Source organism: Sander lucioperca, chromosome 20 (assembly GCF_008315115.2).
Source record: "Sander lucioperca isolate FBNREF2018 chromosome 20, SLUC_FBN_1.2, whole genome shotgun sequence".
Taxonomy (NCBI): domain Eukaryota; kingdom Metazoa; phylum Chordata; class Actinopteri; order Perciformes; family Percidae; genus Sander; species Sander lucioperca.
Window position 1 is genome coordinate 29,036,520 of NC_050192.1, and position 72,089 is coordinate 29,108,608.

At 41.4% G+C, this 72,089-nt stretch overlaps 2 protein-coding genes, 2 long non-coding RNA genes and 1 pseudogene across 4 annotated transcripts in view; 4 read left to right on the plus strand and 1 right to left on the minus strand.

Moving 5' to 3' along the window:
- The first annotated feature begins 366 nt into the window (after positions 1-366).
- On the plus strand, positions 367-23,831 carry LOC116042052. The gene is made up of 3 exons (XR_004103099.2): positions 367-678; positions 11,968-11,978; positions 23,821-23,831. It is a non-coding gene; the product is annotated as an uncharacterized LOC116042052 (long non-coding RNA).
- A 3,471-nt stretch (positions 23,832-27,302) lies between these two features.
- Positions 27,303-36,686, minus strand: LOC116042048 (deoxyhypusine synthase-like). The gene is made up of 9 exons (XM_031288175.2): positions 36,475-36,686; positions 33,178-33,333; positions 32,848-32,969; positions 32,109-32,205; positions 31,458-31,544; positions 31,263-31,368; positions 31,081-31,184; positions 27,787-27,912; positions 27,303-27,469 (listed from the first exon to the last, which is right to left on the minus strand). The coding sequence occupies exons 1-9, from the start codon at positions 36,661-36,663 to the stop codon at positions 27,374-27,376; spliced, it is 1,083 nt and encodes a 360-aa protein (XP_031144035.2). The 5' UTR covers positions 36,664-36,686; the 3' UTR covers positions 27,303-27,373.
- Positions 29,544-56,300, plus strand: LOC118493988. Its single transcript, XR_004896045.1, has 4 exons — positions 29,544-29,555; positions 34,111-34,114; positions 36,347-36,353; positions 56,177-56,300. It is a non-coding gene; the product is annotated as an uncharacterized LOC118493988 (long non-coding RNA).
- A 1,857-nt stretch (positions 56,301-58,157) lies between these two features.
- On the plus strand, positions 58,158-60,289 carry LOC116042043 (annotated as a pseudogene).
- Positions 60,290-62,903: 2,614 nt separating this feature from the next.
- cog5 (component of oligomeric golgi complex 5) overlaps positions 62,904-72,089 on the plus strand; it is a 99,000-nt gene continuing 89,814 nt past the window's right edge. Inside the window, exons 1-4 of the mRNA XM_031288170.2 lie at positions 62,904-63,021; positions 64,467-64,606; positions 66,637-66,694; positions 70,299-70,353. Coding sequence (XP_031144030.1) covers positions 62,976-63,021; positions 64,467-64,606; positions 66,637-66,694; positions 70,299-70,353 — 299 coding nt within the window. The 5' untranslated portion in view covers positions 62,904-62,975. The remainder of the gene's footprint in view (positions 63,022-64,466; positions 64,607-66,636; positions 66,695-70,298; positions 70,354-72,089) is intronic.

The following is a 72,089-nucleotide window of genomic DNA, read 5'->3' on the forward strand; positions in this document are numbered from 1 at the left end:
TTTTTGAAATACACCCGGCTGCAACAAGAAAACTTTCCACCACTATCTAAGACATTAGTTAGTCTGCAGCTGTTCTTTAATTAAACAGTTCATTGTTTGCTAGCTATCTAAGACAACAGTTAGTTAGCCTGTAGCTGTTCTTTAATTAAACAGTTAATTGTTTGCTAGCTATCTAGACAACAGTTAGTTAGCCTGTAGCTGTTCTTTAATTAAACAGTTCATTGTTGGCTAGCTATCTAGACAACAGTTAGTTAGCCTGTAGCTGTTCTTTAATTAAACAGTTCATTGTTTGCTAACTATCTAAACAACAGTTAGTTAGCCTGTAGCTGTTCTTTAATTAAACAGTTCATTATTTGCTAGCTAGGGCTGGGTACCGAATTCAATACTTTTTAGGCACCAACCGAATTGCCTCTGTAGTATCGAGTATCGGAAATTGCTGCACAATTCAACACCCAATTTTAATACCTTAGGAGTAAATTTCATCAGAGTCAGTGAGCCAATAAGCACGCAGCATGCTTCTACCAAGATCTAATATTGTTTGTGATTGGCTGTCTAACGTTACACGTTGTAGAGACACACAGGAAAAACACTGTTACGCACAGTGACGGGCTCATGTAGTAGGAGCTGAAAAATAAATAAAAAGATTTGTAACATAATGTGCAATGTTGTTATTTCTTTGTCATGGTATTGGTATCGGGACCGTATCGAAATTTTTTGAACAATACCCAGTACTATTGTTAGCTATCTAAAACAACAGTTAGTTAGCCTGTAGCTGTTCTTTAATTAAAGGTCCCATGACATGGTGCTCTTTGGATGCTTTTATATAGACCTTAGTGGTCCCCTAATACTGTATCTGAAGTCTTTTCCCGAAATTCAGCCTTGGTGCAGAATTACAGCCACTAGAGCCAGTCCCACAATGAGCTTTCCTTAGTATGTGCCATTTCTGTGTCTGTAGCTATTGAGGAGGAGAGAGGGGGGGGGGGCAAGGTGGAGGGTGGGGGTGCCACTTTGCTCGTTTGAAAGACATGATGTCTCTCTCTCATGAGTGGGCCAAATTCTCTGGGCGAGCAAAGCAGAGAAAGGGGAGGTAACCTTCCTCCTTATGATGTCTTAAGGAGCAAGATTCCAGATTGGCCCATCTGAGCTTTCATTTTCTCAAAGGCAGAGCAGGATACCCAGGGCTCGGTTTACACCTATCACCATTTCTAGCCACTGGGGGACCATAGGTAGGCTGGGGGAACGCATATTAATGTTAAAAAACCTCATAAAGTGAAATTTTCATGCCATGGGACCTTTAAACATTTCATTGTTTGCTAGATCTAAAAAAAAAAACATACAGCTGACATAGTAGTTACAACAAAAAACAGCATATAAACAAAACAACATACTGAAGCACTTCACAACCACAATTTACATATATTGCTCATCTTTCACAAACACAGAAAAAGGTGCCAAGCTCATACTGGGCATGGAGAATAAAGATAGATCAGACCATATTCTCTGTGCTTGCCTGTAGAGACTGGTTTCCATTCCTCTCCATAACCTTCATGACTGTGTACCTGACAAGCAAGCTTTAAGTGAAACGTTTTAAAATATCGTCATATACCTTTCGGACATCCCCTCCCTGAATATGCTCTGTAATACAGCCTGGGATGACATAAACCCTTTGATTCACCCTGAGTATGTGTAAAAGTATAATCTCTGCTGTAAATGATAACACACACTTTCAACATGGCCTTCCAGCCAAAGGTGTTGTCCAAATGAACACCAAGGTACATATAGGAGCAGAAGTGATTGATTGGTTCATCATTTATGACCTCTGATACCCTCTGACCCATGTCACGACCATTTCCTCAGTTTTTGTAATGGTTGAATGAGATTGTTGGCATGGCACCACAGCACACAGGTCTCTATTTCAGCAAAATATGCAAAATGACACCAAAACACATATATATGTACACATATACACATACAAAGCTATTCATCTTACTCTGTGAATAATCTACATCTCAGCAGTGTTATAGATTTTTTATTCATGTATATTGTGTTATCACCATACCACTTTCACATATCCATCGACTTACTTATACCTCACTTTGAGCCGGCTTTGAAATGCTTACTTAATCTGTACTTATGTAGCCTATTGTATTCTGTTTTCTTGCACTATATTGAATGTGAAACTATATGTTGTCTTGTACTTGTCTTATGCTTTTCTTGGCCAGGTCGTCGTTGCAAATGAGAACCTGTTCTCAAAGGCCTACCTGGTTAAATAAAGGGTAAATAAAATTAAATAAATAAAAACAAAAACCTTCTCAACAATCTACTTGTCCTTCTAATTACTTAGAAAATGCTTCATAAAACGAGTCCCTTCTTACTTATGAAAATGTAGTCTCAGTAAGGCTACAAAGTTTAGGATGGTCATGTTTTCAGTTTTCTTCAGTGGTGGAGGAAGTACTGAATCTCAGTACTTAAGTAAAAGTACAAATAACCAGAGATATATTTACTTTAATAAAAGTAGAAGTACAACAATGACAACCCTACTTAAGTAAAAGTAAAAAGTACAAGATTTTAAATGTACTTTAATTATTAAAAGTAAAAGTACTTGCATACGATTTATTCTTTTAATGTCTATATTCTAATAATAAAAAATAACAGTATGAGCTGTGGCATTTTAATTAAGTTAGTTTTAGGTTAATGTAATTGTGCTTACCATCTGTGGCCCAGTTTACATTCTGACATACAATTCTGGTTATCAGGGTGATCTGCATGAAGCTCGACTTTGTATTTTTTCCCACGGGGCAGTGAATGCTGCACACATTTATTTAGCGAGAACACACAGGCTTGGACAACAAGTACGTGGCTTCACAGCTGAGGAGGACCGGGAGTGTTTTTAAGATAGATATACGGGTTGTATATTAACCCTATTTGAACGGATGCTTCACATATGACCAAGCAGAGTATTGGGAGCAGCAGCAGTAACAGTAACAGTAACAGGAGCAGAGCTAGTACCGGGAGCGGTACGGGCCTGGCCAATAAACGCTATTGAAGGGCGGGTCTTGGCGTGACCATAGTGGGATTCATAACATCGCGAGCGGCACCGGGAGCTGGACGGCCGCTGCTGAGGCTTCCCTGCACACTGCAAACGTGTGACGGTCAGGAAGACGTTTTGGCATGGGGAAAAACTGATCAGAAAATGTAACAAAAATGTAACGGAACGTTGTAGAAATGTAGTGGAGTAGAAAGTATAGATAATTGCTGCAAAATGTAACAAAGTAAAAGTCAAAAGTATGCACTATTGATTGTACTTAAGTAAAGTACAGATACGTGGATAATTTACTTAAGTACAGAAAACCAGTGGTGGAATGTAACGAAGTACAAATACTTCGTTACATTCCACCACTGGTTTTCTTTCACTTACTTTGCTCACTTTCTGTTTTATCCTAATACTCACCGTGTGTTTGTGTTGCAGGTCACTTTCCTTCCGGATTTTGTCTGCCTTCCGGCCTTGTGTGATCACCGTCCCAGCCCTAACGTCCTCCACCTGTGTCTAATTGTTTCCCTCCCCCCTCATGTGTATACTCCCTTGCTCTTTGTTCTCTGTCAGCTAGGCTATGGCTAAGTTCTCTCCCTAGTAGCGCAAAGCGAACAACAAAAGCTGACAATTTAGGCTGGACAGGTGAAGAGGTGGAGTTATTGCTCCAAACAATGCACACACACAGCACACACACAGCACAGACACACACACCTACACACACACAAACCCACACACACGGCACACACATGCGGCGCACACACACAGCACACACACGGCACACATACACACACACACACGCGGCACACACACACAGCACACACACATACACACACACACCCGCACAGTGCGTTTTTACCCTTTAGACGGGAACGCGACGGTGGAGCGTTTTAAAGATTTCCACTCTGGAGGGTGGTTTCACGTTTTTGCGTTTTTAAGCCCTAAAAACACCGTTGCCGTCAAAACGAAAGGCACATCTGATAAAATATTTTGTTGTTTTCACCCGCGAGCGTATTCGTGTAAACAGGGCCTCAGTCTTATACCCTTGAGTATAGCGTTCGAGCAAATAAATATGCTCATGTATTTTTCCCTTATGTCTTAATGCTATTAAAGGTGCTGTAGGTAGGACTGTGAAGATCCAGGACTTAGCCAAAAAATTTGAACATCAACAACTTCTCAGTCCCTCCCCCCTTTCTGCTAAAGCCCAAAACGGTTTCCTAAGCCCCTCCCCCAACAAGGGAGAATAAATGTGTGCATGAGCAGTGATTGACAAGCAGTTAGACCCCCCCCCCTGGCCCTGATTGGTGCATCTGAACAGGGAGCGGTGGATTTTTGCAAATCACACTACAGGCTGTAGGTGGTGACAGAGGAGCTGGATTTATTTTAAATGACCTGCTTCATGTAGTTCTACTGGAACATAGGGTCAGTTTCAGCAAATATGACAGAAAGTTAGTTTTATAAGGCTTACCTACTGCACCTTTAACTTTTATAAACACAAGCGTTGTGTCGCTTTAAATAATGATGATGAGAAAAAAAATAGTTTAGTAGGATAGTTTAGTTTTTGTTTTTCACAACAGCACAAGTCAAAATATACCAAGTGCAAATTTGTCATATTCTAAACACTGAACTGCAAGTTGTTTTTTTTTATATACACTAGCACGTCAGAAACTTGTAAATCAAAGTGTTTAACATGAAACAGTATTTTTTCATTATTGTTATTTTATTGTATAAATCCTCACCTACAATATAGGCCTATATGTATTTTTCTTTTGTCCTAGCCTACTGTGCAGCAATTACTACGTCACTTCCTGAATCCCAGCGCGTAGGGGACACATTACCACGGTGCACATAACTTACTGGAAAAACTGAGCAACTTGTCCCATGGTTGCTGGTGACAAAATCACTCATTTAATATGTACATTGAAGCAATACTGCCGTTAAAGAGATGTCTGATCACTGTCATTGTGGGATATGGGCTTTGAATGCGCTCTGCTACTACCGTAGTGTTCTGTGCATACTCAAATATTTCACTGGTAACAAGACCAAAATAATATCATTAAAATTAAGAAATGAACCATGATAACATCAAGCCCACTTTCCTGTTTCAATGGGGATTTTCCCTGTTGACCTATGAACTATTTTCCTCCCTTACTTTGACCTCACCTGACGAATCAGCTCCCTAATTCAGATAAATAACTGAGAATGTCAGTGATTACATAAGTCAATTTTCATTCTGGATATGCCTATATTCTAATCTAACTTTAGTAATAATTTTTTCATCTTTACTTTTCAAATGTGTTTTAGTTTGAGATGACTAAAACACAATCATGCCCACGCATAACAAATGGGTTCCCAATGTGTGGCCTGTAGGCATGATGGATATAAACCTCAATGAGCCCGATGATAGGCCTATGTTCTAGCCTGGAAGAAAGTAGAAATTGCAGAAATATTGATATTGTTCTTGTTTATTTTGCTGAATTTATAAGCTAGTGATACATGAGTTTGAAGATGTTATAACTGTCTCCTCACAATGAACTGTTCGGGCCCTATCTTGCACCCAGCGCGAAGCCAGACGCAAGTGTCTTTGCTAGTTTAAGACCGATGCAGTGTTCAATTTCCCATCCAGCACCCGTGTCGTTTAAATAACAAATGCACCTGCGCCCATCTGTGCGCCCATGGGCGTGCTGGTCTTACAGGGAGGTGTGTTCAGGTGCATTCTGGGCGTATTGCTATCTTGAGGCAGCAGGAAGTGATTGCGCCATTGACCAACAAAAACCTGGTCTAAAGTCAATAACGCAGCATTTCATTGTTATTTTAACAGTGCATTAGTAAAATGCTCCTAGCCTCATGCACAGCGCGCATACACTATGCTTGTTACACACACAGGGAAGTGCAGCAGCACACACAAAAATATTACGGTGCAAATCCGCCGTCATAATGCGCCAAGGTCCAAACGCGCCTGGCTTTTAAAGGGAATGGGAGATGACATGAATGACTGATTGGTTTATTGCATGTTACGCTCAAAACACACCTATGAATTAATGAAGACACTAAGTACAACCCTTTTGAACCATGCGCCCGGGCGCATGGACCCTTTTTTCCACCGTCAAACTAGCAAAAGTGGATTTGGACACGCCATAAACACACCTGCGCCAGGCGCTTCACGCTGTGCTCTTAGCTTGTTAAAATAGGGCCCTTCATGTTTTATTCCACAACAACATATGCATTTTCTGGACCAGATTTGTTGGCCAATTGCAAATGCCATCAGCACTTGTAGCCTAACTACCTAGGAAAGCCAAACTACCAAGGACAGCCCGTTTGTCCTGATTGGCTCAGCTGCCCCTCTAGAGAAAGAGCCTAAATAAACTTCTTTCTTTTCTTTTTCTTTTCTTGTTGTGGCTGAATTATACAATAAGCCCATCATAAGTAAAGTTGAATCAAATTAAATTTCCATATCATCCAATTTTGTGTTAATTTATTTTGCCACCATAACGTCAGTGATGATTAAATTGTTCAAATGGTGATGCAAGCATACAATTAGGCAGAAATACTCTTCAAGGAACACTCTTTTGGAAAAAGGTATGTGCCACTCAAAAATTCAGGATGGCGACCATTTTCAAGATGGCCACCATTTCTGTCAAATAGTCATAATGTCTGCTTTGTCTGCCTCCTCTCCTTTGACCTGTCCGGCTTAGTTAAACTTGCCAGGGATATAAAATCCCTGCCGGCATAGCTCTCAGGTTCATTGGAGTACACAAGCCTCTCCACCAAGGTGCAGTCCACAGAGAGGAAGGGCCACTGTTAGAAAAAGGAAGTGGCCAGTAAAAATTCAGGATGGAAACCATTTTTCAAGATGGCTGCCATTCCTGTCCTATGTTCATTGCCACTGTTTCCAAATAGTGATACAGAAAATATGCCACAAATACTCTGTTATGGCCACTTTTTGGAAAAATGTGATGGCCAATAAAAAATTCAAGATGGAGACCTTTTCCAAGATGGCCGTCTATCGGTAGTATGTACACTGATGAACACATGCATGTTAGCAAAAATACTCTTATGTTGTAAGTATGTTGTTCATATCTTGTGTACTTTCACAAAATGTTATGCCTACATCACTGTTTGAACGATTGACATAATGAGCATTTGACAGAAATAGCGGCCATCTTGAAAAAATGGCCGCCATGTTGAATTTTTGGGTGGCCAATGCCTTTTTCCCAAAAAGTGACCCTTAGAGAGTATCTGTGTCAAATTTCATGCTTCTATACCAATTTGAACGATTCTCTTGAAATATGCCATTAATCTGCTGCACTATAGTAAATTATGCACCGTAATAACGTTTAAAAAAATCCGCGGAAAACTCCGGAAGTGACGTGGTACGTGCCGCTCGGCGGATAAGAAGATAAACAATACATAATATTCGTAATATTGATGTTTTTGTCTAACGTTGTATTTGAGGATGTAAACAATGAAGATATTAATAATAAAATACAGTTTCATGTATTTGTCTCATGTATTGTGACAACAAATCAAATCAGCTGAAGACTCCGGAAGTGACGTAGTAATTACCGCATGGCATCTGTGAAAGCTTGCTGCACGTTGTAGCCTACGTGAGAATTTGTACAATAAATATACCAATAATGAAAAAATAGTGTTTTATGCTTATGTTTGACTTATTAGCATTTGTTTTGACTTGTTCTGTTGTTAAAAACTAAAAATAAACTACTTACAAAGAGAAGCATTTTTTATTTTATTTTCCATGCATCGTTATTTAAAAACGCAATTTTCTAATTTTGTGGTTGATGAATGTTAATAGCAAAGACTAAAGGGAAAAAAACATGAGCATATGTATGTGTGGGACTTACTTTGATTTAACATCACACTGCATTATTAGTTGTTTTAAATAAATAACTTTTTTTTTAGTTCAATTTTTTATTAGCACCATTTATCATTCAGATATACAGAACAGATTACACAATATGAACCTGGTAATATTGGATGGTGCACAGAACAGAGAAACCCAAAATGAGCAAATAACTGACTTTTTGAAATATCAATTTATGGTAGGCCTATATTAATTATTATATTCAGAAGATGATCCTCATATCAATCACCGTGGTTACTGCTTGTAGCCATATAGCCTTCAAAATTAAGTTTTTGTTTTTGTTTGTTTTGTTTACAGAGATGTAGCTTTGTTTGTGTACATATACAACATGTGTTTTGGCATTTTTTTCACAAACTGAGGAGTTGGTTGTGACGTTGTGACATGGGTCGGAGGGTATCGGAGGTCATAAATGATGAACCAATTAATGGGCTCTGCTCCTATAGGCACCTTGGTGTTCATATGGACAAAACCTCTGGCTGGATGCCTGTTTTCAAAGTGTGTGTTATCATTTAGAGCAGACTCTCACGGTGAATCAGAGGGTTTATGTTATACAACGCTGCATTACAGAGCATACTCATATGTCAGAAAGCATGACAATACACATCTCATTTAAAGTTTGGTTGTCAGGTGACTGTCATGAAGGTTGTAGAGAGGAATAGAAACCAGTCTCTCCAGGCAAGCACATAATATGGTCTGATCTTTATTCTCCATGCCAAGTAGTTCTTATCCTCTGCTGGCACCCCGATGTAAACTTAACATTTCTAAACTATAGGCCTTATTCGGACCTACCTCAATTAAAACTTTAAATAATGTTGCTTAAGGCTGGTTGTGGAATAGCTTTATGATATGATGCATATAGGGTTGTGTGTAGGTCTTGTCACTGTTTGTGAAAGATGAGCAATAGATTGTGGCTGATAATGTGCTTCAGTCTGGCTGCATATCACTTTGTTTATTTTTTATTTTATTTTTATTGTAAGAATATGTCAGCTGTATGATAAAACAATATGTCAAGTGTTATGTGTGAAGCATTTGAACTCAAGGCAGATATCCCTCTGGGGACAATAAAGTATCTCCTGCAAAGTGGTCTCCATGATATAGTAAAAATTAAAACGTTGTCGTAGGACTATAACAAAGACATCGTTGGAAACTTCTCAACCTGGAGAGTAACATATGTCAGTCTGAAGAGGATACATTACTCCTGCTTTGAAATATTGACCTCTGAACCTTGAACCCAGTACATGGTTGAAGGCTTGTCATTTAGCAACAGAAGGTGCTACACACATAGCACCTTCTGTTGCTGTTATAGAAAGCTCTGGACCTCAGCTCTCATGTAGATATGGTCACCAAAGTTTAACCACTCTAAGCACTGTCAAATATGGTAATAAGCTATTTTCACCTATTTAACGATTATATATTTAAAATCTGATGACACCAGTGTGTTCCCCATCCCAAAAAAACCCAGGGTGTATCCAAAATTCTACACTACCAACTTCAAATTATGAGAAATATACCAATATATTTAAAAACTACAACTCCCACTATAGACGGGCCCCAGAACCTGTTACAAAGCTTGTGCACTTGTAGTTCTTCCGGGGAAGGTGGGGGCACATGTTCGACTCCTGTGTTTCTGCTCTCTGCCGTGGCTGCTGGCTTCATTCCATTTCAGATTGCCGCCGCCGGCCGGCCGGACACACAATACATGAGACAAATACATGAAACTGTATTTTATTATTATTAATATATTCATTGTTTACATCCTCAAATACAACGTTAGACAAAAACATCAATATTACGAATATTATGTATTGTTTATCTTCTTATCCGCCGAGCGGCACGTACCACGTCACTTCCGGAGTTTTCCGCGGATTTTTTTAAACGTTATTACGGTGCATAACTTACTAGAACAAAGCTGTGCAACGTGTTGTTGCTGGTGACTAAACCACTGACTGTATATATGTATATTGAAGCGATACTGTCGTTAAAGACCAGCTGATCGCTGCCCGATTCTGTGAATGAATGCCCGCATTGCATTGTGGGATATCGGCTGTGGGATATTTAACTAAAGTTAAAAAGGTCAAAGGTGACGCCAAATCCTCCAGCATCGAGCCTCCACAGGCAGCCGCTCGGATCATATCGTAATGTTCTGTATTACAGCACAGCATACTGTAACATTTTACCGGTAATAAGACCAAAATAATATTATTAAAATAAAGAAATGTATACTATGATAACATCTAAATAAATGTTTTTAGATGTAGCGTTATAGTTTTAAAAATATCAATAAACAACAAAGCAATCCAGCTTCCCTGGCCGAAATAGACCGAAATAATAAAATTAAAAGAAATAGAAATAAACCATGATAAGATCTGGTGAATAATGTTGATTAAAACAGCAACCGCTGTTTTAGCTGTTTGGGCTAAAAATCCAATAATAGCAAAGCTATACAGCTTCTCTGCCGCAGCCGGACTGGCAGAAAGAAATGTGCTGTGATCAGGGAATCTGTGCGTAGACCACAGATGATGCCTGTCATTGACTTACATAGGCATCGGATCCGTGGGCCCGTCACGGAATTTTCAGCAATTCCGTGAAACTGTCACAGATTTTGAGTTAAGGGGCCGTGTTCATTTCACGGAATTCTGTGCGACCAGGTTGGCTTGTAACGTTTACATCACGTCACGCAGCTTTGCCTTATATTAACGTATCACTATGTTATCAACTATGCTAACAGCAGCAGGCTAACGTAGCTACGATATGTCCATTACATTAGTGAGCGCTCTGTAGAAAAGAGAGAGGCTCAGGGATGGGATGTTTGGAGTTTTAAAGGTCCAATTTGTAGGAATTTCTCCCATCTAGCGTTGAGATCATATATCACAATCAACTCTCTCGCGCCACGCAGTTCAAAGTACGTATTACAGCTACGGTAGCCTTCACGCTTCAAAAAGCTCTTTTCAATCTCCTTTTTCTTTTTCTAAGCGAAGAAGAAGACTCCTGTTCCTGAAATTTGGATTTTGAATATGTGTGGTCCTCCATGTTTCCTTCTTCAAACTTGCCGGGGCCAGGAAGCTACGATACCCATTAGCAGCATTAGCAGCACCAATGAGTTTATCATGTGACAGCGAAAACACGAAAGGCGGAGCAGTATGTCCTGTATGTCCCTTACCGGCTAACATATTTCAAGATGGCGCATGAATATGGAGTGTCTACCCCAGTTCATGCAAACGCAAATGTAAAATTTCAAGCCAGAAGGAATACTTGGAATTGATTGTTGTCATACAATTTTTGCACATCTACTCATCTACCTCACTGACTAGACCACAATTTGTACTAACTGTATATTGACTCTTCTACATTCCAACATTTATATAGACTGTCTATTAATGTATATTGTGTTACTACCATATCACTTTCGCATATCCATCGACTTACTTATACCTCACTTTGCGCCGGCTTTGTAATGCCTACTTAACCTGTATTTTATGTAGCCTATTGTATTTTGTATTTTTGTATTGTATTGAATGTGAAACTGTATGTTGTCTTGCACATTTATGCTTTATTCTTGGCCAGGTTGTCGTTGCAAATGAGAATCTGTTCTCAACGGCCTACCTGGTTAAATAAAGGTTAAATTAAAAAAAAATTAAAAGAAATGGTGGTGGTTAATCTTCATGAAAAAGGACAAGTTTGTGAAGGGGCAACACAGATTTTGATAATGAACAACTAAACACGTTACACACTGGGCCTTTAACTCATGTTAGATTATACATTGTTTACAGTCAATATGTTACGTGAATTTTAAACCAACAGATGTAACGTTAGTGAAACCTGATAGAAGTCACCTTGTCTTATTTTGTTAGATGATTAATTAATGTCTCAATTGGTTTATGTATTACACTTTGCATTTAAAAAATAAATGAATGTATAGCCTAATGTTAGTTTTGTATGCCTTTACAACAAAGATGACTGAAGAAGAGAGAGAAAGAGCTCATAGAAGCAGCTAAAAGAACTGCAGCTCTGCAGAGCTGGATTAAAACTGGCAGCAGGCCAGCTGCAGGTGAAGCTTTTTATAATGTCAAGCAACCATTATTAAATGAATGTGAAGTAGATCTAGTTTAGCAGAAGCATTTTCTTTAAAGGTCCGATATGTAATATATTTACTGTAATAAATCCAAAAATGACCACAATTTGTCATCAGATATTAAGGTAAATTGAAATTATATCTTTTCTGACAACAATGCTAATGCCAGTATTTTCTCCTTTTGAAATTTTCGTTCCGTGATGGAATTTCTGTTTGTGTTTTGGCCTGTGTGTTGTTATCAACTGCCCAGTTTGACAGCCAGGCTGGGTTGCCAGATATACCTGTAAACACGTAAACACAGCTGTAACGTCAGTACAGCCATGAAAGCAGCAAACAAACTAACAGGCTCAATGGAGATAGATTCTACCTGACCTAAAAAAAACAGTATGTTTCTAACAGTTGCGTGACCAGAGACGTAACAAACCCCGGGTAAATATTGGAGATGTATTTGAAAGATGGAGACAGCTTAGAACCCAAAAGGACACTGAGTTGGCTAATTTCCTCCTGAACAGGTAAGCATTAGCTTCAGGCTAATTTATCAAGGGACGGGCATTTTATGTCATTTCAACATTTGTGTAGCTACTCACATAGAATTATATAGCACCCGAGTTGGTTACTCGCAAAAACAATTGAGACAGCCAGTAAAGTGATCCCAACTGGTCCTGGCTAACGCCACCATGCTAACCCTGCTAACTGCTAACGTTATCGGAGGACCACGTCAGGCGGGCCACGGCTGTTTACAACGTGTAGCCTGTTCAGCGGCAGTAGCCGACAACGGTGAGTTATTTGAAGCCAAGAGAGGGGGGCTGTAAATCGGGAAGCGATTGTTGCCGTAATTCTAAGCCAATAAAGTGTGTTCCGTTGGGTGGAGAGGATGGCAAGGTAATGGTATTTTTAGCGGTTCATATCGTAATTCTAAGCTGAGGAAGTGTGTCTGTCTGGCGTGTGGAGAGGACAGGGAGGTTGTTGTGTTTTTAGCGGTTCCTTCTGTAATTCTAAGCCGGAAAAGTGTGCCTGTCAGTTGGGTACAGAGCTCCGCGTAAGCACAGGCTTTTATGACTGTCTATAGCCAGCATCTAATGTTAGCTACTCCGCTGTGCTGTGAAGCAATGTCTGGCTATGTGAGACAAGCGTCTTAGCAACATTGTTGTGGATGCTGTGGTCTCAGCCTGGCAACCTCCGTGAACTTCGGATCTGGGGAGCAGGGGGCGGGGGAGACGACTCTCTCCAGTATTTTGAATTAGTACTGCAGTAACTATTTTAAACACTAGCTGTCAGTATTACATATTGGACCTTTAAGTTGGAGTATAGGCTAATAACTCATTAAAAACAAATGTTTCATTCAATAATAAATGCAGAGTATATTGTATCCGTGCTGTGCATAGCATTGGGAATTACTTATTATTTTATGCATCGGGCAAACCCCAAAAGCTCCAGTTCACAGATCATGTAAGAAACTGGGGATTGAGTAAAATACTTTTACTAGCTGTAGTCATGTTGCAATTGTTCTATATATATATATATATATATATATATATATATATATATATATATATATATATATAGTTTTTTTTAATTTGGGAGTTTGGGAGTTATACAAAGGTGCCACGTTCCTTTGTTTCAGCATCTTCTTTTTTGGGGGAGCATCAGAGTCTAAAGTCGTCAGTAGCGAGGCCCAACACGGTCTTACGGCAGTTCGTGAAATGGTCACGTTATTTTGAATCTATTGATTCGTGTACACGGACATGTTTATCTTGTTTTTTTCATGGTGGTCAGCACGTAATGGGAAGCATCTATATGGAGGTTGAGTTTAGGAAAAGAAGAACGGGGAAAGGAACCTGTTACACGCGGGACACGATCCCCGGTCTCCGGGGTGAAAGTCCTGTGTTGTCTGACCCATCCACCACCCTAACCAACCTCCTTGCGCAGATTTTCGGCATTTCGTGCTACTCGCTACCGTAGTCATGCTGTGATCACGAAAGATGCTTCCCATTAAAACACATTAGTCTAAACAACGTGCTGACCACCACGAAAAAAACGAGATAAACGTGTCCGTGCACACGAATCAATAGAGTAAATAACGTGACCATTTCACGAACTGCCGTGAGACTGGGTTGTGATCAATTTGGGAGGGACTAAAGTTAACATAGGAGTCCTCTGTTATATTAGGGCATGGCTTTGAATTAAATGCTGTTGGAATCTGCTTTATATTTAGCCATAGCACTGTCAGATAGGCATAGAATGGCGTATAGTCGGGTAGTAGGAATTCAAAGTTAATAAGAGATGGTCTGATAATAAAGAATTCTGTGGAAATACTATTAAATCTTCAATTTCGATGCCATATGCCAGCACAAGCTTGAGGGTGTGGTTAAAACAGTGAGTGGCCTTATGCACACTGAATGAAACCAATTGAGTCTAGTAGATAAACACAACACTAAGACTGTCGTTGCCACCGTCCACATGGATATTAAAATCACCTACAATGATGAGTTTGTCTGATTGAAGGACTACACATGATAAAAACTCAGAATGAGGACCTGGAGCGCGGTATACAATAACAAATAGAATTGGCTATAATGTTTTCCATGTTGGATTTGAAAAATAAAGAACAAGGCTTTCAAACGACTTATAATCTAGTTTAGGTTTAATCAATCAATCAAGTGTTATTTTAAGTGTAAAATCAGCATTAAACATGGTCTCACTGCAAGGGTGTGTTATGGTTGACTGTAGTATAAGGAGTAGAGATGGGTTTTCAATCTAGATTTATAAATGTCATGTCTTTTGTGTGGATAGGAGGTCACTCTACAAAGAGATATTGATGAAATAATGATAAATAATACAAACTCAGAATGGATGCATGGAATGCAAACATGGACATGCAAACATGCCAAAACGGCTATTCAATCAATCAATCAAGTTTTGATTGATTAAACATGATCTCAGTGCACTTTACAATTAAAGGAACACATTATACAATGATTAGCTACATCACAAACTATTACATAAAGAATGAGTACAGAACAGTTGAACATATTACAAAAGCTTTAGAAAGTAAAGACAGCGATAGCCTCAGAGAAATGCTTTTTTGACAAACAGACAACCTGGAGAATGTGAGGGTCTAATATTTTAACAATCTTCATAACTGCTGGCTATAAAATAAAGCAAGATTTTTTAAACAAACATCAGAAAACTTGACTCATGACTATAATGACTTCATGAAAGTTAAAGGAAAAGGAGGAAAATATTACATTGAAAAAGAATCCATCTTGGAAAAATAAACCAGAGATCCAGAAGTTAATAACTTATCATGTGCACATTAAGATATGAACCATGCAGCTCTGCACCAAAATACTGTGAAATAATGCAAGATATGTATCGAGAAAATACACGAGACAGCTTATCTACAAATCCCCTACATTTTTCAGAAAATAAATAATTCATAAATGTCCAATTCCTACCAAAAAGGGAGACTTCCCTGGAATGACACGATAAACAGTGGATATTTTAGAAACACATTTACAGTGTACTGTATAGTAATTACTGATACTATTATTAGTCATAGTTTTATTATCTTTATCTTTACTGTTTTTAGGATAATTGCCACTGTTATGGGGTTCAGTATCTTCCCTAAAGACACTTGTAATTCACAGTACCTTTTTAAAAACACTCTTTATCTGGATAATACTCCCTGTTATTTAACCCAACTCACTGTGCATGTTCTGAAACACTAAGTGTTCATGAAAACGTGCACAGCTGACAACATTAACTGCACTGAGGTCCCATATTTACACACTAATGGGTGCCTTTGGGTCTTGTAGGTGCTTGTACTGCATTTTCAACATGGAAGGCAGTTGGTAAAATCACTTTCACTGGAAAAGGTTTTAAAAACAAGGCAACATCCCAAACTAACACACACACACACACACACACACACACACACACACAGACAGATCTCTTGAAATGGACAGGAAACTGACCTCAAGCACACAAACACGCACATGCTTCCTGTGTACAGTTTAGACAGCGCTAGTGGTCATGGAGACGGAAGACACACCACTAAAGCAAAATCACATGGTAAATAGACAGGCTGGGAGTAAATGTATTCTATTTGTGTGCAGGTTTTAGCAGATGTGCAGCACACACACACACACACACACACACACACACACACACAGGATCTCAGTCATATAGAAAAGGACACAGCTGATTTCCTAGACAGCATGTTACACTACTGCCATGCTGTGGTTTACACTTGCCACTACATGGATTTGCAGTGCCGTAAACAAGCAGGGGTCTCATTTATAAAACTGTGCGTAGGATCCTTACTAAAAGTGTACGCACGCCCAAAAGCCAAAAATGGCGTACGGCAAAAACAATTCTGATTTATAAAACCGTGCGTACGCACACCTGTAAGAAATGTTCCCTTTATAAATCACTGATTACCCACAAGTGTGCATACGTGAATCAGCCTCTTATCCCGCCCTGTACACGCCCATTTTTAACCATAAATAGTCAAGTCAAAGCACCTCATGAATGCTGATCAGTATGTTAATGACCCTGGCAGTTGTTCTTTCGTTACGCCGAATCATGACGACTGGCGGGGAAAAAGCAAAAAACTTCTCAGACGCTGGTGAATTGCTGCAAATTGAATTATAATTTCGGCCTGTTCTCGCACAGTGTATCTATAGACTACCTATATTAATAATACCATCCAAAACGGCATATATTGATAGCTACCACCTATGTTGATAGCTACCACAGTTATGTCCAGAGTTTAGTTAGTTAAATAGGAGTATTTATTGTTCCAGAGTTTCATGTTGAAGTAGGGAAAAGGATTAGTGATTAAAATGATCAGTATACACAGGAGAAATGCTTGCAATATTGTTGGCAGTACAGTGGATAGAGGAAGACCATTGAGATCAATCATTTTTTCAGACTAAAGCTAATCAGAGATGGGGTTGTAGCCGATTCTGTGCTCTGTCCCGGGACCATGGTCTCTGGCACAGACCAGTGGTCCCAACCACTGGGGGCGCTAAAGACACTGGTCGTGACCAGCTCCTCAGTGGTCTGCCCTGTGGTCCCTGTGGTCTGTGGAGCGGCTTTAGTATTTTCACCCCTTTCCTGTCGTTTTGGCAGCACTGTTAACTGGATAAATGTCAGAGATCATAATCTTTTGTCTATAAAATACACTATATCAGATATATTATGATTATTATTGTTATTATTATTAATTATGAAGATCCGTGTGGTCAGGACCAGCTGGTCTCTGGCACAGACCAGTGGTCATAATCACTAGGGGCGCTAAAGACACTGGTCGTGACCAGTGGCACAGCGGTCATGACCAGCTTCTTACTGGCACAAAGGGCACTAAAATGACTGGTCCTGACCACCTCCTCTGTGATCTGTTCTGTTGTTTGGACCAGTTGAGTGATCTGTGGTGTGTTTGTTTGTATTTATTTTAGGGCTGTCAAAATAACGCGTTAATTTCGATTAATTAATTTGAGAAAAAATAACGCGTTAAAAAAGATAACGCGTTAAAAAAAATAACGCAGATTAATCCATTCCATATTGACGTTTGACCCGCCGTTCTATCCACCATTGGACTGTAAAATGAAGGAGGGAGACGAGAATGTGCTGCCTGGATCATTAACTGGAACATTTACTTGTAAAAATCTTCTACCTGCCAACCCTGGCTACTGAAATCTGGTGCCACTGATATGTCTGCTCTTCTCTCTGATGCTCTGAAGACGATACAGACAACACAAACACCGCTGCATGTGACGCTAGTTAACACTATACTCGACAGCAGCTAACGTTAGCCTACCGCTAGCTAGTTAACACTATACTCGACAGCAGCTAACGTTAGCCTACCGCTAGCTAGTTAACACTATACTCGACAGCAGCTAACGTTAGCCTACCGCTAGCTAGTTAACACTATACTCGACAGCAGCTAACGTTAGCCTACCACTAGCTAGTTAACACTATACTCGACAGCAGCTAACGTTAGCCTACCGCTAGCTAGTTAACACTATACTCGACAGCAGCTAACGTTAGCCTACCGCTAGCTAGTTAACACTATACTCGACAGCAGCTAACGTTAGCTTACCACTAGCTAGTTAACACTATACTCGACAGCAGCTAACGTTAGCCTACCGCTAGCTAGTTAACACTATACTCGACAGCAGCTAACGTTAGCTTACCACTAGCTAGTTAACACTATACTCGACAGCAGCTAACGTTAGCCTACCGCTAGCTAGTTAACACTATACTCGACAGCAGCTAACGTTAGCTAGCTTTACTACGCAGCTACGTGCTACGCTAGCTGGATTAAACACGGTTACAATGCTGACAGCTAACGCTGAACGGTGTAAAGTGTGACTGTGTTTTACTGTAGAGGACTGTGACTCAACAGCGGGATGTAACAATCTGCAGCTGCCGAGCTGCCGTCGGAAAAACAACACAGACGGTGCGTTCAATGAAACTGGTAAACTACACCTTCGTGGTGCATTTGAAGTTATTGTAAATGTCCTTGGTGGTTGTTTTTGTCATTCAACAGCAATTTACTAGTGAAATAAGTTATTGTTATTGTTATACATTATTATTAAATCATTTCATTTTGACCATATGGCCTTAGCAATAAACAAGCCGTTCTTTAATGTCACCGGCTGTTGTTTAGTACCCTTTGTTTTCTTTTCTTGTTTTACTTTCTTAAAAAGTATCGGTTCAGGCACCGTTAATAACTATTATTAATAGAAATCATAATAACAATGATTAAATTATTATTATTAGTCGTAGTTGTATGAGTAGTACTACTGATTATGCAGGTCAGTGTGTTTGTGACCTGCCTCACAGTCCTGACCAGCTCCTCACGACAAGCTCCTACCTGGCACGGACCAGTGGTCACTACCACTAGGGGCAAAAAAGACACTGGTCTGTCTTGTGGTCCTTGTCATCTGCCTGTTGTCTTGACCAGTTACTGAGTGGTCTTTGGAGTAGTTATTGTACATTTAATACACCTTCTCCCCTTTCTCATTGTGTTGGCACCACTGTGCTGAATAAATGTAAAAATTTATAAATAAAAATCATTATCTTTTGTTTGTCAACTATTATTGATCATTACTATTAATAGAAATCATAATAACAATGATTAAATTATTATTATTAGTCGTAGTTGTATGAGTAGTACTATCGACTATGCAGGTCCATGTCTTCCTGACTGGTTTAAACTTTACCAATGTGTTGCATTTTAAAAGCTTGTCACATTACCCTTTGTATCAAATCTTGATCTAAAAACTAATGTCCAATAAATGTAGTGGAGGAAAAATGTAGAGTTGAGTGACAAAGCAACATCAAATGAAATACAAAAATGTAAAAGTTTAATTAAAAATTCAACTTAAGTAGCCTACCGTACAGTAACAGTCGAATCATCTTGATTGATCCAGCACCTGATCACTCGATGATCGTTCTTTTAAAATGTGTTAAAAAGTGTGTTTTATAGTTGTATTACAAATAAATAAAAAAACAAACACCACAGATCACTTAACTGGTCCAAACAACAGAACAGATCACAGAGGAGGTGGTCAGGACCAGTCATTTTAGTGCCCTTTTAGTCCAGGCAAAGTAACTCATTTTGGAGCCAAAAATAGAACTCATTTTTTTTTCAGCATAGATCACTTCTATAAGGTGTTCAGAACAACATACTAAAAGTCCTAAGAAATCCTAGTTGAGGAAATATGTTTAATTCTCATCAGTGCAAGATGTGTGCCAGTAAGTCCAGACAACAATACACCCCAATGGGGCTATTTTTTTCCTTTACTCCTATCAAAATAAAACTTCATACAATGAAAGTATCCATGAAAAGTAACATTTTTGTTTTACAAGTTTCTTGGAAAAATCTTTATATTGACCTTAAGCATTGATTGCACAATCTTGCCTCCAGTTGCTTTCTAAGATCTTTTTTTTATTTGCGAACAACCCTTACCTAATGACATTCCCCCACAGATAGCATCAGAAGAAAGTCAGAACAGCCATCTTAGTCATTAGTAACGTGGTGAGATTAAATTTTGCTACCTTGTTGTGGTGGGGAGGCTTGACCCTGAAGACTATACCGGCGGGGGTTATATGTGCATATTCAAATTCATTTCAAAAGAAACTTGTAAGGGACTGTTCGTTATTTAATTAAGGGGCCACTGGAGGAGTTTTGTGGCCTCTAACCTAAAAAGACATGACTCTCCCCTCATCAGTAATCATTTTCCTATGACCCTCCAAAACGATCTGAAAAAGAGGAATGACCCTCCCCTTGCATGCAAGTTTGCACTTAGCAAAGAAATACAGATACCATTTGATTTTTACAGCCATGATGTACAGGAGTTAACCTCTGCATTCTCATCTTACACATCACTCTCCTCTGTTATGGTGTGGGGGCCATTTCAGTAGATTTACTCACAGACATTGTTGTGGAAACACAATAAGCATGGAAACTAAATGCACACTTCATGCATTACTGCATTACTTCAAATACTAAGTTACTCCTCTAGTAAACTAGTATTCACATGAAATAAAACAATAAAACATTGAGACCATTCAGCAAAGGACGCTGGGATATAACCAATTCAACACTGGTTGCTATGGACTTGTCACTAGGCTTCGTCATTGTATATTTTAGAACATAGGTAAAGCTGCCGAAGCTGAACATTATATTCCAAAACACATATGTTTATTTTTAAAGTTTTTTAAGTTACATTGTAACAATTTAACAATTCACCCTTATGAACTCCAATCACAGCACGGCTGTTTTGGAACTCAATAGACAGATGCTTAAATTCAACTAAAATGTAACGGTGAACAATCAGTGTTGGACCTCCAGTCTGTTGAGATGTCTCTCCAAACTCAACCATAAAACGTTAAAGACACGTTGAGAAGAAAGATTTGTATTTTGCCGTAATCCAATGACACGAAAAAAAAGTAATCCACAGAGATCAGGAGATCCACAAAAAGGTAAATGACACGGTGTATCCAGCTAGGCCGATATGAGCGTCACATTCACCAGCCAGCTCCAAACAGGTGAACGAGGTCTCTCCACTTCACCGTTTAATCAAAGTGGAATAAACGTATAAAAGTCCAAATCTACACAAAACCCGCAATCAATTAGTAAGCTGACATCACATTTATATACAGGGCATTTAGGAAACCTTTATTGCAAGGTTGGCACGGCAAGATGTCCAGACTAGTGCAACAGTAACTTTCTTTTTTTGCGTCCTGCTGCTCCCATGTTGTGATTCTGTGAGAATTCACAGATCCAGTTTCTCTTTTTTTAATCTTCCCCTTAACATTTAAAGGAATCTACATGTATGTGTGTGTGCTCAAATATGGCTTCTGGAAAGAAAATAAAGAATAAAATATGAATTACTAAACAGACATTAATTAAGAAGTTCCTCATACTTTAAGAGTTGCGCAGCACATTGGCCAGGAGTCATTCTTGATGCCTACTATCTCAAACATCTCTCTCAGATAAGGCCAAGGATGTCTTGCTGCTTGTCTGCTGATTTCTTCATTTTCAATCATGTCGCCATCCATACTACTATGTGCTAACGTTACCACCATCAAGCCGCAATGATTTGCCGTGAATGAATGCAGAATGCCGCCGAATCTGTCGAGTCGTCTTGTAGTGGTGTGTCAAGTGCAACGTACAGTATATTCCCATCCAGTTAGATTGAATGTGGTATTGATGACGCGAAAATAACGGTAACTCCAGTGAAATTATTTGAAACTTGTTAGTAAGGACTAAATTTGGACTGTATTTAAAGCTGAGTCTGGTTTCCAACTTCGCCCCAGGTGTGTCTGTTAAAACACGGACGGAGACAACTTCTCTCTTTTGATGCTTTATTAAGATCAAGCAACGTGCAACCTAGGTAACAGGTGAAGAACACAAACAACAAAATCACTAGCTAACTTACTTTAAATTTGCAAGAACTATAGACCAATACAACAACAGGCTTAAATGAACTGACAACATAAGTTATATGACTTACAGTTCTTAAGGACGGGCACACACGATCTCAACTGATTATCCTCTGGACAGCTGGTCTCTTTTTCATTTTGCTCTGTGTATCGCGCGCGCCCGCTCGCGGTGAGGCGCGTGTCTGTGCTATTCTCCGACATGACGACTTCTTGTACAAAACTAAAGTAACGAGCCAATTTTGTAAAATGTAAGGAGTAGAAAGTACCGATATTCATGTTAAAATGTAAGGAGTAAAAGTAAAAAGTCGCCACAAAAAAATATAGTAAAGTAAAAATATCTGAAAAATCTACTTGAGTACAGTAACAAAGTATTTGTACTTCGTTACTTCCCATCTCTGCTTTTTAGTCAACTTGACCATGGGTATGAATACTTATGAGCAGCACTGTGTATATATATATATATATATATATATATATATGCAAAATACCAACTTTTAAGGTGAAATTAAGCATTATTTGTGTCATTTTTTAAGGCCGACATAAATATTCAATCAATATCACTCTTAAATGTTCCCAGTGCATATATGATATGTGATGTATTCCATATTACATAATACAGGGTTCGTACGGGTGCTTGAAATCCTTGAAAATGCTTGAATTTTGATGTTGTGTTTTCAAGGTTTGAAAAGTGCTTACATTTTTGGATAAAATGCTTGAAATTGTAACTGTATTTCTTTCACGACAAATACCTATCTGACTGAATAGTTTGTTTATTAAATGGAGAAATAAAATGTTGGAGAGCTTAAAATGAAACCTGCTCGCTTATGCATGTGTGACTGCGATCTGCCAGTCTGTTTCCATATGTGACTCCGCCCCCTGTTCAGGTCCCATCCCCTGACCAATCGGCTATCCTAACCTAAACCACTCGAGGTAAAACGCCTAACCCCAACCAATCGAGCTGTTTTGTAGGGCGGGTCTTGGCGTGGTCATAGTGGGATTCATAATATTGCTGGCAGGTTGACGTTTCAATGAACATTGGCTGGAAGATGAAAAATACAAATTATGGATTAAATGGGTACAAACCTCACGAGTTGCCTCTTGTAAAGTCTACAAAAAAGACGTGCAGCTTTTCACTATGGGCGAGTCTGCGCTCTCGAGTCACATGAAGGGTAAGACATAGACTTTTCAAGTTAGCCAACTGAAGTAGCCTACTGTATACGTTAGTGCCTATTTGTTTACGCTAGTAACTGCTAGCTAGGAATTCGCAGGCTAAGAGACCGAGAGTACTTGGTGTGATAATGTAATGTTAGTGTAACCGAGGGTTTCTAATACTGTCTAGTCTCAGGTTTGGCTGTAAAATAAAGACACAGGCTTCCAATGCTGGAACCAAGACGGTCCCACACGTCTCACTTAATTCAACCCCGACACAGTCAAACGTCAGAAAATACAACACTTTAACCACTTCTGTTTTTCCCGTCACAATAAAAGCTCTGTTTACTGTAACTTCCTTTTAAGCCTCAACTGAGAGGTTACACAATAAAATACCTTACATTAGTATTGCATGTCCGTTATGGCACGTTCATTTGTGGAATATGCAGTGAACATAGCCAAAGTTACATCACGGTAACTGTAACGTTAACTACCCGCAAATTAAAACCTGCAAACGTTAGCCCAGTGCATAACAACAATCGTTGATTGCTGAACAGAAATTGTGTCAGATGGAATGTTATACAAGTAGCCTACTGAAAGGTTGAGGATGGCCTTATGCAATATTTACACTGCTCTATTCCAGTAGATAAATGTATAGGTATTGGCAATGAAATGAATTTTTTTTTTTCAATTACATATTATTGAAAAATAATATATCTGATATAGTGTATTTTATAGACAAAAGATTATGATCTCTGACATTTATCCAGCTAACAGTGCTGCCAAAACGACAGGAAAGGGGAGAAAATACTAAAGCCACTTCACAGACCACAGGGACCACAGGGCAGACCACTGAGGAGCTGGTCGCGACCAGTGTCTTTAGCACCTTTAGCGCCTTTAGTGTCTTTAGTGTCAGGCAGGTGCCTGTGCACTTCTGGTCAGTCTTCTGGGTTAAAATGGAATTACAGGTTGTTGTTGTTGCACTGTCTAAAATTTTGTTCAAACCATGTCTATATCTAGAATGTGTCCCAAAACCAAGGCCTGTAAAATATTTCTGTTCAAATCCTATGTCTTCATATTTTCAGCCCTTGAAACTACTTCAGTTTTACAGCCTGAAAATCACATTATCTGGGAAGCAATATTTGGACATTAATATAATGAAAAGTATTATTCATAGGCAGCCCAAACTTTGTAGGGTGGAAGACAAACATGTCAATATGACTGAACCATTACAAGTTTGTATGGCATGCCCTAGATTTGGAAAAAAGTGTGAAAAGACTGACATTAAGGGTAGCATCAACTTTGAGGGTGCAGCAACTGTTTTCCTGGATTTTGTCTGATTTGACACAGAATGACCCAGCTGCATGTCATTTGGCTCAAATCCTCCCACTCAGTGCTCAGTTTTTACATTGACTCAGGCAGGTTAGATAGCAAGCAAAGTCTACTTAGACAGTGATACATTTTAAAAAATAAAACTTGTGTTTTGCTTAAATATTTGATCCTTCTGCTATTACGAAACACAATTTGGGCTGTTTATAGCATTATCTCTTTTAATGTGATAAAAACACTAAATAATAATTTTGACAATGTATTGGTATGTAATTCACGTGGTATAAGGTGCTGGAAAATGCTTTAAAATGGACCTTGAAAGTGCTTGAAATGTGCTTGAATTTGACCTTGGAAAACGTGTACGAACCCTGATAATAACCAAGAAAAACACCATTGCAAGTTGTCTGAGATTTCATTTTTTTATGCAATTCAAACATCGAAAAACCCAAGTGAATAGGGAAAAAAACACCATGAAACTTCCCTTGAACAGATCTACAGATCACATCTTGTTTCTGTATATTTTCTTTCATGTTTGTAGCTTAATTGCTTTGCTTTCATCTGTCTTCTTCTGTAAGTTCCATAGGTCACTCCGCATTTCTGTATATTTCCTTTGGAGTCTAGCTTTCGCTTTCTTCTGTTATATTAGTTCTACAGATCACATCTTGTTTCTGTATATTTTCTTTCATGTTTGTAGCTAATTGCTTTGCTTTTTTCTGTTAGATTTTGAAAATGAAGGAATGTTACATGAATGTTTCATGACTGGTATGGCCCTTTAAGGATATACCACCTCTGTTGACACAAGTGTATTTTTGATAATTCCTTACCCCAAATCTAGCCCTGTGGCAGCAGTCACTCCCCAGCATCCATTGCCCTATGATAGCTTGTTAGCTAGCTAGCTAGAGAGTAGGGGGATTTATGCTGCCACAGGGCTATGTTTGGGGTGGAATTAAGAAATAAACTTGTATCAACAAAGGTGGTAATCTTTAGGGCACAACTGGGAAAAAACTAGCTAGCTGTTTTTTCCCTCCAAAACTGTTAGCTAGTTTTCTCCCAGTTGCTAGTCATCTCAATATCATTGAAATACACAATTTTGACCCACTATGGTTGAAAAAGTATCATTTTGGATAAATAGGGTAACAAGTTCAATCTATAACTAAGGAATATTGACATTGTTTGTCTAAAAAAATCAAAAAACAGAAAACTTACCAAAGCGTGTGAAACTGTTACGATCCTCTTTGCTGTTACATTCACCTCAGGCAAAGGGTCCTCAGAGATGGGACTGACCATGCTATGTCCTGATCTAAATATTCAACTTGGGAAGTTTCATGGTGGTCTCTTTTTGAATATTTCTCCCTATTCACCTGGGTTTTTCCCGTCTTAGAATTTAGAGAACAAATGCTTAATTTGCATAAAAACATGAAATCTCAGACAACTTGCAATGGATTTTTTTCTTTGTTATCATGTAATATGGTGTACATCATATGTCATATAAACAGGGGAAATTTCAGAGTAACATTTATTTAGTAATTATTTATGTCCACCTTAAAAATGACACATATAATGCTTAATTCCACCTTAGAAGTTGTACATTTGCATGTATATACATAAAAAAGGCAGTGAACCTCCACTATCTCCTTGCTCTGACCCTTGACTATCGATCTAGAAACTTAATAATTTAGTAATTTCCTCATCTTGATTGCCTACTTACAAAAAAACTAGGGGGAAATGATCCAATGACTGTGCAAGATGGGCAATTTGGTGGCCATTTTGATATGCAAATTAGAAGGTCAAAAACTAAAGATTTCGCTTGGGTACCATTTTTTTTGGACTCAGCACCCTTGAAATATGTAAAGTAGGCTGGTTCCCGACTTGTACCCATAAATGCTCCTCACTTCTTATAGAAGGCCTTTTTTCTGAAATCCGTCCAGACTACTTCTTTCTCTGTATTATAATTCAATCAGGAGAGACTTCGTTGCAGATATGCAAGATTTATTTGTAAGTTACATATGCAAAATAAGAATTGTACATAGTCTTTGGAGATTAGACTCCATCTTATGAAATGTAGATATATTTTAAAGGGTTTAGGAAAACCGGAACATATCCCCGATGGAGTCTAGACACTGGTGGTGGTGGTGAAGGGGGCACGAAGACCAGAACTAAGGAGTCGAAGGGAGCGGTCAGCCGGAAGAAAACCGAGAGTGCCGTGGGTGACGATGCCAGAGGTGGAAAGGGAGGAGGAGGGTCGCACTCTTGCCTGAAATGACAACTGACAGCCGCAGAGGAGAGAACAGATTTAAAACATGATGTCATGCTGTGATTGGCTTGTGAAATATGAGGCCGAATCTGATTGGTTTAACTGAAAATCTACTCTCTCGAAAACAGCTGATCCGTTTAGGAGAAAAGTGGTAAAGTTATTGAAGTCTCCCTGAAAGAATTTACGCTGAGCTACATTAGAGTACATGTCTAAAATGTTTTATATTTGAATGTTTTTTTTTTCCATTAAATAAAAATCTTTTTATAACTATAAACACAATTTTGGTTAAGGACGTCATGTTGGATTTTAAATATAAGACATCTTGTAAATGTTATGATTTTATGAAGTTTGATAAAATCTTAAAATACAAGAAGAAAAAAAATCAAACTTTTTATTCCATTGTATTTCATGTTTTTTCCCGTTACTGTTGTGTTCTTTAGGCCTACCTAGCCTACTTACTGTTAATTTTTTCTGTGATTCATTTGCAACTTCCACTTGCAATGGGAACTTATTGTAATAAATAAATTAGAAAAAAAATGTTTGAGTACAAAATTTGGAACAGTGAGTCAAGTTAAAGCAAGTCAATTTTATTTATACAGCCCAGAATCATCTTTTTTGTGTTTCATTTTTCAATATTTACAATGTGGAATATGACTGATTCCATCTGAAGCTTTGTATTCCAGACCGACAATTTGTTTATTTGTTTTCCTTGCCAGCTGTCATCTTATTAGCATGGACTGCAAAGGTCTCTGCCACCAATAGGGGGAAAATGATGGAAGCATCTGCACACACCTGGAAAGACAGAAATGAGAAGCTGTGTATTAAAACATCAAAGTTTCAAGATGAGCCATGTTTAGATTTGATTTGATGTTTAATTGTGATGACAGAATAAATTAGCTTTGGAAGACTTCATCTCTGCTTTTGCTCTACACAGAGATCGTGATTTAAAAAAAATGAAATATGATACACTATTGCATTTGTGTTGAGCCAAGATAAAGATCTATTAGGCCAACGATTATTTAACAAATCCAGAACAGTGTATATCGTTTCTCTAACATTAAAAAGTGGAACATAACTTTGACATTAGTATGTAATACCATATAAAATACCTTCACAGGTTTAGCATCTACTTTGATCTTGCCCCAGGACACGGCCTCATCAGGACTGCCCCCTGAGTCAGAACCATCAAACTCCTGAGCCGTGTTCACATACACTGCGTAGTCAGCTCCATTCCTCTGGAAAGAGACAAAGCATTGTATCATTAAGTGGTGGCACGGTGGAAGGCAGACCAATTGGCTTACAGTGCACTTTCAACTGCGTGTCCTCCACAGCCTTTTGAAATATTGGAATTTTTGAGAACTCAAGAATCTCTCTATGAATGGGTCAAACAAACACAGAACTTGTGAACAACCAAAAAGTCAACGTTGTATCATGGTGGTGTGTGTTTTTGTTTTTGGTGGGGTTTTTTGGGGCCCGAGCACCGACAGCGGCGAAGGCCCTATTGAAACTGAAGGAATTATTATTACACCAAATGAATTGGCTTTTTGAGAGGCTTAATATATTCAAAAACTCACCAAAATTGGCGGACGCATCAAGTCTGGTGAAAATGTACGTATTTTAAGGGTTTCGGGAATAGGCTCACAAAAATGGCTCGATAGCGCCCCCTACAAAGTTAAAAAAACTTGAGCCCCTGCAGTACGTTTAACGTAGACTCACGAAACGTGGTACACAAATGTAACATATCAAGATGTACAAAAAACGTCATTGGAGCCATACCCTAAACCCAACAGGAAGTCCGCCATTTTGATTTCAAAGTTCGAAATTAGTGCGATTTTGGCCATTTCCACGTCGTACTTTAACGAACTCCTCCTAGAGATTTCATCCGATCAACTTCAAATTCGGTCTGTGCCATCTTAAGACGTTAAAGATGAAAAGTTGTTAAAAGAAAAACTTTTCGTCATAGGGCATGTCCGTGGCGGGGCGGCCATTTTGAGTGTTTCGCCACCGAAACAGGAAGTGGGTGTAACTTGAGTGTACATTGTCCAACTGGCTCGAAACTTTTCATGATTCATAAGAGTCTAACTCTGAGGACATTTACCGCACAAAATTGACTCAAAGTCATAGCGCCCCCTAGTGGCAACAGGAAGTAGGCCTAAAACTATACGTGCTATACTTTAACGAACTCCTAATTTCATCCGATGGACTTCAAATTTGGTCTGTACCAGCTCAACACACATCACAAGATGAAAAGTTATTAAAAGAAAAACTTTTCGTCAAACAGTGTGGGCGTGGCGTGGCGGCCATTTTGAGTGTTTAGCGATGAACAAAGAAATTGTTGTAACTTGAGTGTACGTTGTTGTATCTGCCCGAAATTTCTCACGATTGACAAGGGTCCAGGCCTGAGGACATCTACAGGCCAATATTTACTTTTGGTCATAGCGGGGGGCGCTGGCAACAGGAAATGCGCCCACTTACTCAGGCCATGCCCCTTTCATACCATTTGAACCGTTTAAGGTAGAGTCGTGTGTGAGGTGTCATTGAACTCAACAGAGAGTTCCTTTTTAATTGGTGATAGTTTGATCCGCCCCCTAAGCTTTAGCCCCGCCCCCTTTCACAACTGGTGACCCATTTAAGGTAGAGTCTTGTATGAGGTATCATTGAACTCAGCAGAGAGTTCCTTTTTAATTGCTGATGGTTTGACCTGCCCCTCTGTGCTTAGCCACGCCCCCTTTCATAACTGGTGACCCATTTAAGGTAGAGTCTTGTGTGAGGTATCGTTGAAATCAGCAGAGACTTCCTTTTTCATTGGTCATGTTTTGCCCCGCCCCTATGCTTTAGCCACACCCCATTTCACAGCTAACGAACTGTATGACGTAGAGTCTTGTGTGAGGTATCATTGAACTCAGCAGGGAGTTCCCTTTTCATTGGTGACGATTTGCGATGTCTGAGTGCCGCACAAATGCACAGTCGCAAGGAGCGGCAGCCGCAGTAACCCCGACGCGTGCAGAGGTGCGAGGGCCCGTCCAACGCTGCTTGCAGCTTTAATTGTGTTTGTTTTTCCCCTGTTTCCTTTTCTGTTTCTCTCTCTGGCTGAGCTGGTCTCTCTAACTAGGCACACCTGGAGTTTACCACCTGACAGACAGAAGCCTGGTCAAGACTCCACTCCTGTGCCAGATTATCCAGTTGCAAGGGGTATAGTGAAGTGGCTCTTCATTTTCTAAGTTTCTTTGTGCTCTCTAGTTTTGTTTGTTTGTTTGAAAGTTCAAGTTTCATAGTCTTTTGTTTCTGTTTTTTTACTCCTGGATTTACCTCCGTTTTCTCAATGTGCACAGCCTCCAGTGTACCAGTATTCTCCGGCTCCAGTGATTTTTCAGCACAGTCCACTTTCTTCATCTGCCACGCCAGCTAGCCCTCGACTGCCACCACCCAAGTGACTTTTTGTTAAATAAACACCAATGAAACCATCCCTATCTCTTGTCTCTGCACTTTGAGGTCCAAACTCAAAAACACAGGCTTAACAGAATAATCTGGCCAGGATGGACCCCACAGAGACAGACGTTGGCTACTCAAGGCACCCGTGTTGGCAAACATGAGGGAGTCGTCTCTCTGGTCTCCAGTGGGGCTCCATCTGTGGCTCCAGCCACATCAGCTCCATCTGCGGTGCCCTCTGCTGCTTCCCACAGTGTTTCCTGTGATCCATATATTCCCACTCCACCCAGGTATTCGGGTAAATTAGGGACATGTAGCCAGTTTTTACACCAGTGTTCCTAAGGTTGCTTTCACACCTGCCTTGTTTGGTTCGTTTAACACGAACCCTCGAGCGTTTGATTGTTGGTGGAGTCAGCTCTCCGGTGCATCACTGCAAGACATCCTGCCTCTTGGTACACCCATCTACCCTGGGTGGAATATGCCCACAACTCCCTGGTCAGCTCCTCTACAGGTATGTCTCCATTTATGGCATCCATGGGCTTCCAACCTCCCCTCTTTCCAGTCCAGCAGAATGAGGTCGCTGTCCCCTCGGTTATACGTTGACCTATTTTAACTTACTTTAGTTACGTAACTTACATACTTAACTGATCTTTTGATGAAGTAGTTTTGTTGTCTTAACAGTTTCTGCGGGGGATTTACCATGAGCACTGATCGCTCGTGTTGCTGGAAATTTATAGGAATTGATAACGGCCGAAAAAGTGTGCATCCCTTTTTGTAAGATATAATACATATCGTTGTATGATGGTATGTTAATCTGGATGAGCTGCCAAAATAATTAATACCAAAGTGTTCTGCTCTGAAAGACTTTTCTAGAAACAGCCTTTCCTCACACCCCTTTGAAAGAAAGTATCCACAAGTACAAAACATATCTTTGGCTCGGGACAACATCAAATTCAAAAATGCAGAATACTTACCCAGAAATTGGCATTGCATACTTGGTGTTTGGCTACACCTCCTCCCAGGATGATCATCCCTGTGCTGTTGGCAGCAATTGCGAGGCTGTTCAACTTTGAAATATCTGGAATCAAATGCATTGTGTAAGACCAACTTAAACCACAGAGACAAATTAAGTAAGCAGAGATGAAGACTCTCTTACCTTCAACTATGTCCAGTTTTAAGCCCGGGTTTTCAGCTGAGAAGACAAAGAGTTCGTCTCCTATAGCGCCGTCTGTCAGGGCAGGGCAGAACACTGGGATGTTATTCTGAAACAGACATCAGATCACTGCTCAGTAACAGCATAATCACTCAACAGCTGCAGTTGTTCCCAGATCACTAGCATACCAGGCCTCACCTTGTAGGCCCAGTAGTAAACAGATTCAGGGTTGTTGATCTCCTTGCCCAGCCGATGGATCATCTTAGATGGAGTCCAGCAAACGCCCTAACAGAAGTTGACGAAAAAAAAAAAAAAAAAATCAGTAACCTTAATGTCAGGGCTACAGTGAGAATCTTAACTTTGATAATAACAGTGCTAACAATTCCTCCTTTGAAATGTTATGATATATTTTGATTATTTAGCTCACTTTCCTCACATTTAGATCATTTTTCTCACATTTAAGACAGAAATTAGTGTAAAACATTGTAATTGTCAACAATATGTTTATAAACATTAAACATTTAAACATAAGTAAAATAAAAGTTAAATGTTAAATCTAAATGTTAAATCAAAGTAATTCAGGAGTTCCTCAAAGTGCTCCTTCCACCGCCCTATTACCTCCTCAGTTGAGGTCAACAGAGTCTCATCCTTACTGTATACAGCTTGGATGGTTCTCCGCTTCCCCCTCCTGAGGTGGCGAACGGTTTTTAATACGCTAGAAGATTTTATATGATTTTAACAATATACAGTATATGGTCTTATCGCCCAACCCTAACTTGCAGCAATTCTCCCTGCATTTTAGAACTTTTTAGGAAAAAAGTTAATATGTTAAATATAGACTCTACACACCTGAGTGTTCTGCTCCAGCAGCATCTGCTTCAAGATCGGAGGCATCCATTTGTGAAACTTAACATAGTTTTCTTGGGGGATCAGAGTGTTTCCAGCCCTACAGCCAAATGACAGACACTGAATTGAATGTTCCTCTACATTATGCTACGAGTCCAAACAAAAATAACTATTCAGTTAACTATCACAGCAAATCCTTGCAATTGAGAAACTGGATTTATGAACTATTGGCCATTATCAATTATCAAAAAAGTCTGTCTGATAATGTTTCTGTCCATCCACTTTTTAATTAAAGGCAGGGTTGGTAACTTTTTCCAATATACACTTTTTTATATATATTATTTGGAATGGTCTTTACACCCCGGCAGCAATAAATAACTTGGAGCTCTAAAAAAGGAGCAAACAAGATCTGTCATCTGTAGCTGCTGGAATCCTGTGCAGTCCACTTGGAAAGAACCAATGACATGTGTCCTTGCTCGCCCGGAGTAATCTACCCCTCCCGTGTACAAGCCTGAGCTCATTGCCCATCATCATCGTTACGTACTGCAAGTCTACTACCACTCCCAAGGAGATGCTACTTTCAAAGCTTTTCACCAACCGTGCCTTTAATATGTGGTTTTCCAGTTCTAAGGCTGTTAAAGGAATTTTAGCTAGTTCACTTCTTTCTTAAAATCATTCTCTATTCTGTTTACAGCCACATTTCCAAGGTGTCATATCCTGTTAATCTGACATGTTCTCTGACCTGTTATGGCCTTTTTCGTACAGATCCTTGCCAGACATAGTAAAGTCTCCAATGTAAGCCGGGCTGAAACACTTCATCAGATCCTCCTCTATACCTCCAGCTGTGGTCACTAAGACATCCACCTACAGAGAAAGAATACAATATGTATCAGGGGCTGCAGCTAACGATTAGTTTCATTATTGATTAATCTTCTTAACTACTGAATTAATCATGTAGTGTATAAAATAGTAAAATTACTGTATATGTAGGCTATATCAAAGAGATTTATTTTAATATCTAGAAAACTATGAAAACCTGGTACTAATGCTTCGTAGTTGAGGAGGGTTGTACCATTTTGTGTTCTGCGAGGTAGCGGATAGTCTCCCTGAGTCCGCTGCTGATGAGGTTTGAGGTGTAACTGAGGAAGATGGTGCAGCTCATCAGGCAGGGGCAGGTTGATGGGTCTTCATCAACACCTCCCTCCACCGGTTGCTGACGCCTCTCGATCTGTGCAGGGGATTGAAAAGGCTGATGAAACTAGAAAAAACAGTCATTAATCCAGCTGCTTGTATATGCACTGTTATCAATAAATAAGTAAGGGTTAATTCCCAGTGTCCATTGTCAGGAATTAATGGAAGATGGAAGCGGCGCGAACCGTCTGATGCTGCTTATACCATGGTGACTCGCCAAATAACATTTTTTAAATGAGTTTTACAATCAAAATCTCAAGTTTTTTCAAACAATAACTCTGTTTCCCAGGGTACACCGGAGGGTTTGACTTATACCTGCATCAATCAAGCCCATCTCATTAGGTTCTTATCACACACAATCAGTAAATATAATTGGACAGTATGTTTAACAAGACAAAAAGCTAGCTTTGCAGCCATGTCATTGTCCCCCAACAATATAAAAAAATTCACGATGGAATGTACGGTGGCCGACAGGTGCAAACGCCCCGCAACTTAAGAAAACACATGCAAATGGACAAAACACAAGCAAATTAAGAAAACATCTTCATTAATTTGACACCACATGCGCAGCATTTAGCAACCATGCTGCAAATACACACAACACAACAAAGTACACAAACGTGCTGCAAACCCCTAAAACAAATGCAACAGAAAAATGCTGCATCCAGTTTACACAACAGAAGGCAAGGTTATGTCAGAGAGAGTGGATATTTTGTTTTCCTTATTTTTAGTGTTTTCTTTTCAGTAACATATATGGACTTTAAACTAGTGTTAGCTAGCAAGCTCTTGTAGATTTCAGTCTCTAACACGGTAGCTACGTAAACCTGTTGCTCTTTTATAATACTGTAAAAGACTAGGGCCAAATGTTAAAATTAATATGCACCTTTTTAAAATCGCCTCTCTCTCTCTCTCTCTCTCTCTCTCTGTCTCTGTCTCTCCATGGGGTCGAAAAAATCAAGCTGTTCCACTTAGCGCTCCCCCTAGAGGCCTGGAGAACTTCCATTGTGTAAACTGGATGCAGCGTTTTTTTGTTGCATTTGCTTTCGGGGTTTGTGTGCTTTTGCATTGTTTCTGTATTTGCAGCGCATTAATGTATTTGGTTGTGTTGTGTGTATTTGCAGTGTGTTTGCTAAATTCTGCACGTGTTGTCAAATTAATGAAGATGTTTTCTTAATTTGCCTGTATTTAGTCTATTTGCATGTGTTTTTTTTGTTGCAGTGCGTTTGCATCGGCCACCATAGAAATGATTCACCATATGTAACGTACTGTCACTAAAGTAGTGATCTGAACAGCCAATGGGATAAGAGATGATCGCTGTGAAACAAATGGCGTTTTTCCATTACATGGTACCTGCTCGACTCGCCTCGACTCTACTCGCCTCGACTCGACTCGACACGTTGTGCGTCCATTTTCCATTGCAGATTTTAGTCCCGCCTCAGCGTGGCTGGTGGTCTTGCCGGCTCAACGCACACACCAGCGCACAAGTATAAACATCAGGCCACTTGAGCTTGTTTTACAGTTCTGTGGAGGCTCCACGCAGAGCTTTCACCGTAGCCTATGTAATATGTGGCCTGATGTATACATTTGTCAGTTGGTGTGTGCGTCGAGCCAGCATGTGTGTGTGTACTTAGGATATGGCGAAAGCTCTGCTGGAGCCTCCGCAGAACTGTAAACAAGCGGCGCCGTAGTAAACTACTGTGACCTAACACGACACACACACAGAACGTGGAAGGTGTGTGTTGCCAGAAGACACATTTAGTTTCTAAAGAAGCTGGAGGCAGCAAAAAAAACACAGCTGGCTAAACTGTTTAAAAATAGCGGGTTTGTTCAGGACACCCCCGTCTGTCGCTTTCACGTCACCTTTTCGGCTCGCCTCAGCTCGCTTGGAACCTCGACTGAGGAGGTACTAAATAAAGTACCTGTTAGCAGGTACCAGGTACTTTTTTTCGTAATGGAAAACCAAAAAAGGCGAGTAGAGTCGAGGCGAGTCGAGCAGGTACCATGTAATGGAAAAGCGCCAAAAGTCAGTTCAGAGGGGCAGTGTAGAGTGTAACGTATTTCTTGCAGCTTGTGTGTTAGCGTCATCCTGTGGTGTTCAGAGACAAGGCACTGAAGGACAACACTCAAAGTTGGAAATAACAGATTCACATTTTCTGTTTCTTTTAAAGCTATAGTGCTCAGGTCAGTGATCACGCACCACCCCCACCCCTCCTCCACACAGTTGCTAGTAGCAACTCCTGTTAAATCCAGGAGGACACAGAGGATTTAAAAAAAAACATGATGACTCTTCAGAAGAGGTAATTATCTTGTTATTTTTATGTCCTCTTCTTCTCCAAAGGTGACGTAAAATGCATCACTCGAGCTTCTGCGTGTGAATGTCGCTGGACTACACTTTCTTTGTAAACATAGCCATACTGAGAAATACAGAGAGTTTTGATAAGTTGATAGACTTAATTATCTTTGTATCAATGTAACATACGTGTATTTCCCTGTCCTTACAGTTGCTGAGTGCCAAAGGTGGTGGTGTTGGTGCCCCTGGTGGTTGTGTCTCCGTCCTTTGTGCTGTGTCCTCAACCACGTTTTTTTTTTGTTGAGTTATCACCACTGTGTGTTTGTGTGTGTGTGTCTACGTGTGATCGGGGTGACTCTTCCCTGAGACCCCACTTCCCATTAACTCCTCTCCCTAGGACTCTCCCCTTAACCCCTGTGTGAATGTTATTTTATTGTTATTATTGCAAATGGTTCATTTTAGTGACTGTATAATAAATTGTCTTTAAAATGGAACCACGTCCCCCTGCTTTGTGTACAATCAAACCTGTATGCTTTTCTACTGTTTTGGTATAGTCAATTACAAGTCCAATTCTATTGTCTGGGTGAGATCCCCAGAGTGGCGTTGTCGGTCTCTTCTTTATTTCTAAGGGTCTTTCAGAGCCCACCATCCCATCCTCATCGCCACAATCAATCTAAAATAGTTATGCACTGGTGCATTCATTTAGAACGGTTAACAGTCAGTTTCACCTGCAGCCAATCAGAATTAAGTATTCACCCAGACCAGGGGTCAAGCAATGTCTTTAGATCCAATGCTTCTTGTAGCAGCAAAGCTAAAAAATAAATGTTAACTAAGACGAAAGGAACATGGGCATTCACCAAAGTTGTCCCTTTGTACCATCTATCTCACCATTGCGTTGATCTTCTGGATAGCCAATCCAACTTTTGTGGCCTGCAAGCCTGTGGTAAGGTAAGCCTTCAGCAGGGTGCGGTAGTCCACTCCCTGGTTGAAGTCGTAGCCCTGGACCTTTGGTGTATTCTCTGGTATCGGGGCGGATTTCCTGAGATCCCCAACTATTGGGTGGTTATGGTGTGCCATATCTTCTGAAAGAACAAAAAGATACACTGTCATTACTGTTACACAACAGTCAGCAATGCTTATCACGCAGTCCCCTGCGCTGCACTGGGAAACTCAGACCATGCCATGGTCCACCTGATTCCCTCATACAGGCAGAAACTAAACCTTTCTAAACCTGTTGTGAGGATATCTAAGAAGTGGACCAGTGATGCTGGGGCGGACCTTCAGGCATGTTTGGAAGTACAGATTGGGATGTTTTCAGGACTAACAACAGAGGCTGTGATGTCATACGTAGTTTCTGCGAGGACAGCTGCACATCAACACGCACCACTAAGAGGTTCAATAATGACAAGCCCTGGTTTACAGGGCTTAGCCAATCTTAGACAGCTAAGGTTGGTGAAGGAAGAGACATTCGGGAGTGGAGACTGAGACTGGTTTAACGAGTCAAAGTACAGGTTTAGAAAGGCAGTGACAAATGCTTCAAAACTCTGAGAAACAGTTCTCAGCTAATGACTCAATTTCTGGAGGGGGCTCAGACAAATAACAAGTTAAATAAAATATCTACACTAGGCTAATTGAACGCAAATGAGCTATTTTCCATTAAGGAAAATGAAGCAGCCTACAGTACATGAATGAGGCAAAGAGACATATATGCAATTTAGAATCTGAATTGTCATACATAGGCTTAGCCAGATGGGAGGGCCCACAAAGATACTGTACTAGAATGAATAGCTGTGGATGCAGGGAAGGGCACACAGAGAAGGCTTACTGTATGTACAGGGACCAGAACTTTGTGCTACGGCCCTGCGTGCCAGACCAGTCCTATTTCAACTACAGTTAGCTGCCTCTTTAACTGAGCAAAGCCATTGGAAACTGGTAAACAGCCTGGTTTGGCCAAACTAAGGTTACAAAATCTGCATACCAGCATGTCTTAAGCAACTTAATTCACATGTTACATTTTGTTTGATTAATTCATACAAAAAGTGTAAAAACAGCAATTCTCCATTTAACTCATGGTTATGTGCAGGACTACTTTTTGGCTCTGAGCTGTTGCCAAGCAACCAACAGAGACTCCAGGAATTTGATTCCATAACAACCTCACTTTTATTTTTTATTTACACTACTCTGACTTCACTTAATTTAACAAAAAAAACTGATTGTAACATCAAATATTGCAGTCATGAAGATCCTTTACCACAATATCTCAATATAGTACAACAGAAATAAAGAATAAAATACCAAATAAAAGTAAAAGTGGTAGTACACCGTCACCATCATATAATAGCATAATAGCTTCCATGGGCATTTGTCAAAAAGGGCCTATGAAAGAAGGTGACATGACATTTAGTAACATTTTTTTTTACACTGAGCACAGATTTACACTAATAGGTCTCTGTCATGCAGGTTGTAACGTTACCTGTTCAGTTTGCTGACGGATGGTCTCTTACGGATGTTGGCCTGTCCTTTTGATGTTACTCAGTCAATACACCCTAACCAAAGTATTTATAAGTGAAGACCTGCTGATCCTGCTGAGCAGCTAGGCACTCCACAGCTGCTATAGGCCCTTTTCTCAGGTGTCTTCCCACAGGCCCTAAAAAATTATAGTAATCAAGCCACTCTCTTAACCCTTGTGTTGTCTTCCTGTCAACCTTGAAAAAAACACTTTTTTTTCCAACGTTTTTGACGCCTTTTTGTTTTTGCTTTTTCCAATGTTTTAAATTGTTACATTTTTCTTCTACACATTTTCAGCGCTTATTTCTACGTCCCATATTTTCTGATATAAAACAAAAATTGAAAACGGGTCAATTTGACCCGAAGTCAACACAAAATTTTAGATCTACTAGTCTGACTGAAAAACTGGGTTGGACTTTCTTGCACAGTAGGAAACTGGTTACATTCTACTTAAAAACAGGGACTTCTTTGTGTCTAGGTCATTACACATCTACACGGACAGATATGACATGCAGTGTTTGCTTCAACTGGCTCAGATGATAGAAAATCAACAAAATAAGTCATAATTATGCAGACAACACACAAATTAACAGAACTATATTACTATGGTCCAAAACAAGTGCTGAGTAATGCATTAAACAAATCAATGATTGGACGTGACAGAACTTTCTTCAATTTAACATCGTCAAAACTGAGGTAATTGTTTTTGGAGCCAAAGAGGAACAAACAAAAGTCAGCAATTAGCTTTAAATCAGTAATGTTACAAACCACAGACAAAGCCAGAAATCTTGGTGTATATGGAGTCAAACCTAAATTTCATTTTATTTCATGGCTTTTATTTAATCATGTAGTTGTTCATTTCTAAAGGATATTTACACTAGGCCAGCACTGAGAGGCTCAGGAGGAGCTTCTACCCTCAGGCCACTAAGATCTTAAATGAGGACAGTGCCTAAGACATTAGGAAAGGCTATAGCTCTCTCAATTCAACAGACATAGATAGTCCTTCAACCAGTTACTTATCACAGAGTAGGATGGTTTGGGCTGTCCAGTTCATCAAGATTTTTCTTTTTGCTGAGAGGCATCCCAGCATGAAAAGACAGTTTGCAGTGAAGTTTGTTTGTTTGTTTATTGTTTACTGCCCCTGTGGGAAAGTAGGTTGCAGCAGGAATCACAAGGAATGTTTGACAAGAAAAGACACGAAAACAAGACACCAGTGACCCTCATTTTAGACATGTTTAGACAAATGAGCGTAATGCTTCAAATTTTTGGTCCAGCACAAATGAAGGATTCCTAAACAAGCTTAGACCAAATAATTTGCACTTTTGGGCTCCCACAACTATGCCAACATTGGCAAGGATTTTGAAAAGTCTTGAATGAATGCTTTATTTCAAACATGTAAAAAATAATACAATAAAAACTAAAAGAAGAAAAACAAAAACAAAATATGAATTTAACATGTCAGAAAAGGAATAGGAAGTAGCAGAAGCATATTTAATCCTACACTCTTTCACTATACAATAATCATTAATTTATTTATTTATATCATATATATTTAACCCATTCTTTACAATTTCCTACATATGTATATTTCCACACCAAAAAAAAGAAAACATACATACAGTATTTACATATGTATACTGTATATTTACCATAAAAAAATAAAGAATGTAATTAAACAAATAAATAAATACTCTGTGAAAACCATATTTTTGTACTGTTTTTTAAACTGGCTCATGCGCGGACATTGCTTTAAGATAATATTAATAATAATAATAATAATAATAATTTTTATTTAAAGGTGCCTTTCTCGGCACTCAAGGACACCGTACAGGGATACATAAGACATTTAAAAACAGCAAAAAATAAGAATACAACAACAATAACAACAACAACAGAAAGAGGTAGAGCAATTTGCATTAAGTGGAATAGGTAGTTTTAAACAGATGTGTTTTGAGTTGCAATTTGAAATGGGGAATGAATCAATGTTTCTAAGTTGGGGTGGTAATGAGTTCCAGTGACAGGGAGCAGAGCGGCTGAATGCACTACTCCCTATGGTGGTGAGATGGGCGGAGGGGACAGACAGGTGTATGGAGGAACCTGGAGGAGATCAGACAAATATGGGGGGGCGAGGTTGTGGATGGCCTTGAATGTAAACAGGAGGACTTTGAATTGGATACGGAACTGGACCGGGAGCAAGTGGAGCTGTTGGAGGACAGCAGTGATGTGGTGGATGGCAGAACGTTTTTCCTGCACGTTCTGCAGACAGGATAACTATCAATCAACTGTCCTTCGGCATTCTTATAATAACCAAAATATGCCCATGCTTCAGACTTAGTCCTCTTAGAGGGCTGATAAATGTCCTGAGCGCTGTCATCTCCTCCTTCTGCCATGATCCAAATTCAAGAAACGCACGTTTTAGGCTACGCAGTGCGCCCGGGCGGCAACTTCAGGAGACTCGAATGAAGCTGGGAAAGATTAAACATAGGCTTCCACACCGTGGTAATCCACCGTGATAATAATGATATTTTAAAAGAAAACGGTAATTGTTATTGTCAACATTTTTATCGTGGCTTACCGTTACAGCTGGACGGTGAAGGCAGAGCGCCTTAGGAGGCTGAGCAGGATGATGAAGACCCTCTGGAGGCCGGCAGCGAAGGCAATACCCCTCTGGCAGCCGAGCACGAAGGCAGAATCCTTCTGGCGGCCGGCAGCGAAGGCATACCCCTCTGACGGCCGAGCACAAAGGTGACACCCCTCTGGCGGCCGGCGGCGAAGGCGGAATCCCACCGACGACCGGTGGCGAGCAGGACGTCGAGGACTCTCAGGAGGCCGGCGACGAAGGTGAGACCCCTTTGGAGGCCGTCTGCGAAGGCGAAACCGCTCTGAAGGCCGGCGGCGAAGACGGAATCCCTCTGGAGGCCGTCTAAAACTTTCTTAACCTGTTGTAAGGATATCTAAGAAGTGGACCAGTGAAGCTGGGGCGGACCTTCAGGCATGTTTGGAAGTACAGATTGGGATGTTTTCAGGACTAACAACAGAGGCTGTGACGTCATACATAGTTTCTGTGAGGACAGCTGCACATCAACACGCACCACTAAGAGGTTCAATAATGACAAGCCCTGGTTTACAGCCAAACTTAGACAGCTAAGGTTGGTGAAGGAAGAGACGTTCAGGAGTGGAGACAGAAATACAGGTTTAGAAAGGCAGTGACAAATGCTTCAAAACTCTGAGAAACAGTTCTCAGCTAATGACTCAATTTCTGGAGGGGGCTCAGACAAATAACAAGTTAAATAAAATATCTACACTAGGCTAATTGAACGCAAATGAGCTATTTTCCATTAAGGAAAATGAAGCAGCCTACAGTACATGAATGAGGCAAAGAGACATATATGCAATTTAGAATCTGAATTGTCATACATAGGCTTAGCCAGATGGGAGGGCCCACAAAGATACTGTACTAGAATGAATAGCTGTGGATGCAGGGAAGGGCACACAGAGAAGGCTTACTGTATGTACAGGGACCAGAACTTTGTGCTACGGCCCTGCGTGCCAGACCAGTCCTATTTCAACTACAGTTAGCTGCCTCTTTAACTGAGCAAAGCCATTGGAAACTGGTAAACAGCCTGGTTTGGCCAAACTAAGGTTACAAAATCTGCATACCAGCATGTCTTAAGCAACTTAATTCACATGTTACATTTTGTTTGATTAATCCATACAAAAAGTGTAAAAACGTGATTCCATAACAACCTCACTTTTATTTTTTATTTACACTACTTTGACTTCACTTAATTTAACAAAACAATATCTGATTGTAACATCAAATATTGCAGTCATGAAGAACCTTTACCACAATAGCTCAATATAGTACAACAGATAAATAAGAATAAAATAAAGAATAAAATACCAAATAAAAGTAAAAGTGGTAGTAAGCACTACTTACTAGGCTACACCATCACATAATAGCATAATAGCTTCCATGGGCATTTGTCAAAAAGGGTCTATGAAAGAAGGTGACATGACATTTAGTAATATTTTTTTTACACTGAGCACAGATTTACACTAATAGGTCTCTGTCATGCAGGTTGTAACGTTACCTGTTCAGTTTGCTGACGGATGGTCTCTTACGGATGTTGGCCTGTCCTTTGGATGTTACCCAGTCAATACACCCTAACCAAAGTATTTATAAGTGAAGACCTGCTGATCCTGCTGAGCAGCTAGGCACTCCACAGCTGCCTTTTCTCAGGTGTCTTCCCACAGGGCCTAAAAAATAATAGTAATCAAGCCACTCTCTTAAAAGAAAATTGTAGATCTACTAGTCTGACTGGAAAACTGGGTTGGACTTTCTTGCACAGTAGAAAACTGGTTAAATTCTACTTAAAAACAGGGACTTCTTTGTGTCTTGGTCATTTCAATCAGGAGAGACTTCATTTACAGATATGCAAAAATTATTTATTGTACAACTGCATGATAAAATGTAACAAGTCTTTTGGAGATTAGACTCCATCGAATTAATGATATTTTTAAAGGGGTAGAGAATAGGAACATAACCCCCCGATGGAGTCTAGACACTGGTGGTGGCGGAGAAGGAGACCGGAGAACGACAGCTGACAGCACAGGGAGAACATATTTAAAGCAGAGCTGTAATGCTGTGATTGGCCCTTGAATATCGTGGCCATGTCTGATTGGTTTAACTGAAAGTATCGCTTCTAAACAGCTGATTTGATTTAAGAAGAAAGAGTAGCGATTGGGTAAACAAAGTCTTCCTGCAAAGGCTTACGCTGAGCTTCATTACATATCTACACGGACAGATATGACATGCAGTGTTTGCTTCAACTGGCTCAGATGATAGAAAATCAACAAAATAAGTCATAATTATGCAAGATATATGGACGGTGAAGGCAGAGCGCCTTAGGAGGCCGAGCAGGATGATGAAGACCCTCTGGAGGCCGGTGGCGAAGGCGAAACCCCTCAGGCAGCCGGCAGCGAAGGCAATACCCCTCTGGTGGCTGAGCATGAAGGCGGAATCCTTCTGGCGGCTGACGGCGAAGGAAAAACCCCTCTGGCGGCCGTCGGTGAAGGCGAAACCCCTCTAGAGGCCGAGCACGAAGGCGACACCCTTCTGGCGGCCGGCGGCGAAGGCGGAATCCCTCCGACGACCGGCGGCGAGCAGGACGTCGAGGACTCTCAGGAGGCCGGCAACGAAGGCGAGACCCCTTTGGAGGCCATCTGCGATGGTGAAACCCCTCTGAAGGCCGGCGGCGAAGGCGAGACCCCTGTTGAGGCCCGCGGCGAACGCGGAATCTCTCTGGAGGCCGTCTGGAGGCCGTCTGGAGGCCGGCGGCAAAGGCGAGAGCCCTCTGGAGACCGAGCAGGACGGCGAAGGCTGAATCCCTCGGGAGACCTGGTCGGCCGGCGAAGGCTAAACCCCTCTGAGGGCCGGGCAGGTGAAGGGGCAGCTGGGCTGGAACCAGGTGACGGGTCATGGGCTGAAGACAGGTGACGGGTCAGCTGGGCTGACGATCTCGCACTGAGGAGAGGGGAAGACAGAACTAAAATACACAACTAAATTAGACACAGATGCAACACATTAGGGCGGGGACAGGTAATCACAAATGGCGGGAAACAAACAAAGGCAGGAAGACAAGTGAAGTGAATGAAGACAAAACAGTGTCAAAATAAAACAGGAAGTCCAAGAAACAAACAGAAAATGTAATACAAACTAAAAACCATAACTTGACACAGGGATGAAACATGACAGTACCCCACCCTTAAAGGCCGACCCCAGACGGCCCAGAATCTCCAGGATGCAACCAGTGGAAGTCCTGAATGAGTTCAGGATCCAGGATATTGCTGGAGGAAACCCAAGATCTCTCCTCAGGCCCGTACCCCTCCCAGTCCACCAGATATTGATGACCCCTTCCCCGTCTCCTGACGGCGAAAAGTCTCTTGACAGTATAGACGGGGCCGCCATCGATGATGGGCGGAGGAGGTGGAGCGGGAGTCACGGGTACCAGCTGACTCTCCCGTACTGGCTTCACTCGACTGACATGAAAAGTAGGATGCACCCTCATGGTCCTGGGAAGTTTCAGACTCACAGCAACAGGATTAATAACTTTCCTGACAGGAAACGGGCCAACAAAACGGGGTGCCAACTTACGGCTTTCGATGCGGAGAGGAAGATCCCTGGTTGACAGCCAAACCTTCTGCCCCTCCGAGTAGGTAGGAGCCTTGGACATCCGGCGATCTGCAAACTTCTTATACTGGGAAGACTTGTGGAGCAGAACCTGTCGTGCCCTGGCCCACGTCCGCCGACAACGGCGAACTAACGCCTGGGCAGATGGTACTCCCACTTCTTGTTCCAGAGCCGCAAAAAGGGGTGGTTGGTATCCGTACACACACTGGAATGGAGTGAGACCGGTGGAGGAGCATGGCAGAGTATTATTAGGCATATTCTATCCAGATGAGCTGCTTACTCCAACTAGCAGGATTCCTGGAAGACAGACAACGGAGACCCACCTCCAACTCCTGGTTCAAACGTTCGGTCTGCCCATTGGATTATGGATGATACCCTGAAGATAGGCTCACAGTGGCGCCGAGAAGATTGCAGAACGCCTTCCAGAATCGAGAGATGAACTGGGGTCCCCGGTCCGAAACCACGTCCCTGGGAAGTCCGTGTAACCTGAACACATTGGAGAGCATAACCTCCGCCAGCTCCTTGGCGGAAGGTAACTTTGGCAGGGGAACAAAGTGAACCATTTAGAAAATCTATCAACTGTGGTGAGGATAGTTGTGTTCCCTTCTGAAGGAGGCAAACCTGTGACAAAGTCTAGAGAAATATCAGACCAGGGACGAGAGGGCACAGGAAGGGAATGCAGCAATCCGGCTGGAGGTTGGTGAGAAGACTTATTCTGCGCACACACAGGACAGGCTGCCACGTACTCCTTCACAGAATCTCCCATGCCGGGACACCAGAACCGTTGTTGCATCACGAACAATGTCCTTTTAACCCCGGGGTGACACGACAGGACACTGGAGTGGGCCCAATGGATGACCTGGGATCTAAGCTCCACCGGAACAAACAGTCGATTTGGTGGACAAGCGACCGGGACAGGTAGGTTTCCAGCAGCTTGTCTGACCCTCTCCTCCACCTCCCAAGACACAGCTCCAACCACACAGGAAGCGGGTAGAATGGTCTCTTCAGACTTAGGGAGGGAACCAGAGTCAAACAGTCTAGATAGTGCATCCGGTTTCACATTCTTGGAGCCCGGACGAAAAGACAATGAGAAATTGAATCTGTTAAAAAACAGAGCCCACCTGGCTTGCTGAGAATTCAGTCGCTTCGCTGACCGAAGGTACTCCAAGTTCTTGTGATCAGTCCAAACCATGAACGGGTGCTCCGCCCCCTCCAACCAGTGTCTCCACTCTTCCAACGCCACCTTGACTGCCAACAGTTCCCAGTTCCCAACATCATAGTTCCTCTCTGCAGGGGACAGTTTACGAGAGAGAAAGGCACATGGGTGGAGCTTACCATCTGTGGGCAGGCGTTGAGATAGGACAGCACCCAGGCCGACATTGCAGGCATCCACCTCCACCACAAACTGTCGGTTAGGGTCCGGCATGGTCAGAATCGGAGCCGTCACAAAGCGTCTCTTGAGAGATTGAAAAGCCGAGTCCGCTTGAGGAGTCCACTCGAACCTGGTCTTGGCAGAGGTAAGGACATGCAGAGGAGCAGCAACAGAACTGAAATTTCTGACAAATTTACAATGGAAATTGGCAAACCCCAAAAAACGTTGAACCTCCTTGCGGTTGGTGGGAACCAGCCAATCCATGACTGCCTTGACTTTCTCAGGATCCATGCTCATCTCCCCCTCCGTCACCACATATCCCAGAAAGGACACCTTGGGAACATGAAACTCACATTTCTTGGCTTTGACGAATAACTCATGGTTAAGTCTCAGAAGAACAGCATGGACATGTTGAATGTGCTTGCGGGAGAAAATCAAAATGTCATCCAGGTACACAAACACAAAATATTCAACATATCTCTGAGAACATCGTTAACAAATGCTTGGAAAACAGCTGGGGCATTAGTTAAACCAAAAGGCATGACCAAATACTCATAGTGTCCACTAGGTGTGTTGAAAGCAGTCTTCCATTCATCCCCCTCCCTTATCCTCACCAAATGATATGCACTTCTCAAGTCCAACTTAGTAAAAATAGTAGCACCTTGCAACAGTTCAAAGGCAGAGGAAATCAATGGGAGAGTGTACCTGTTTTTCACAGTAATGTCGTTGAGACCACGATAGTCAATGCATGGCCGCAAAGACCCATCCTTCTTGCCCACAAAGAAGAATCCCGCACCGGCCGGTGAGGAAGAGGGTCGGATGATCCCAGCCTCCAAAGCAGAATCAATGTAGTCCCTCATGGAATGAGTCTCAGGAGCGGAGAGGGAGTATAACCTCCCCTTGGGAGGAGAAGTCCCTGGTAATAACTCAATGGGGCAGTCGTACCGTCTGTGTGGAGGTAGAGCGGTAGCCCTAGCCTTGTTGAAAACCTCCTTCAGGTCCCCATAGCAGGAGGGAACAGAAGACAGATCAGGAAAATCCCCCTTCACCGTAATCTCCGGGTCCGCAGAGGGAAGATCAGGAATCCCCTCCTCAGCATTCCTTGGTTTGAGTGAAGAAGAAACAGGAACCACCGCCCCCCTCGCCAGTGTAGGAACAGGCGAAACACCATCAGAAAACTCCCTGGGGCAGGACTGAAAACACACACTGGAACATGCCCCGCCCCACTCCGTAACAACCCCCAACGACCAGTCAATGTGAGGGTTGTGTTTGAGGAGCCAGGGAAACCCAAGAATTACCGGGTGGAGGGATGAGTTCAAAAACCCTATGAAAAAACGAGGTAGAGATGGAGTGACCCTGCCCGGAGGAAGCCCGGGGCCCCCGTCTGGAGCCAGGCCCACAAGCCCCCGGCTGAGCGCTGCTACGTTGGAGTTTACCCCGGTGGACGAGAGGGTCGCCTCCCTACGCCTGCGGGTTGTGGGGGGGAAAACTCTGGCTGTTGTTTGTGCCTATGCACCAAACAAGAGCTTGGAGTATTCGGCCTTCTTGGAGACATTGAATGGAGTCCTGTGTGGGGCTCCAGTGGGGGACTCCATAGTTCTGCTGGGGGACTTCAACGCGCACGTGGGCAATGATGGAGACAAATGGAGAGGCGTGATTGGGAGGAACGGCCTCCCTGATCTAAACCAGAGTGGTTGTTTGTTGTTGGACTTCTGTGCTAGTCATGGATTGTCTATAACGAACATCATGTTCGAACATAGGGATGCTCATAAGTGTACTTGGTACCAGAGCACCCTAGGCCAAAGGTCAATTATCGATTTTATAATCGTTTCATCTGATCTGAGGCCGTATGTTTTGGACACTCGGGTGAAGAGAGGGGCAGAGCTGTCAACTGATCACCATCTGGTGGTGAGTTGGGTCAGAGGGTGGGGGAAGACGCTGGACAGACCTGGTAAGCCCAAACGGGTAGTGCAGGTAAATTGGGATCGTCTGGAGGAGGCCCCTGTCCGACAGACTTTCAACTCAGAACTCCGGCGGAGCTTTTCGTGCATCCCTGTGGAGGCTGGGGGCATTGAACCCGAGTGGACAATGTTCAAAGTTTCCATTGCTGAAGCTGCAGCGAGGAGCTGTGGTCTTAGGTGCCTCAAGGGGCGGTAACCCACAAACACCATGGTGGACACCGGTGGTCAGGGAAGCCGTCCGACTGAAGGAGTCTTTCCGGGATATGTTATCCCAGAGGACTCCGGAGGCAGTTGCAAGGTACCGAAGGGCCCAAAGGGCTGCAGCCTCTGCCGTGAAAGAGGCAAAGCAGCGGATGTGGGGGCAGTTCGGAGAAGACATGGAGAAGGACTTTCGGTCGGCACCAAGGTGCTTCTGGAAAACCGTTCGCCACCTCAGGAGGGGGAAGCGGGGAACCATCCAAGCTGTGTACAGTAAGGATGGGACGCTGTTGACCTCAACCTAGGAGGTAATAGGGCGTGGAAGGAGCACTTTGAGGAACTCCTAAATCTGACTAATACGCCCTCTATGGTAGAGGCAGAGCTGGAGGATGATGGGGGATTGTCGTCAATTTCCCTGGTGGAAGTTGCTGAGGTAGTTAAACAACTCCACAGTGGCAAAGCCCCAGGGATTGATGAGATCCGTCCAGAAATGCTTAAAGCTCTGGGTGTGGAGGGGTTATCTTGGTTGACACGCCTCTTCAACATTGCGTGGAAGTCGGGGACGGTGCCTAAGGAGTGGCAGACCGGGGTGGTGGTTCCCCTTTTCAAAAAGGGGGACCAGATGGTGTGTGCCAATTACAGGGGTATCACACTTCTCAGCCTCCCTGGTAAAGTCTACTCCAAGGTGCTGGAAAGGAGGGTTTGGTCGATAGTTGAACCTCAGGTTGAAGAGGAACAATGCGGATTCCGTCCTGGTCGTGGAAAAACGGACCAGATCTTTACTCTCGCAAGGATCCTGGAGGGAGCCTGGGAGTATGCCCTTGCCCATGTGCTTTGTGGATCTGGAGAAGGCGTATGACCGGGTCCCCCGGGAGATACTGTGGGAGGTGCTGCGGGAGTATGGGGTGAGGGGGTCCCTTCTCAGGGCCATCCTCTCTGTACGACCAAAGCGAGAGCTGTGTCCGGGTTCTCGGCAGTAAGTCGGACTCGTTTCAGGTGAGGGTTGGCCTCCGCCAGGGCTGCGCTTTGTCACCAATCCTGTTTGTAATATTTATGGACAGGATATCGAGGCGTAGTCGGGGTGGAGAGGGGTTGCAGTTCGGTGGGCTGGGGATCTCATCGCTGCTTTTTGCGGATGATGTGGTCCTGATGGCATCACCCGCCTGTGACAGCACTCACTGGATCGGTTCGCAGCCGAGTGTGAAGCGGCTGGGATGAGGATCAGCACCTCTAAATCGGAGGCCATGGTTCTCAGCAGGAAACCGATGGAGTGCCTTCTCCAGGTAGGGAATGAGTCTTTACCCCAAGTGAAGGAGTTTAAGTACCTTGGGGTCTTGTTCGCGAGTGAGGGGACAATGGAGCGGGAGATTGGTCAGAGAATCGGCGCAGAGGGTGCGGTATTACATTCAATTTATCACACTGTTGTGACGAAAAGAGAGCTGAGCCAGAAGGCAAAGCTCTCAATCTACCGGTCAGTTTTCGTTCCTACCCTCACCTATGGTCATGAAGGCTGGGTCATGACCGAAAGAACAAGATCCAGGGTACAAGCGGCCGAAATGGGTTTCCTCTGGAGGGTGGCTGGCGTCTCCCTTAGAGATAGGGTGAGAAGCTCAGTCATCCGTGAGGAGCTCGGAGTAGAGCCGCTGCTCCTTCGCGTCGAAAGGAGCCAGTTGAGGTGGTTCGGGCATCTGGGGAGGTGTTCCAGGCACGTCCAGCTGGGAGGAGGCCTCGGGGAAGACCCAGGACTAGGTGGAGGGATTATATCTCCAACCTGGCATGGGAACGCCTCGGGATCCCCCAGTCGGAGCTGGTTAATGTGGCTCGGGAAAGGGAAGTTTGCGGTCCCCTGCTGGAGCTGCTGGAGCTGCTATCCCCGCGACCGAAGATGGATGGATGGAGGGATGAGTCTACCAACAGAAAACAATAGTCTCAGAATATCGGTCAGGAAAATTCAGAGTGACAGGAATGGTTTGGTGGGTCACCTTCCAGAGCAACCGACCGTCCAGCGCCGTAGCTCTTAAAAGGGCAGGCAGGGGAACAGAACCCAGCCCCAACTCTTTCGCCAGGGAACTGTCCATGAGGCTAGCATCAGCCCCTGAATCAATCATCGCCTCAAGGGATCTGGAAATCTCAGCTGAGGATACTGTCACTGGAAACATGGGTCGAGAGGGAGTGTTAGACACAACAGCACAGCTCACCAGTACCCTCTTCCTTACTAATGAGCCTGCCCTTTTACCGGACAACGACCGATGAAATGTCCAATCTACCCACAATAGAGGCAAGCTCTTTCCCGGATTCTCCGCTTTCTCTCCTCCGTGGAAAGTCGAGCCCTTCCCAGTTGCATGGGCTCCTCCCCGTCCTCCGAGTCAGCCTGCGGTGACGTGACAGCCGGCCGACGTGGAGATGAGGAATTTCTCGTGCCCGAGAAACCCCTTCTCGGAAAATCCCGCGGAGAATCCTCGGCACCACCTTGCTCTCTCTAAGCCGCTTGTCGATTCTGATGGCCAGGGCGATGAGAGCGTCGAGGTCCTCTGGAAGATCCAGTGCCGCCAGCCAATCCTTGGACAAACCACACAAAAATGCATCCACTAGAGCAGTCTGGTTCCACCCACTCTCTGCTGCCACCGTGCGGAAATCAATGGCGTAATCTGACACCCTCCGTCTGCCCTGACGAAGGCTCACCAGAGCCCGAGCCGCTTCTCTGCCCGGAGTGACGTGTTAAAAAATCTGAATGAATGTCTGAGTGAAGTGAGTAAATGAATCACACAGAGGTGAACTCCTACCCCACTCCGCTGTGGCCCACGCCTCTGCTCGTCCGGTCAGGTGAGAAATCAGGTAAGCAATCTTAGCTCTGTCCGTAGGATAGTGAACAGACTGGAGCTCAAAATGCAGTCCACACTGAGTCAAGAAGGCTCTACAGTCACCAGACTCACCGGAGAAGCGTTCAGGCCAGGACAGATGAGGCAAAGCAGAGGAATTGGCAGACGACTGGACCGAAGAAACCACAGCACCCACTCCGTCCGTGGTACCAGCAGATGGAACTGGTTCTGTGAAGCTCTGGGAGGTAGGCGGCGTCACAGCAGCTTGAGCGGTTTGAAACTGCGTAGTCAGGAAGGAAACTTGTTCACAGACGTTTCTCTGCAGCTCCAGCTGACACTGTGAGATACTCCTCATCTCTGTTTGAAGAGTTGGAAAGCACCTCATCTAGCTGATGAAGTCTCAGTCCTTGAGATCGGATAGCGTTCTGTATTTTACTCAAGTCTGCGGAGTCCATAACTGTGGCGAGATCGTTCTATCAAGCACACAGATAATGGACCCACGAGGCACAACTCAAAAAGGTAAAATACAATAGTTTATTTAACAATTAAATAAACTCAGCAACAGTGTCCAACAAACGACAGGCAAAAGGGAAAAATCCAAGAGACAGGCAAAGTCCAAAAATCCAGGGAATCCAAAAACAATCAGGCAAACAGGAATACAAGGAAAACGCTCAAAAGCTGTACACAAGGAAACAGACGATCTCGCACTGAGGGGAAGACAGAACTAAAATACACAATTAAATTAGACACAGATGCAACACATTAGGGCGGGAACAGGTAATCACAAATGGCGGGAAACAAACAAAGGCAGGAAGACAAGTGAAGTGAATGAAGACAGTAAATGTCAAAATAAAACAGGAAGTCCAAGAAACAAACAGGAAATGTCATACAAACTAAAAACCATAACTTGACACAGGGATGAAACATGACACTTAATTTATTCAGAGAGTGAATAAACTTGTGAAACAGAGAAGTATCGTCATGTAATCCATTGATTGCAACAATGTAACTGTATTCTAAATACCTCTTATTTAAATTGTAACTGTAACGGAATACAGTTACTCATAATTTGTATTCTGAATACGTAACGCTGGTACATGTATTCCATTACTCCCCAACATTGCAAACTTCATTTACTGACTCTTTGCCAGTCATTCAAATCATGGTGTGCCTTCACATTTTTAAACTATTAGAAAATGACTAATGCAAAAGAGGATATACAATAATTGATGCATAATCGATTATATAAAAGTAGATTTTAGATTTTAGATATTAGATAAAGCTGTGTGATCTGCACTGATCTGCAGAATGGCTCGATGTTGTGATAAACACTGCCACCCAATGGCTGAAACAGGCATTTTCTTAAGGTGGAATCGAAACTTAAGGAGAACCGGAGGCGAATGTGGAGCCAACTTCTCTCTCTCTCTCTCTCTCTCTCTCTCTCTCTCTCTCTCTCTCTCTCTCTCTCTCTCTCTCTCTCTCCCTCTCTCTCTCTCTCCCTCTCTCTCTCTCTCTCTCTCCCTCTCTCTCTCTCTCTCTCTCTCTCTCTCTCTCTCTCTCTCTTTGCTGAAAGGTTGGTGAAAACGTGTTCACTGTGATTAAAAAAAACACTACTGACTGAGCATTTCGGACTAAATGATGGCACTATAATCACGTTAAAAAAATGAATTTTAGATCTACAGATTATTAATATGAGAGGCGGAGCAACACTGGAGGAACAGGACTGTTTTGCCGCCACAATCCCGAAATGAAAGTGAAAGAAACTCATTGCTGCAGAGAGACGTCTGGTGTTCTCTATTATCAAAGCTTACAGCTTTTGCGTTTACCGGATAGGCTACATCATACATCAGAGACCCACGGGTGAGTACATGGATGATATTTAGTGTGTGTGTGTGTGTGTGTGTGTGTGTGTGTGTGTGTGTGTGTGTGTGTGTGTGTTACAAACAGAGAGCAACAATTATAAAGTGTACCCTTCTGTATAGTGCTGAAAAGATTTGGTGAAGTGCAGTTAAACTTAGTCAAATGTTCCTATTAGCACCAGTAGACAATCTGAACTGCCATTCAAAATACTCTCACCTTAAAAAAGCAAAGGAAAAGGGTCTGTGGTCCGTCCTTGTATGCTCTGTTTACTAAGGCTATTTTATTCAATCAATCTGAAAAACAGGTCAAAATGTGGTTTATTTGTGTGCATTAAAAAGGAAATAGGCCTAGTGTTTTCCTGTTTTCATATTAAAGCGGCCAATCAAGAAACCCAAAAGCAAAAAACAAGTCTAATTTCTGTGTCAGAAATCATTTCAGATTTGTGGCTTTCTTTTCTCCATTGTGCGCATGTGGTAAATGTGACCGCTGCATGCACCTCGCGGAAGTAAAGGTATAAAGCGTGTAAAACTCCATAACAGCAGGTGGCACTAATCTGTATTGTCGCCCAAAAAATGGAAACCCGCAGCTGATTGGACGAACGCGTCACGTGGGTCTGGCTGCTCCCGGATTTTTCAACCGGGCATAATGGCGGCTCGTTCGGAATACGATCTCGTATTTTACGAAGATAAAGATTAAACGATTTTCGTCAGATTTTGAGAAGCTTAGTTACACTCATCCCGCTCAACATTTCCGGGTTAGCACTCCACCAATCAGATTGGAGATTGATTCCGACTGCCCGCCCTCCAACCCAGCAAGGTTGGCCAAAATGAAGGCCGACGGACAACGGCACGGAACACACCGAACAGACTCGAGTCACCGACCTCGCCAGACTGTCCGATGGCCGATTATCGGGTTGGTGTGTCACTGCCTTAATACTGTGTCAGATATTGTAGTGATTACTGAGGGGACTTAGTGATTCTGATATTAGCCTTCAGCATCTGGTTCACTTGTTTTGATATACTTCCTGTAGGCTACGTTGCATAATAATCATATAGGCAGGATTAGACCAATATAGGCTACAGTAGGCTGAGAATATGATAATGAGACCATAAAAATCAGTTTCCCTGTTAAAAAGTTACACATCACACATTATCACTTTGTTAGGAGAATTACTTGTAGCTTGTTGTTGCTGTGTGTGGGTCTGTGGGATGTCTGTTTGTAAAGTACTGACATTTCATTTTTAGGGATGTGACATTACACTTAACTCCTGATTCGATAAGTTTCACAATACGATTTTTTTTAACAGAATGAGCTGCAGACAAATGACTGAAAAATATTCCTTTATCTGTATAAACTGTGCAAAACAACATGTGTATCCTTATCAAACGTGCAACTGAACTTGTATTTTATCTTAAATCACAAAAATGTAATAAAAAAATGAATAATTAGACAAATGCCACATCAAAATAACTAAATACAAATAGAAAAGAATCTTCCAGTAAATAAACTAAGAACACGTAGTGACGTCTGAAGTGAAACAAGTGAATTCACGATGCATCATTACATCCCTAATTTTTTTATTAACTCACAACATTTGTTTATTACCAGAAAATGTACAGTACTTCCTTAAATAATCCCCATACATTCAACTACCTTGTGTAATTTACAAAATCTCATTCTAGTATGGGTGCGGCTGTGGCTCAGTGCCTGCCAACCGAAAGGTTGGTGGTTCGATACCTGGCCCTGCAGTCCCATAACGAAGTGTCCCTGGACAAGACCCCCCAAATTGCTCCCGATGCTGCACCATCGGAGTGTAAATGACTGTGAGTGATAAGCAGGGGACACCTTGTATGGCTCGGCCACCAGTGTATGAATGTGTGTGAATGCTGAATGGTTATGGTACAATGTTAAAGCAATTTGAGTAGTCATTAAGACTAGAAAAGCGCTACAACAGGCCATTTATATCTGTATGTGATCATGATGCTGCTCTTTTGACCCCCACCTCCACCACTGACAAATGTGAGGATAAGGGGTACTGGGGTTTTGGTGGTGAAGGGCATTTTGGAAGAATGTGCAATATCTTATTGTAGGTATCATGCAATATTCTTGGTGTGTAATGTTCTGTAGGGGTGGGAATCTTCACTGGTCTCATGATTCGATTCAATTATGATTATCCTGTCAACGATTCGATCCGATTCGATATCCCGATGCATCACAATGAATTACGAGGCGTCACCCCAATATTATTATATATTGCTACACAGGGTTTTTATCAACAAATTCAAGCAGTCAGATATGACCTCCCCAAAAACAAGGCAAAAACTAAAAAAGCAGCGACCGGAAAATCAACAAGCAACATCAGAAGGCAATAATCGGTTATGGTCTGTCACAGCAGCGATTAAATGATTAATTTCAACACCCCTAATGTTCTGGTGTACGGATCTGTGTGTGTTACTGAATGTTAACTGTAGTTTGATTGCACATGTATACGATTATATGTGTGTATTAGGGATCGACCGATATGGATTTTTTAGTGCCAATGCCGATACCAATTTTTTTTTCATCAGCCTTAGCCGATGACCGATACAGGCTGCTGATTTTCTTGAGCCGATATTTGGAGCTGATACTGCTTTTACTCCCTCAATTTACATCATAAAAATGTAAACCCTGCCACACTGGATTTGTTTTTGGAATCTGCTCTGCCATTTCTTTAAAAATAATAAACAAAAACACAGATCAGTGTCACTTCTGCAATCATCTTACATTCATATCACCCAAATGATGTGTGCAATGTGCATCATATGGATGGGTGCACTGCATATGGTTAACTGTGCAAGGGTAAAAGGCTTTCATCAACATCTATAACACAGCCTTGATGATGCATTGCTTGCTGACATATTATAAGACAGATATAATAATCACAAAATGTCCTTTGTCAACACATTTAAAGAAAACAATAAACCTGAAAAGTAGCCATTGAAATAAAGTGCTTGATTTGTAATTTAAGACTTCCAGAACCAGCACTCTGCTAGTAGGGGAGGGGCAGTGCATGGTCTGCCAGAAAAAACTATCGGCGAACGCAGCAGCTGCGTATCGGTCGATGCCGATACACGTAAAAACGCAAATATCGGCCTGATATATCGGCCGGCCGATAAAATCGGTCTGTCACTAGTGTGTATATCAGAGGATGTGTGCTGTAACATCACCTGTGTTGTCTCAAATGCCCAAGACAAATGTGCCGAATGAGAAACAATGGAGGCCTATCTGATTTCATCATATGAGGGAGTCTGGGGTGTCACAAATAGAACTGATTCACCAAAAATTGATAGGTTAACTTTTTTAACATTTGGTCACAGCTACATTCATAACAGGCTACAGTCCATCTGTCATCACTGATGAACTTGTTTTTTTATCTCTGATTCACTTTTCATAGATTCACCCAGATTGAATGAAATAATTTAATGAACGGATGATACGGACCAAAAAGTCTAAAAACATGGCCGCAAGTGGCAGGTACAAACCCCTTTTTTTGGCTTCTCAAAGCACTTTTGCTTGTTACAGTTACCTTTCATTCTCAATCATACACTTTGAGATCAGAACCGCCAACTTTCTGATTGTTAGGTAAACGCTCTACTGCCTGTGCTAGAGCAGGCTTGGGAAGCAGCCCAATCGCCAAAAGTCAAAGCAGCAAGCAGCATTGAGCAGATGCCAAATCACCAAAGTCAAAGCCGCAAGCAGAGTTGAGCGGGTTTGTAGCTTCACAAAACTGAGCAAAACCAATTCAGATGGTTTAATGCTTTATAAAAAAGTGGTTGAAGCATGTCTTCCCCCTCTCTCTCCCCTTTCCACCTGTCCTGTCCATTAAAGGCGGAAAAGCCCAAAAAATAATCTTAAAAAAAAGAAGAAAAAGTGGTGAAACCAACCACACACCAGTTTTATCCCTACAATAGATGAAGCAAGTCCCGCGATTTCGTCCCCTTTATCGGATTTTAATGAAACTTGGTATGTACTTTCAAGTTGTAGTCTTAAATGTCTCCATCAATTTTAGACAAGATTGCTAGGGCAGAACTTGAGTTATAGGCAATTCTCTGCTAGCCCGGCCCTTTAGGAAGTTATTTGATTGATGGCTGCCATGTTTAATGGCGAATCTCATTTATAGTAGAAATGTGTATCTCAGTCCCACAAGGCCATATATCAATTTTGGTCTTGATAGAATCAAAATCAACAAAGATATATTCATTTAACTGTTTTTCACATTATGCAAATTAGCTAAATACCATCATCATGGACGTTTATGGTCCAAGAGGTTTTTTTTATAGCGCACATTCAGCTGGACTTGTTTGAGGAATTTCATGTCAATCGGACTCACCATGTGAGGGGCGTGGCCTTTAAAACCTTTGGCCTAAGTTATAGTGCCACTATCAGGCCGAATTGCATCATATTCTTTGGGAAGCATGAGCACATCAGCATCAGTTATGTTGACAATTTTCTAATGTCTCTAGCTCGTTCCAGCCCCCAGTAACTTGAGAAAATGCATAATTTAGCATATAATACTAAATAGGCCACTCCCACATGCACCAATCAATATGACACTTCAGATCCTGGTTACTACTCGCCCCCAGACCATGTGTACCAATTTAGGTGAAATTCCGTCTACCGGGTTTTGCGGTACAATGTTGTGGTATTTTTGGCCCCCCCTATGGGTTAAACTCATAATCCTTGCGTCAGCCTATTCCTCATGACACACTGAAGATATGTTACAAATTTGATGATGATTGAATTAACCACTAGTGAGTTATGGCCAATTTACTACTGCTAAGCCCCACCCTTGGCGTAACTCTTTAATTGATGGCGGCCATGTTTTTTTTACCAATCTTGCTCATTTATAGTGGAAATGTGTATCTCAGTCCTGCAAGGCTCTATACGAAGTTTGGTGTTCATAGGATCAAAGTTCTATTCATTTGACTGTTTTTCACATTATGCAAATTAGCCAAAAATTCCATCACTGTGCACCTCTATGGTCCAAGAGGCTTTTTTGTAGAGCACATTGAGCTGCATATGTGTGAGAAATTTTAAGTCAATCAGACTTTCAGCCTGAGGGGCGTTTTCTTTCCAAAATTGCTTTTTTCGTTAATTGTAGCGCCACAATTAACGAAAAATTGAACCCTAATTAGAGAACTTCAATGAATGGCAGAGACTACATGTTTATAGCAATAGTCTTTATCGGGCTTGGGATGGACATAATATCATAAACACTAACTTTCTAATAACACTGTTATACATAAATGCCTTTGAAGCTGATCATGTTCAGTTTTATTCTGTTTTTTTGATTCTTTGTCTAAGAATTGTGACTGATAAAAAAAACAGATGTGTTCATTCAAGCAATAATCATTTTGTTATTGTTATTATCAGTAAAATGTATTACAGTGTAAAATTATTTGTGTGCTTCCCTTTCAACACAGTATTTACTATTTTAACAGTACTACCACCTTTCAAAAAAATATTTTTTTTCATGGCTAAACGTATTGGCTGTAAAAAAAAAAAGAAAATCTGATGTTGATGTGGTGATCTTTGGGACCCAAAGCTAATAATGAGAAAACAGTATGTAGTGAGAGGAGTGAGAAAGTAATTGTTTTCCCTTTTGGTCTTGTTTTCTAGACATGTCTGCTGCCTGCAATTTCCTTTCTGAAGAGCACTTTGTCTGGATGTGTTCACTGATGTGTTCACTGATCCAGTCACCCTACCATGTGGACACAACTTTTGCAAGAACTGCATCACAGAACACTGGAAGATTAATGTCCAAAGCCAGTGTCCCATGTGTAAAGATCTTTTTGACAGAAGGCCTTTGTTGCGGGTCAATACATTCATATCTGAGATGGCAGATCATTTCAGGATGTCAGGCATAAAGAAAGTCAGCAGCTGCTCAGTACTCTGTGATGTCTGCCCTGAAACCAAACTGAAGGCCCTGAAGTCCTGCCTGGTGTGTTTGGCCTCCTACTGTGAAACTCACCTGGAGCTTCATCATAGAATCACAGGCCTGAAAAGACATAAGCTGATTGATCCTGTGGAGAACCTGGAAAACAGAATCTGTAAGAGACATGATAGACCTCTGGAGCTGTTCTGCCAGACAGATCAGGTGAGTGTATGTCACTTCTGCACTGAATCAGACCACAAGAGACATCCCATTGTTCATCTGATTGAAGAATATAAACACAAGAAAGTTACACTGGAGAAGACACAGGCTGAAATTCAACAGATGATACAGGAGAGGCGACTGAAGGTTCAGCAGATGAAAGAATCACTGAAGCTCAGCAAGGATGATGCAGACAGAGAGACAGCAGGCGGTGTTCAGGTCTTCACTGCTCTGATCCAGTCTGTTGAGAGAGGCCTGGCTCAGCTTATGGATGCGATTGAAGAGAAGCAGAAAAAAGCAGAGAAACAGGCTGAAGGTTTCATCAAAGAGCTTGAACAGGAAATCTCTGAGCTGATGAAGAGAAGCACCGAGGTGGAACATCTCTCACACACTGACGACCACCTCCATTTGCTTCTAAGCCTCCCATCCTTAATCCCTGCTCCACCCACCAAAGACTGGACAAACGTCAAATTTCAGTCATCATACAAGGGCACTGTGGCGAGAGCTGTGGCTCAGCTGGAGGAGACACTCAGTAAAGAGATGAAGGAGCTGTGTGCTGATGTTGAGCTGAAGATGGTTCAGCAATATGTAGTAGATGTCACTCTTGATCCTGACACTGCTAGTTCCTATCTCATCCTGTCTGATGTTGGGAAACAAGTAAAGTGTAGTGATATACAAAATGATGTCCTAGACAACCCACTGAGATTCTCCATCTGTAACGGTGTTTTAGGAAAGCAGAGTTTCTCTTCAGGTAGATTTTACTACGAAGTTGAGGTTGGAGGCAAAACTGAATGGGACCTAGGGGTGGCCAATGAATCGGTCATCAGGAAGGGAAAGATCAGATTGTCCCCTAAGAATGGCTTTTGGAGTATATGGTTGAGAAATGTAGATGAGTATAAAGCTCTTGCAGGCCCTGGTGTCCTTCTCTCTCTGAAGTCTCGGCCTCAGAAGGTGGGGGTGTTTGTGGATTATGAGGAAGGTCTGGTCTCCTTTTACGACGTAGATGCTGCAGCTCTGATCTACTCCTTTACTGGCTGCTCCTTCACTGAGAAAATCTACCCATACTTCAGTCCTTGTAGGAATGGTGGTGGCACAAACACTGCCCCCATGATCCTGCTCCCTCCATGCCAAACAAATTAGACATATCAATTGATTTCCTCTACATTATCTCATCAATAACTTAATTCTCCTTAATTAAGTTATAGCATCCCAAACTTGAAAAATACTCTAATCGTATTAGCTGTCAAAAGTATAATACAAACAGCAGGGTTGAAGTTGCTGAACAAAACTCAAAGTTTAAAATAAAAACACAGACACCACCCAAAAACAAGTTCACAGCTATTTAATGTAAACAGTTCCATGTTTACATTAAAAGCCTTTATCATGATTGACAGGTCTGCGTGTAGCATCCCTTGCTTTATTGTCATTTTTTTTTGTTTAAGATTATTTTTTGGGCCTTATTTTTATAGGACAGCTGAACACATGAAAGTGGAGAGAGAGGGAGAATGACATGCAACAAAGGGCCACAGATCGGAGTCGGAACCGGGGCCGCTCCATATACAGTACCTCTATACTGTATATGGGCACGCGCTCTACCAGGTGAGGTTACTGAGGTAATCAATCAAGTGAGAATCAGGGGCATTTTCTCATAGACTTATAAAAAAAGAAATTCTTTTTGCAAACATTGGAGTCACCCAATGCTGGAAATTAGATAGGATACGGGTTTGAGGCACTTCTGCATTGGCTTCACCAGAAGCTTCGTCCAATATTTTAACAGTCTATGTCCCAAACACATTTTCTACCGTTCAAGGGGCAGCAAGAGCCCTGAGACTGTCTATTTAACAATATATAAATAATGATAAGCAGAATAAGAATACGAGGTTAGTTGTAGCTTTTGCTGTTGCCAAAATGTTTATTTTCAATAAGTGGATAGGTAGGATTTCAACTGAAACTAGCTAAACTGGATAGAGTGAGAGAGATGTGTGATGACAATTATTCCTTTTAGCAACCATGTCCTCAAGACATACTGTCTCTATACTGAAAGTCTCTTGCATACGTTATTTTTTTCTGTATCTATTTGTTAAACATTTCAGTATTTTAATGTAGTTTTTGTTTTGTTTAATTTGTTTTGATTGTCGGTTCACAAAGTGATAGTTGACTGATCTTTAAAGACAGTGTTAGATTTGCAGACTTGTCTAATGCAAGTTGGATATTTATACAAAAAATAGACTAAGAATCAGTGCAAATATATCTAAATTTCTATTTAGCTAACTAGCTAGTAGTGTGGAATAAGCAATGAGAGGGGTAAGCCATACCAGTATTGTGTAGAAGTTTGTTTCCCTGTCACTATGGGTTTCCTCCCCCAAACTTAATTTGTGCATTTGAAAAATAAATAATAAAAAAGAAGAGATATACAATAACATAAAGAAATGCACAGGCGGGGATGAAAAAACCCCTGAGTGCTCGTTATTATGGTATCCGTCAGTTTGTTGCTCAATGTTGTAATTAAGATTGGTTACGGTTTGATTATTTTTACACTCATGTAGGTGTTGTGATGTTTATCCTATCCCTAGGAAGTTTGCCTGCTTGCCTTGAGGACTATACTTTTATGTAATACATGATTACATCAAATGAAATTAAATCTCAAATAGTGGGTGACATGAGTCATTACCTTTTAAGGATCATGTTTGTCTTTTTTATTATTTTATTAATAAAAAGGAAAAATACAAATACAAATCAGGCCTGGTGATCATTATTAAACAGTTAAAATAATTTGATATAACCAAGAACAATAACAGAAATACAAAAAGAAAGGAGAATTTCTTGCCAGCTGGTTAATTACATGGGTGTACCGATATGTGGATGAATAGATGGATGAATGAATGAACCAATGAAAATTTACAAAATACATGAATTAAGGTTGATACAATTCTGAACATTTGGATACATTTATGAATGAATACAAACAATGCACAAATCAATTGAGATAGAAATCTGTAGTGTAAACTTTCTTTGTCCCTACAGAATTATTTTCCTTCAGCATGATTTTTCTTAAAGTAAATGCTGGGTATTTACTAATATAATATAAGGGTAAACTGTTAGCGTACCAGTGTTATTAAGAAGTAATGTTTATGGCAAGCAGTTTTAACATTTAATCAAACCACATTCCCTTCTATAATTACATTTTAGATATCCATAATAGCATTTATACTCGTTGAAATTGTATTCTCACTAGTTAGAATGCCAATAGAGATATCCAAAATATGAATTTTACTGGTAAAAAGTGTATGTCAAGATATCTACAACTTTGATTTTACTGGTCAAAACTAAATTTAAGATATCTAAAAATCATTTAAAATTGTATGTGGCCATTTTAACATTTAATAGCTAGACTGGATGTTTTGCAGATATCCATCATTCAACTCTTCCTAGTCAAAAAGAACAATTCAGATATCCACAACAACATTCTTCCTATCTATAATTGTCATTTCAGAATTCCACAACGTCATTCTTACTAGTACAAATGACATCACCTTTCCCATTCATGTGTATGGGGCTTTCAATTTCAGATATCCACAACGTCATTCTTCCTATCCACAATGAACATTCCACAATTGTTACTAGTCAAAACTCTAATGACAGATATCCAAAATGAACATTCCAGATATCTACTGTATATTGTAATTTGGACTATCCAAAATACATTCTGACTAGTAAAAAATGTCATTACGGATACATACAACTGCAATTTTACTGGGAAAAATACAATTGTTGATATCTATAATAGAAATGCTTCCCATTCAGAATGTAATTTTATATATCTGAAATTGTAACTGACGCAGTGACATTAAGCAAAAAGATAATAACGAATGCCAAAATGGCTCACTTTAGTTTTGACTAGTAACAATTGTATTGTAGATATCTGAAATGGGAGTTTCCTAGTAATAATTTTATTGCAGATATCTGGAATGTTCATTGTGGTAAGAAGAATGACGTTGTGGATATCTGAAATTGAAAGCCCCATACACATGAATGGGAAAGGTGACGTCATTTGTACTAGTAAGAATGACGTTGTGGAATTCTGAAATGACAGTTGTAGATAGGAAGAATGTTGTTGTGGATATCTGAATTGTTCTTTTTGACTAGGAAGAGTTGAATTACATATATCTGCAATACATATCCAGTCTAGCTATTAAATGTTAAAATAGCCTTCCATGCCCCGCTAGCCTCGGGGACTACATGAATAAGAGCAGTCCAGAATTTCACGTGTGTAGCCCTTTAAGGGTCGTGCAACGTCCAGTGCAGCTCGTCACTCAGTTTAAACGTCACATGCGGAAGTATCAACATGGAGAACGGGAGAGAGCCTACCACGAATTCACTTCTGAAAGATGGTAAAAAAAAAAACGCTTTATGGGCGGCAGCGGGGATGTGTGTCTTTTTCAACGTGTTCATCGATAGTTGTACAACATATATTTAAAAGCGTTGCCCAATTTCGTCGCGCAGTTAGCTGAAAAGCACTTCCGAGCTAACCACATATTCCATATCTTAATTTCTAACTGTGACGTGGTTATCACCCGAGTTTTAGGCTAATTCAGCCATGGTTGTAGGCACTGGGAATACATGTGCGGCTCATTTGCATTGCTGTTGATATATTTGCTATAACTTGTAAATTACACCGGTGGTGACAGAAACTAAAACAGACTACAGCTGGAAGAGGCGGAGCGGAGTTCTCAGACTTTTGTTTACCAAGTTATAATTCCAATAGGAGTTGGACGAATAAGCATTAGTACTGAATTAATGTACTGGATTCTTTTAACTTTTTGTTCTTTTCGTTTTTATGATGTTATTAGCATTCATTCATTCAGCCAACTACATGATCAAAGGTACACATTGATTTGGTTTATTTATTTTTAATCTGAAGTCATATAACAAAAAATAAACACAAGGTTGCTGTGCGGCATTGCATTATCTCTGGTGCAATGAGGTAACGTTAGGGCCTATTTATTATTGTAATATTTTCTTAACAGAGTGTACTTGTTTTTTTACACAGTTCTATGTAATTTAAAGTACGATTTGGCACAGTATTGGTGTGCAATGCTATTTTCCTGCTCCTGTTTGTACTGGTGTACATGCCTCTGATATGACCAGTGATGTATACACTACTGTCAATTTTCTTTCCAAACTCCATGCAGACAAAGCTAAAATACCTTGTGATGTTCCTTGCTATATGTGTGCCAATCTGGATATGAGATGCATTTCAATGCCAGGTGTAAATAGGGCCCCATTTACACCATGGCATGTGTTTTACAATGTGTTTCCTACGCCAATGCACAGATGAGCATTACAAAAGCATTGCACACCAAAACTGTGCCAAATCTTGATATATATATATATATATATTTTTAAGTTTTCCAATGCTGTTATAAACATTTTGCTGGGTGGCTGTCAGATGTCGGCTCACAAAGAACAGGTCAGAGAGAGACGTCAGGTTGTGGTGGAATGTAACTAAGTACATTTACTCAAGTGCTGTACTTCAGTACACATTTGAGGTATTTTACTTGAGTATTTTCTTTTCATGCCACTTTCTACTTCTACTCTGCAACATTTCAGAGAGAAATATTGTACTTTTTACTCCACTACATTCATCTGTTACAGCTTTAGTTACTAGTTACTTTACACATTCAGATTTCTGCACACAGAACACATGTAGTAGACTAAATGCTTCATTGAAGATTTGTTTTGTTTTTGTTTCAGTAGCAGTACACCACAGAAATGCCATTTAGGAATACTATGAACTGTATTGAATGGTTTGAGGACATGCTGCTGTTTTTTACAGAGTGCTTCGCTGATTTCCTGGCACAGGACTTTGATGTGAAGACGTACACAGCTCAGGCTATTCACCATGCTGTCATTGCTGAGCAGCTGGCCAAGCTGGCACAGGGCATCAGTCAGCTGGACAAGGAGCTGCACAGCCAGGTACAAACCCAGTACACCACAATACAGCCACACCGACTCACTGGGAGTCTAACCCCTAATTTCCACCGGGCGCGTCTGCGTTCCGGGCGCGTCGCAACCCCCGCGAGCAATCACGGCCATTCAAGTCAATGTTTGATAATCCACCAGCTGTGCTGTGGCGCGTTCCAGAAGCGTGTGTGACTCTCCGCTCGGCCAAAGACACGCGTCGGGTCTATTTTCACGCAAGCCGCGGGGCGTTTGGACAACCGGGCAGGAAGTGAAACAGCGAGACTATCCAGTCAAGTTACCAAAAGACACCCCCCCCCCCAATATTGTTTATGTCTCCTCTACAACGCCACGAGAGATTCATCTTGGAGGTGGGAAAACATAATATCACAGATTTTTTTATTATAAGGACCACACCAGACAAATGAAGTGGAAGGTAGGCACTAGCTTAATAAACACTCAAGTGTTCTGTAAAGTACTTGTAGAGACAATATAATCTGCGAGTCGGGCAGCAAGACGCTGTGCTTGTGACTGTGGATTTCCACAGGAACGCGGAACGTCTGCAGACCGGCTCCGCTGCGGAACGGCTGCGTGCTCCGCCATCCGTCAATACCCACTATCTACAATATCACATCTGGATTTATTGCGGCACAGCCGCGGCCATGACTGACAGCTGTAGTCACGAGGACCCACGAGATCTCGCGAATTCACGTAGAATAGAACCACAAAACCACCACCAAAAATAGAAGCTCTGGTATCTGCTCCGGAGGGCTGCGGACCGCCGGAGCTGGGACGGAGTCGGAACGCAGCCGTTCTGCAGTCAGTGGAAATACACACACTGACTTTAATGGAAACCTAATGACTCCGCCGCCGTGCTGCAGCCGTTCCGCATCCAGTGGAAATTGCCGGTGAGACGCTCCCGGTGTGGTATGGCGCGTGGCGGAGGACGGAACAAAACAGCGGCACAGCTGGAACGCAGCTCAGACCCGTGTAGAATCAGAGTCAGTCGAACTCAACTTATAGTAGAGATGGTGAAATGAAGGTTCATTACTCTTGAGTTTCACATGAAATAGTGCACAATCAAATTCAAATCAAAATTCTACATTAAAGCTAGAGTGAAACCATTGTCTCCCCCATCTGGCAGTGAGAGTAATTACACAAACACTGTCCACATGCTTAAGAAAAGCAGTGGGATTCATAATAGCGTTGCTTCGCTGTGGTCTCTCCCCCCTTCCTGCCTGTCAAGGTATTGGGTAGTCTATATCCACGACGTTCCACTTCCGGGATTGCTCCGTTGACTGGAAATTCCGCCAGCTGTGCTTCCTTTTTTGGCCGGATGTCCGTTACCTTACTCTGTCTTTGTGTTGGCGTTCTAACCTCTGGTGGATTTGTGAGGACTATGGTTAACTGCTCCTCAGATCTCTGCAGGGTAAATCCAGACAGCTAGCTAGACTATCTGTCCAATCTGAGTTTTCTGTTGCACGACTAAAACTACTTTTGAACGTACACATGTTCCATCAAAACATGTTCCTTCCTGGGGCTATTTTGCAGAGGCACTGTGGCTCCGTCCGGTGCTTAGCACCGCCCAAGACGATTGTGACTGGTTTAAAGAAATGCCAATAAACCAGAGCAAGCTTTTCTCCCATCCCTTGTAAATAGTGTCTATTTATGGTAGTAAACTGAATATTTTGGGGTTCTGGACTGTTGTTCAGACAAAACAAGACCGTTTTTAAGTTGTTGCTTTGGGAAACCTTGATTGGCATTTTATTTTATAGACCAATTATTCAAGAAAATAATTGATTGCTTAATCGATAATGAATGTTAACATTAGGAACAGCTAAATTAAATCTTTGACTCGCCAAAAGATAGTCAAATATATAATGTGTGTGCTGTGTTAACTTTATTTTTTTAACAGTAAACAATATCTGTGAAATTGCTAATGACCACTCTCTTTATTGCCACCAACACTGAATTAGCACTAATATGTAACCATAATATTAACCCCAATCCATATTTGTTAATACTCCTTCCTTTCTTTCTTCCAGGTTGTGGCCAGACATGAAGACTTACTGTCTCAGGCAACTGGGATAGAGTCCCTTGAAGGTAAAGAGCCACATTTATATATGCCGCCATTATAATTTCAAGATCACAAATTGGCAGGAACAGCTTCATGGACATGCACATGGGCTTAAGAATGTTTTTTTTTTTTTTACCCTTCCTGACTGCCATTGGTTTTAGTTCATTTCAGTACGCTACGCAAATCAATTGCTGACACAACGTGTTTACAGATAAGGGGTTTATTATAGTCAACATTTTATTTTATTAAAGCATTATGATTCAACTGTAAGAAGTAACTTTTTTGAAATCTCTCTCTCTCTGTTGGTGTATTCGTGTGAGATTTGGCAGTTTAAAGTCAGTAAATAGTTTATATTTATATAGGGCTATCTATTCTGATCTGCTCTTAGCGGCCACTCAGAGAGCTCAGCACTACAGGCACCATTCATACACCGGTGGCTGGGGGTGCAACAGATCACCAAACACATGGATCGGATCACGGTTTTGAATTACGGATCGGATCGACTTTCGGATCAGCACATAAACCACGTCTGTTTCAGAGCATCAGAGAGCAGAGCAGGTGTTTAAGTGGCACTGAAATCCGCGTTGCTATTCTGTTTGGTAGACACCAGTCGTTTAGGCACCGGTGCCGTATTTGCACCGGATTTTATCATGCGCCGTTCACGTGAACAGAAAATTGCGTTGCCTGTATCTTTTGACTGCAACCCGCCATAGAGATTTATCAGCCTACTTTAAGCAACAGTAACAGCAGTTAGGGGTGTAAGAAAAAATCGATACACTTGAGTATCGCAATATTTTATTTAGCAATACCATATCTATTTTCAAAAACGCAATATCGCTTTTTATTTTATTTTTGTAATTTTTTTTAGTTTACGTGCAAAAATATTAATGTAAGACAGTGGTTCACGTTTATGTTGTGTTTAAACCCCCTAGTGCTAGATGGCTATGCTGAGACGCACTACTAGTGTCCTTGCCTAACAGTGCCTAGCAGTGCCTGACTTAAGCTAACAATGTAGCTATGGCTGAACCTTGGCCTATCTTAGCATATACAAATGTGCTCACTAAGAACCTGTGAACCACAATCCCAAACTGGTAGTTTGATTTTCTGTGTACTGAATCGTTTACCTAAAGTAAACTTCTTTGACTTTTATGCACATCATGTCTTTTTTTAAATATTAGTTTTTCTAAAATTATACTTTAAAAAAATCCCAATATATCGCCTTATGCACAGTATCGAAATATATTGCAATATATTGAATCGTGACCCATGTATCGTGATATGTATCATATCACCAGATTCTTGCCAATACACAGCCCTAACAGCAGCTATTTCCCACTATTATTAGGTCATGGTTAAACTTTGCAATTGATCCGCGGTTCAAATGCATTCCAGACCATGAGTGTCAACTATGGTCCCGTTACACCACTACCTGTGGCCAGGGCTAACATACAAGGTGCCACCTGCTAATCTGAAACAAACATGTACGCACATTCCTGGAAGCAATTCGGGGTTCAGCATCCCAAGGACACTTTAACATGTAGACTGGGATCGGGGATCAAAACCACCGACCTTCCGATTGGTAGACGACCACTCTACCTCCTGTTGCATCATGTTGCTGTTTTATTACTTGCTTAGCAGCCAATGGCTTCGGTTTGCAATAAACCTATTAGAAAATTATACTCAACAACATTCTTGTTTTTTATTTTGGTCAAAATTATGCTATAGTTGTCTATCATTATTTTTGTAGCCCAAAATCAGAAATCACAAATTTGCCTCAGTTGACTTTACAATCTGTACAGCATATGACACCCAGAATAGACCAATATAATACAATGACAGTATACGCAATCAGTATGACAAAATGTTACATAGAATGTGTTTGTTATTTATGAAAAACTTTGAACTTTAACTTGGGACAGAAAGGAGACCTGTGTTCTGAGAGCACAGAGTCCTGATTGGAGTATTGAGGTTAAGAGGTTCAGACAGGTATGAAGTTTACAAATTTGTAGGTCATCAGTTATATTATTTAAGGAAACGCACATGTTTTTTTGGATAGGTAATTGTAACCACGTGAGAGCCAGGCCAGAGAAGGCATTTGGAGTATACATTGATCAATAGTGTCAAAGGCTGTTCTAAAATCCAGTAGTAGAAGCACCGAGATGGAATATGAATCCTTATTAATGAGAAGACCATTTATGACTTCAGTAAGCACAGTTTTGGTGGAGTGGCAGGTCCCGAAAGCAATTCAATTACATTTTATTTTATAGTATCAAATCATAACAAGAGTTATCTCGAGACACTTTACAGATAGGTAGGTCTAGACCACACTCTATAATTTACAGAGACCCAACAATTCCAGTAATTTCCCCAAGAGCAAGCATTTAGTTCAACAGTGTCTAGGAAAACTTCCTTTTAGGGAGAAACCTCAGACAGACCCAGGCTCTTGGTAGGTGGTGTCTGACAGTGCCGGTTGGGGGTGTGATGAACAGTGGAAATAATAGTCACAATAAAGATAATGGAACTATGACTAAAAATGGTAGTTGTTGTAGTTCATGGCGTAGCAGGGCACTGCAGGATGTAGCAGGATGTAGCAGGGTGTAGCAGGATGTAGCAGGATGTAGCAGGGTGTAGCAGGATGTAGCAGGGTGTAGCAGGGTGTAGCATAATGTAGCAGGGTGTAGCAGGATGTAGCAGGGTGTAGCAGGATGTAGCAGGGTGTAGCAGAGTTGTAGCAGGATGTAGCAGGATGTAGCAGGGTGTAGCAGGGTGTAGCAGGACGTAGCAGGGTGTAGCAGGACGTAGCAGGACGTAGCAGGACATAGCAGGGTGTAGCAGGACGTAGCAGGACGTAGCAGGGTATAGCAGGACGTAGCAGGACATAGCAGGGCGCGGAGCAGGACCACGGCGGCAGCTGCAACCATGATTTAGGTGCCACTCTAATCCAAGGAAAACTGCAGGGCGAGAAAACATAAGGACTCCGGGGAATAAGCTCCCCGGAGGTAAGTTAGTAACAAGCATTTCTGGGACATGGATGGACACAGATGGAAAGAGAGAGGAGAGAGGAGCTCAGTGTGTCAAAGGAAGTCCCCCAGCAGTCTAAAACTATAACGGCATAATTAAGAGCAGGTCCAAGGCAAACCTGAGCCAGTTCTATAAGGGTTGGTAGATGAATCTGACGACTATGAAGAGAAGGGGTGTCGCAGACTGAAAATGTTCAAAAAAGATGAATATTAAATATATGGCCTGAAAGTTGTTTAACCACAGCAGCCTTAAAGCTTGTTGCTCATTGTTCTCATCATCAATGTAATAATGTTCAGAAACCAACCGTCAGGTCTAAAATGCCACAGCTGCCTAACAGCCTATGAATGCACATGGAAAGACTTTTGAGCCCATCCTGATCTTTCAACAGTATTGATGAGCAATGATAATTGGATATATGCGTTGGATGCTTAAATAATTACCTGCTATAGCAGTTTTTAAAGATCTGTCTTTTTTAATTATTGCAGTTCTCAGGTTTCACCACAAGAGAGGGCCAGCGTTTTTCAAATGAAGTCTGCTAAGAAAGTAGCTCATAAAATCACTGTTGAATTGTACTGACGGAAATATATATTCTGTTTTTGTTGTTTTCAGGGGTCCTTCAGATGATGCAGACAAGAATCAGTGCTCTGCAGGCGGCTGTTGACAGGTAAACCAATTTCCCCGTGGCTTTAGTCAGATTAGATGCATTTGTTGTCAACATTTACCCATAGATGCTTGGCTTCAGCACCTGCTGCTTAACATTCACACACCTGCTTACAACCACTGTCTCTATTATTTCTTCTCTTAGCTGGGCCTTTTAGTTGATTCAAATCCATAAAGCCCCTGAAAACGTGGTTTCAAAATTACATTTTCAGTCAAATATTTATGACTACATAAGCAAACATTCTTACTTTATATTATAACACTCAACAACCTCGCTAATCTGCTTCATCAGAAGTGTGTGTGTGTGTATGGTTTGATCAGATTTGATTGACAGTGGCCTGGCAACATAAGCAAAAGGCTTCAACTATCATCACATTTTGATTCAAATGTAGCTCAAGGTGCATGATATGACCTTTTTTCAACTTATGGCTGTCTACTTATAGTATAGTCATAGTAAGAAGCTGTTTGACTGGCCTCTCTTGAATGGTAGAAACAGAATGTAGCTCCCAAAGATCCCTCACCTTTTCTTGTAGGACCATCGTCACATCTTGAGGAAAACCCTTTGATGGAGATTTGTGTTGCTTTATCAGCAATATTAAACCAATGATTTTATTAGGATTGCGTAAATTGACTAAATCGTAAGTAGGAGCTTAAAGGGTAACTACTGTTTTTTTCAACCTGGACCCTATGTTCCTATGTTTTTGTGTCTAAGTGACTGATGGGAACAACAATCTTTGACATTGGTCCAGTATTAAGAGAGATCACTGCAGTCGGCAGTGGAGAAACAAGCTACAATGTAAGTTAATAGATTAAAATGAATTGTCCAGCTTGTATTTACCTTCACAAAAGTGCTCCTTTTGCCACTGACAGACTCAGATTATTATTCTAAGTGTCTGACAACATTATGGGTAGGATTTCTAAGGAGGTCGACCTTTCTGTTAAAGAGTAAGATCCTTTTTTTAAACATAAAAACATCCGCGACATTGCGTTCACTAAACCCACCAGACTCCATGTAAATAAACTAATTTTAGCATTGTAAAATACACTTCATTCTACATACAGAAACAAAATAAAACTATGAAAAGCTGTTTTGGGTCGTCTTTCCACTTTTCCAACCATCACAACTCTAATTTTGGTTGAAATAAACACATAGTTTACTGATTTAAATGTGAAAATATGTTGGCTCTATACACGCTAAAAGTATTGTTTTTTTAAATGGAGTCTGGTGGGTTTAGCGCTAGCGACTTCAGAGCTGTTTCTGGTTAAACAGAAAGGTCTTAAAGAGGTTTTAAAGGTCTATCTCTGAAGGGATCCTTTCCATAATGTTGTCAGACACTTAGAATATTAATCTGAGCCTGTCAGTGACAAAAACAGAACTTTTAGTGGACATTAACTGATGCTGAACATTTGTCCCATAGGGTTACATTGCAGCCCAGTCTGTGGCTTCCGGTTACAGTGTTCATGCATAACGCTGGACCAATGTCAAAGATTGTAGTTCCCATCAGTCACTTACACACAAAAACAGGAAAATAGGGTCCAGGTTGAAAAAAGAACCAGTAATGGTAGTTACCCTTTAAGCCTCTCAGGTGTCTAATTCAAAAGTTACCCTAAATGGTTCACAGGTTCTGCTTTTCCTTCCACCCAGTTTGGGGATGGGTTCATGGAACAACATTTTGGCACTGCTTGGGGGTGGCACTTGTTGAACAAACTAGGACATAAAGATGGAACAATATTATAAAT

What these genes read in the sequence shown, in the direction of transcription:
- LOC116042048 (XM_031288175.2), bottom strand. Translation starts at nt 36,663, where the DNA reads ATGGCACACCATAACCACCCAATAGTTGGGGATCTCAGGAAATCCGCC. An exon ending in TTTACTACTGGGCCTACAAG is followed by an intron (nt 31,369 to 31,457) that starts GTGAGGCCTGGT and finishes TGTCTGTTTCAG; the next exon opens with AATAACATCCCAGTGTTCTG. An exon ending in TATGCAATGCCAATTTCTGG is followed by an intron (nt 27,913 to 31,080) that starts GTAAGTATTCTG and finishes GTCTCTTTCCAG; the next exon opens with AGGAATGGAGCTGACTACGC.